The following is a 52,292-nucleotide window of genomic DNA, read 5'->3' as shown; positions in this document are numbered from 1 at the left end:
CCAGTAACCGAAAGGTTGCTGTTTTGAATCCCCAAGCCAACTGGGTTAAAACGCTGTCAATGTGCCCTTGAGCAATGCACTAAATTGTTCCTGTAAGTCACTCGGGATAAGAGCGTCTGCCGGATGATTTTTGTTTGAGCGGACTGGAACATAATTATAATATTTTTTTACACTGCAAATTGACCACAACTAAGCCCAAAAATAGATTGCATTTGAAAATAACAATAATTTCATACCTTGATTACATTGAGACATGATCACATATTATTTTTATTCGTGGGAATTCTAGGGAAAAGACTTCCTAAACTAAACACATTTTTAATAGATGTCCTGGTGATTAAAAAAATAATAATAATAACAACAACTTCCCCAAAATTCCTTGCAGTCCAGTTTTGGCCCATAGGCCGCCTCTGGCTGACCTATATTATAGTACACTCATTGTCTGCATGGGTCTGTCTATACATGATACCTCTGCATTGTTACAGACCATTGCTCTCTCATGTCAGTCTAACTTTATCTCGTGACAAAAATGTTGCTCCGACAACGAAAAATGTTTTATACTTACTTCTGAGTGTGGCTATCATACCTTATCTCAGTAATGTGCCCAGTTTTATTTTGCACAATGGACTCTCATGGTGAAAGGTATGGTGTCCTAATGTACAACTATACACGGTGTAGTGTAAGTGAGTTTCTCTAATCACTTATTTGAAGTTTGGTTCTATTGTTACATTGTCGTTATGTTACATTTGCCACATTTGTTCAATTGAGTGATCTTTAGCCTACGCAACGAGGCGCGGCAACGCTTGCTGCTGGGTTCAATTGCATAGCCCTAGTTCTCCCCTCCCCCTTTTGAAGTCATGATGGCGAAACTGTAGTGTTCAGGACGAGAAGTGTCCCACCCGCACAGCAGTTCATCTATTTATTTATTTATCATTTTTACCGCAATGACCCGCTGGATTCCAACTAAAAAAGAGAAATATGGCGTTGGTAAGTTAGACAACTATGTCGTCTTGTTTACAAGTGGGTTGTAATTCACACAGCAGTCTATTTACTAGTTGGCCAAGGCAATTAAACTTGGAAGTTATGTAGCTAGGAATCTTTAGGAAAAGGCGAAGTTAAGCTACTTTGACTGTCACACATGTAGTTTAGGAATCCCTGAAAGAAAGGGAATGTTGATTCGATGTGAATACTTTTGGTCAGGGTGTGCTCTCTACGTCCATACAGTAACAATCCGTAAATCGAGTGGTTTGATTCGAAAATGAGCCTTGCTTACACGTCGTGCTGAAACTTTATTGCTGTCCATATACTGAAGCATACATGTAAGCCTATTGTTGGAAATGTGTAAGACATTGTGATTTTAGCCTATCATATATCATGAAAACAACCTAGGCGCATAGCCCACATAAGTCACTTTAGTTTAGGCATGCTGTGTGGAACGTTATGTGAATACACGCCCTCAAGGTAAATCAAAACTAATGGGGAACCATTTCAGAGAGTATGATGACGTCAGTAGGCCTATAATATCGCAATTGGGTACCTGTTGTTTTTGTATTTAACCAGTAAAAGTCCATTCAGATGGTCTCTTTTGCAAGCGAGACCAGGGCTGCGTTTCAGTACGTTTTTACGTTCTGGATCGTTCAATTGAACATAAACGGTGCTGTAATGTACGACCAGTTGGAAAACGAGGAGGGGTTGGTTGGGGAACGGTATCAGCATGGCCACTGCCCTTTAAAAACGTCACTCATTGTTTCAAGCCACACGTACCTCAAAAAAGGCTGTGTTCACGAACGTACAAGAAAGTTTTGTGGAAATGAAGGCAGCAGCAATCAAATCAAATTGTATTGATCGCATACACATATTTATCAGATGTTATTGCGGGTGTAACGAATTGCTTGTGTTCCTAGCTCCAATAGTGCAGTAATATCTAACAATACACATATCAAAAAGTAAAATCATGGAATTAAGAAATATATACATCAAATCAAATCAAATTTTATTGTCACATACACATGGTTAGCAGATGTTAATGCGAGTGTAGCGAAATGCTTGTGCTTCTAGTTCCGACAATGCAGTAATAACCAACAAGTAATCTAACTAACAATTCCAAAACTACTGTCTTATACACAGTGTAAGGGGATAAAGAATATGTACATAAGGATATATGAATGAGTGATGGTACAGAGCAGCATAGGCAAGATACAGTAGATGGTATCGAGTACAGTATATACATATGAGATGAATATGTAAACAAAGTGGCATAGTTAGTGGCTAGTGATACATGTATTACATAAGGATGCAGTCGATGATATAGAGTACAGTATATACGTATGCATATGAGATGAATAATGTAGGGTAAGTAACATTATATAAGGTAGCATTGTTTAAAGTGGCTAGTGATATATTTACATTTCCCATCAATTCCCATTATTAAAGTGGCTGGAGTTGAGTCAGTGTCAGTGTGTTGGCAGCAGCCACTCAATGTTAGTGGTGGCCGTTTAACAGTCTGATGGCCTTGAGATAGAAGCTGTTTTTCAGTCTCTCGGTCCCTGCTTTGATGCACCTGTACTGACCTCGCCTTCTGGATGATAGCGGGGTGAACAGGCAGTGGCTCGGGTGGTTGATGTCCTTGATGATCTTTATGGCCTTCCTGTAACATCGGGTGGTGTAGGTGTCCTGGAGGGCAGGTAGTTTGCCCCCGGTGATGCGTTGTGCAGACCTCACTACCCTCTGGAGAGCCTTATGGTTGAGGGCGGAGCAGTTGCCGTACCAGGCGGTGATACAGCCCGCCAGGATGCTCTCGATTGTGCATCTGTAGAAGTTTGTGAGTGCTTTTGGTGACAAGCCAAATTTCTTCAGCCTCCTGAGGTTGAAGAGGCGCTTCTGCGCCTTCTTCACGATGCTGTCTGTGTGAGTGGACCAATTCAATTTGTCTGTGATGTGTCTGCCGAGGAACTTAAAACTTGCTACCCTCTCCACTACTGTTCCATTGATGTGGATAGGGGGGTGTTCCCTCTGCTGTTTCCTGAAGTCCACAATCATCTCATTAGTTTTGTTGACGTTGAGTGTGAGGTTATTTTCCTGACACCACACTCCGAGGGCCCTCACCTCCTCCCTGTAGGCCGTCTCATCGTTGTTGGTAATCAAGCCTACCACTGTTGTGTCGTCCGCAAACTTGATGATTGAGTTGGAGGCGTGCGTGGCCACGCAGTCGTGGGTGAAGAGGGAGTACAGGAGAGGGCCCAGGACGCACCCTTGTGGGGCCCCAGTGTTGAGGATCAGCGGGGAGGACATATTAGGATGAGCAATGTCGGAGTGGCATTGACTAAAATACAGTAGAATAGAATACAGTATATACATATGAAATGAGTAAAGCATTATGTAAACATTATTATGTCAATGTATACAGGGCAGCAGCCTCAGGTGCAGGGTTGAGTAACCGGGTGGTAGCCGGCTAGTGATGGCTATTTATTAGTCTGATGGCCTTGAGATCAAATCAAATTTATTTGTCACATACACATGGTTAGCAGATGTTAATGCGAGTGTAGCGAAATGCTTGTGCTTCTAGTTCCGACAATGCAGTAATAACCAACAAGTAATCTAACTAACAATTCCTAAACTACTGTCTTATACACAGTGTAAGGGGATAAAGAATATGTACGTAAGGATATATGAATGAGTGATGGTACAGAGCAGCATAGGCAAGATACAGTAGATGGTATCAAGTACAGTATATACATATAAGATGATTATGTAAACAAAGTGGCATAGTTAAAGTGGCTAGTGATACATGTATTACATAAGGATGCAGTCGATGATATAGAGTACAGTATATACGTATGCATATGAGATTAATAATGTAGGGTAAGTAACATTATATAAGGTAGCATTGTTTAAAGTGGCTAGTGATATATTTACATCATTCCCATCAATTCCCATTATTAAAGTGGCTGGAGTTGAGTCAGTGTGTTGGCAGCGGCCACTCAATGTTAGTGGTGGCTGTTTAACAGTCTGATGGCCTTGAGATAGAAGCTGCTTTCCAGTCTCTCTGTCCCAGATTTAATGCACCTGTACTGACCTCGCCTTCCGGATGATAACGGGGTGAACAGGCTGTGGCTCGGGTGGTTGTCCTTGATTATTTTTTTTGGCCTTCCTGTGACATCGGGGGCTGTAGGTGTCCTGGAGGGCAGGCAGTGTGCCCCCGGTGATGTGTTGTGCAGACCGCAGCACCCTCTGGAGAGTCCTGCGGTTGCTGGCGGTGCAGTTGCCTTACCAGGATGCTCTCAATTATGCATCTGTAAAAGTTTGTGAGGGTCTTAGGGGCCAAGCCACATTTCTTCAGCCTCCTGCGGTTGAAGAGGCGCTATTGCGCCTTCTTCACCACACTGTCTGTGTGGACCATTTCAGTTTGTCTGTGATGTGTACGCTGAGGAACTTGACGCTTTCCACTTTCTCCACTGCTGTCCCATCGATGTGGATAGGGGCGTGCTCACTCTGCCTTTTGCTGAAGTCCACAATCAGCTCCTTTGTTTTGTTGACGTTGAGGGAGAGGTTATTTTCCTGGCACGCAAGGGCCCTCACCTCCTCCCTGTAGGCTGTCTCGTCATTGTTGGTAATCAGGTCTACTATGGTTGTGTCGTCTGCAAACTTGATGATTGAGTGTGGCCACACAGTCATGGGTGAACAGGGAGTACAGGAGGGGTCTGAGTACCCACCCTTAAGGGGCCCCTGTGTTGAGGATCAGTGAAGTGGAGGTGTTGTGTCCTACCTTCACCACCTGGGGGCAGCCCATCAGGAAGTCCAGGACCCAGTTGCACAGGGTGGGGTTTAGACACAGGGCTCGAGCTTAATGATGAGCTTGGAGGGTACTATGGTGTTGAAGACTGAGCTATAGTCAATGAACATCATTCTTACATAGGTATTCCTCTTGTCCAGGTGGGATAAGGCAGTGTGCAGTGCAATGGCGATTGCATTGTCTGTGGATCTATTGGGGCAGTAAACAAGTTGAAGTGGGTCTAGGGTGTCAGGTAAAGTAGAGGTGATATGATCCTTAACTAGCCTCAAAGCACTTCACAGAAGTGAGTGCTACGGCGTGATAGTCATTTAGCTCAGTTACCTTAGTTTTCTTGGGTACAGGAACAATGGTGGCTCTCTTGAAGCATGTGGGGACAGCAGACTGGGATAGGGAGAGATTGAATATGTCTGTAAACACTCCAGCCAGCTGGTCTGCACGTGCTCTGAGGAAGCAGCTAGGGACGCCATCTGGGCCGGCAGCCCTGCGAGGGTTAACACGTTTAAATATCTTACTCACGTCGGCCACGGAGAAGGAGAACCGAACCCACAGTCCTTGGGAGCGGGCCGCATCGATGGCACTGCGTTATCCTCAAGCGGGCAAAGAAAGTGTTTAGTTTGTCTGGGAGCAAGACGTTGGTGTCAGCGATGTGGCTGGTTTTCCCTTTGTAATCTGTGATTATCTGTAGACCCTCTCACATACATCTTGTGTCTGAGCTGTTGAATTGCAACTCAACTTTGTCTCTGTACTGACGGTTTGCCTGTTTGATTGCCTTACAGAGGGAATAACTACACTGTTTGTATTCAACCATATTCCCAATCACCTTGCCATGGTTAAATGCGGTGGTTCGCGCTTTCAGTTTAGCGTGAATGCTGCCGTCTATCCACGGTTTCTGGTTTGGATAGGTTTTAATAGTCACGGTGGGAACAATATCCATCAATACACTTCCTGGTGAACTCAGTCACCGTGTCTGTGTATACATCAACGTTATTACCGAGGCTACCCCAGTTCGCATGATCAAAACAATCTTAAAGCATGAATTCCGATTGGTCAGACCAGCGTTGAATAGACCTTAGCACAGGTACTACCTGTTTGAGTTTCTTCCTGTAGGAAGGGAGGAGCAAAATGAAGTTGTGATCTGCCAAAGAGAGGGCGGGGGAGGGCCTTGTAGGCATCCCGGAAGAGAGAATAGCAGTGGTTGATAGAACTTCGGTAGCGTTTTCCTCTAATTTGTTTTGTCAAAATCCCCAGCTACAATAAATGTGGCCTCATATGTGGTTTCCAGGATATGTGGTTTCCAGTTTGCATAAAGTCCGGTGTAGCTCATTGAGGGCCATTCGGTATCTGCTTGAGGGGGAATATACACGGCTGTGACTATAACCAAAGATAATTCTCTTGGGAGGTAATATGGTCTGCATTTGATTGTGAGGTATTCTATGTCGGGTGAACAAAAGCACTTGAGTTTCTATACGTTATCACAATCACACCGCCCTTCTTCTTCCAGGAAAGTTCTTTATTCCTGTCTGTGTGATGTACTAAGAACACAGCTGGCTGTATGGACGGGGACAGTATATCCAGATGGAGCCATGATTCCGTGAAACAGAGTACGTTACAGTCCCTGATGTCTCTCTGGAAGGAGATCCCCGCCCTGAGCTAGTCTACTTTATTGTCCAGAGACTGAACATTAGCGAGTAATATACTCTGAAGCAGTGGATGGTGTGCACGCCTCCTGAGTCAGACTAGAAGTCCACTCCGAATACCTCTTCTCCGCCAGTGGCGTCTTGGAGCAGCCTCTGGGATAAGTTAAATTGCCCTAGGGGGTGAGAACAAAATATCAAATTTGGGAAAGTCATATTCCTGGTCATTGTGCTGGTGAGTTAACGCTGCTCCGATATCCGAAAGTTATTTTGGCTGTATGTAATAACACACAAAACGTTCTGGGCTAATAGTGTAAGAAATAACACACACAAAAACTAAATACTGCAAAGTTGCATAGGAGCTAGAAGCAAAGCTGCCATGTCTGTCGGCGCCATCTTTCAATCAGCATTACACAATTTAAAAATGATATAATACAATCACAACAGCAACAACTCGATCCAACCTACAGGAAATATTAACACTCATCCTGAACAGAGTCTTGCACCATTGTTTTAAACACATTGAGGCTATGTTATTTGGTTGATATCACTGTATTAAGCAATAACACCATTCATAGATAAAAAAAACGTTTAAAAAAGTTACGTGGAAATTAATCACAATTTCATGTGGTTGTTTTTCCTTCATTGTTTACAAAACATTGAGATGTGTAAATATAATAGGCCTACAGATTTCTGAATTTAGCAGGACAGAAAATAACCACAATCTCATAGAATGATTTAGGTCTCATGTACAGAATGTTAATTTTGTTCTGACACTAATTTGGGTTTCAACTTTGTTTGAACATGGATATTGGCATCATTCTAAAAAATAACAATATTCTAGTAAGGAATGCCCTTGACTTAGCTTGCCAACCCCCAAAGTAGATAGCATACCTCTGTGGAATGTTGTGTTCAAGTTCTTGTTCATCTTTTGCTATGTTTGGTAAAGACCACAGACATGTCATTGTCAAAGGGGGACTGAAGTCATACTTTGTATTGTTGCTGTTCCACTACATTTCCCCCCCATTTTGAATATGACAGATGACTCCATGCAACTGTGTATTGGTTTGCTCTTATTCGGGTAGATACCGTTTGAAACAGACACTACCTTTTAGTTATGTTTGTGTAATGCTGATACAATCAGAACATCCATGAAGCTTGTTGTGTGTCAATTGCTGCTAAACCCTAGTAATATTTGAAAATAAGACATACCCCTCACTGATGGACTAGCCTAATGTCTGTGATACAATGTATTTCAAATGTAGTCGACCAATGTGTAATCGTCAAGATGCCAGTGATAGTGTAGAGGATGTCATTGCTATAAAATGAAAAGATTGACAATTTATTGATGATATAAATGCACTATCATCACTCATCAGAGCACACATGAATTTCATACAAACAAAGAGGTATAATGGGTTTGCACTCAAAGATGTTACATAAAGCTTACGTTATTATTCAATGTTTTAAGTTATTTTCACTGCATCAGGGATAGTGTACACAGACGTTTTGGCTTTCCAGCCTTCTTCAGTGTGACGGTACAATAAAACATGTCTAAAGAGCATTTGTAAAGAACAGCAGATGGGCAGCAGTGCTTCTAATCAGGGTTGTCACTCATCTACCAATCAGGGATGTGGCATTTCTGGTCTACCTGTATATAAATGAGTCACAAAGAAATACAGAATTATAGGGTACGGGAGGGTGCACGAAGGGCAATCGCCCCAGGTTTCCGCTCACCAAAATACATTATATCAATTAATGAGATAGTCCACCACAAAGGACATCAGGCAAAGTCGTTCATAAATATGTGGGGCCAACTCATAAACAATACTTAAAATCTGATATGGACAGTGTTCTTCTATAACAGTCTGAATGTGGCTTCTAAGTCTTTGTTTAAACCGTGTGGAAAAATATATTTTAATTCATATATCCACATGGCTTCTCTTAGGGTAATTTGTTGTCATAGTCACCTCTTCTACGTGGTGGATGAACTTTTTAGATCCCGCAGAAACGCAATTCTTTAATGGAATGATTTTGCTCCATGAAGTGTCTTGCAACTGGCGAGTTGATATCTTGACGTCTAATAGTGGATTTATGTTCTCCAAGATGTACTTTCAAGGTGCAGGATGTTTTTACAATATAAATCTTATTACAAGAACACTGTAACATATAAATAACTAATTTTAGTAGTGCAAGTTCTACATGATTTTATCTCAAGTCTGAGGGCATACTAAATGAGAACATTTCCTTATGGTGCTACAAGAGGTACAAGCTCTGCAGGGGAAACATCCTTTTATGAAGGCCTCTTTTCTCTCTCTGACCACATCTCATCAAACCAATATGTTTGATAGATGTCTTGATCGTTTATAATTGAATAAAGGTGGGTTCTGGAAGGCAGAATTTAAATATGAGTCTGATAATATGTGCCAGTGTTTCTTAACAATAGACTTGATGCCATTATGGCTATCATTGAAAGTAAGTATATAGTTTACAGAAAACAGTTTATTCTGTTTTTTTGTTGGAATTTGTTAAGTAACTGGCTTCTGTTCAAGCTTGTAACTTGTTTTTTAGCTTAATCAAATCCAGGTTTCGGGATAACCTCTCAAACGAAAATACTCAAGGAGAGAATTTGATTGTCTATCATATTCTTCCTCTGTCACAAATGCGCCTCAGTCTATGACGTTGGCTTACTGGTAAACCTCTTTTTAGGGGAAGAGGGTGATAACTATCAGCTGTCAATATAATATTTTTATCTGTAGGTTTTCTGTGAACTGTAGTACTTAGAGATTGTCCCTTTAACAAGTACATCTAAGAAATGTATAGAGTTAATGTTATTTTCCATAATGAAGGAAATTGATTGTACTCTAGAGTAATTGTAGTCAAGATATTAATTTAATTTTGGAACCTGTCCAGATCATAAGGCAATCGTCTATATAGAGGATCCAATATTTAACATGATCTTTAAGGATTATTTACATAAATAAAATGCCATTTGAATTTCCTGACATGCATTTCAATTTGATTTGGTCAGATTATAGAGAGCCGGTAGGATTTTGACAAGAGGCTGTGTGTGTGTGTGTGTGTGTGTGTGTGTGTGTGTGTGTGTGTGTGTGTGTGTGTGTGTGTGTGTGTGTGTGTGTGTGTGTGTGTGTGTGTGTGTGTGTGTGTGTGTGTGTAACCTCAGCCAGGGATGTCACAGGTTGAGATGCAAAACAGTGTGAAGGAGCTGCACTGGTGAGCAGTGCTGAGGCACAGACAGTAGCGCTTAGCGGTAACAGTAGTGCTGCATCACAACATGCTTGGCGTGATTTTTAACCACGGGCAGATCTCTGCTGTTGCCAGGCATTTCTCTGGACACAGTCATAGCGATGTCAAGTTGGTGTCACTCTGCATGACCAGAGTGGAACTGACAGCATTTTAGCAACATGAAATGTTATTCAAGTCTGTTTATATACACCCCCAGGAAGAATGACACTTTTAAAAACATTTTCTGACAAGCGAGCACTTAGATATGGTAATTTTCACCTTTTCATAAATTCTTAGAATGTCTGGGAATTACGTATACTAAAGCATTTGTGAAAATTCTATAGAGGGAAAGCGTAAATAAAACCGAAAAAAGCCCATCTGTCTCATTCAGGACCGGAGTCTACTCAGACCCGTGCACCATAGCCAACCAGAGCTACAGTAGGCCTTTATGCAAACAAGCCATTTACCACACAGACCTGCCATCATTCACTTTGAACTGGACTGTGTGCTTACAGGCAGTTACAACAGCACGAATTTAGATCATTAAAACACATTCCCAAAAGCTACAACATACACCTGGATGGATTTCTGCAAATATGTCAATACCACGGAAGTCCTCTTACTTTTGGGACCATTACAGTCCTATTTATCAAACAGCCATAAAAAAATAAAATAAACTGCTAACTGGCTGTAGTTGGCTAGCTACTTCCAGACACAAGACTATTTTACTCGCCCTAGCAGAGCTGGTTAGGCAGTGGACATGTTATCTAGAGCGATCGTGACTAACTATTACTTTTTTTGCCTACATTTACTGACACCGGTCATATTCAGCAAGTGTTGTGCGTTCGTAAATTCATCAGTTATTCTACGCTCTGGCACACTGATGAGAGTGCTCTGAAATCAGAGTAGATAGTCAGTGAATTTGCGTACGCAGAGAGATGCTAGCTGGATACGTCTTTCAAGTTCTTGCTAGCTAACCAAATGACACCTGCATCTCTAGCTGTGTATAGTCACCGAAAAACGAGGTGATAAACTTAAGTCACTCACCCACTCCTCCTAGCAGTTGGCTCGCTAACGTAAGGCTCCGTGTTTTTAGCTTGCTACATAAATAGATACGCTAGCCTATTAGCCACGTTATGGCTGACTTGTGATCATTGCTCTTGTTAGTTTGATTCTATTGACATTCACAGGTTTAGTTACATTCGTCCGTTTTTGTCCAAAATATTGAGTCATTGAAACTGAATCAGTGCATCCTGAATGGAGGCAGCAAACAGTGTACAGTCAGTCTCTGTAGGCCAGCTGTGACTTACAACCTGATGGCAATATTTTTTGGGACTACCAAGAAATGTAGTGGTGAGTTATATGAATAATGCATTGAACTGCATCAATCCGTTCTACCAACATTGCCTTAGTGTACATGGAATGTTGAGTCAAATAGAACCCGTTTTTAAAACCTCTTATAAAGTTGGTTTCGTAGCATTTTACTGATATTATGATTGTCTGTTTGTTATCTACAAAGTAGTTAAAACGCTGTCAGTTCCACTTGAACTACGAACAAGGAAATGTTTTGATGAGGTTTGATGCTATGCTGAATTATATTATTTACATCCTCAATAGGCCTTAATGGCACCACTCTCTGCTACAACATGACTAAGGCCTATCCAATCTAATATGTATTGGCCTATGTAATGGTGATGAGCGATCTCAAATAATCTCAATGTTGACAAAGCCATACACAGCCAGGTGGATGTTTTTTCTTGTCTTGTTGATGATCTAGTCTGGATCCTTATTGTTAGTTGATATTAGGTTAGTTGTACCACTGCATTATCACTGTACAACTGCACTGTGAAAAAAAGCGGTATTTGTACAAGGTCTTTCAAAAGATCATAGAAGATAAAGATCATCATAGTGGATATATAACTGTTCCAGATCTACATATTACATTAGTTCTCAAAGAACAAAGAGCAGTGATGAAAACGTACCTATTCTATCTTAATCTATGCTGACTCTGACATTGCTCATCCAAATATTTTATACAATCTTAATTCCTTTACTTTAGATTTTTGTGTATTGTTGTGCAATTGTTAGATATTACTTGTTAGATATTACTGCACTGTTGGAGCTAGAAACACAAGCATTTTTCTACACCAGCAATAACATCTGCTAAACACATGTATGTGACCAATACAATTTGATTTGATTTGAAGGGGAAATGCAAACAATTAAATGGGAAGGATACTTATGGGAAGGGAAGGATGCTTAAGGAAAGAAAAGGATACTGATGTTCAGTTGTGAGGTATTCAGAGGTGTGATGAGCTGAGCCAGTTGAAGCGTGCAGTGAGATCTAGCCTCCGGCAACAAGGATTATCACCATGCAAGTCAGGACAGAGCTCCTCACATTGTTCCTGTTATAGAGGGTAGATAATGCCGAGTACTAGGCTTTGAAAGTGTGTCTGCAAGTCATGACAAGGAAGTGTGTGTGCTCGGAGAGAGAGTCAGCGGGAGAGCAAGAGAGCATACTGTGCTTTGTGATTTGTCTCCCACTCGTGTCCTTCGGAAAAGAGGAGGAAGAGGGAACCGTCTCCAGGAAGACACTTAAGTTAACAAACTGAGGAGAATAGAGGGCAGGGCACTCTGCTGACCCAGTTGGCTGCAATATGCCCTGTATAAAGTGACCTTTAGCCGTCAGTCTCCTTTGTGATTTAGAAATAAATAATACATGATGTTAAGCCCCTCCTCTCACGCCACCTCCCTCAGTGTGGATGTTGTAATAAACCTGCAGGGGAAAAATTCCACTTACTCCACCCAACACACAGCCTCAAGGAATGAAAAAGAACAGGAATAATGTTAATCATCTCTTTATTTAAAACGTGAGTTCAGGTTGAGTCCTAAAATCCTAATCATGAATACATGCACATACTGTACACTACCAGTCAAAAGGTTTTGAAAACTGACTCATTCAAGTTTTTTTCTTTATTCTTACTACTTTCTACATTGTAGATTAATAGTGAAGACATCAACACTATGAAATAATACATATGGAATCATGTAGAAACCAAAAAAGTGTTAAACAAATCAAAATATATTTTATATTTGAGATTCTTCAAAGTAGCCACCCTTTGCCTTGATGGCAGCTTTGCACACTCTTGGCATTCTCTCAACCATCTTCATGAGGTAGTCACCTGGAATGCATTTCAATTAACAGGTGTGCCTTCTTAAAAGTACATTTGTGGAATTTCTTTCCTTCTTAATGTGTTTGAGCCAATCAGTTGTGTTGTGACAAGGTGGTGGCGGATACAGAATATAGCCCTATATGGTAAAATACTGTATTATGGCGAGAACAGCTCAAATAAGCAAAGATAAACGACAGTCCATCATTACTTTAAGACATGAAGGTCAGTAAATTTGGAAAATTTCAAGAACTTTGAAAGTTTCTTCAAGTGCAGTCGGGAAAACCATCAAGCTCTATGATGAAACTGGCCCTCATGAGGACCGCCACAGGAAAGGAAGACCCAGAGTTACTTCTGCTGCAGAGGATAAGATCATTAGAGTTACCAGCCTCAGAAATTGCAGCCCAAATAAATGCTTCACAGAGTTCAAGTAACAGACACATCTCAACATCAACTGTTCAGAGGAGACTGTGAATCAGGCCATCATGGCCAAATTGCTGCAAAGAAACCACTGCTAAAGGACTCCAATACTAAGAAGATACTTGCTTGGGTCAAGAAACACGAGCAATGGACATTAGACCAATGGAAATTTGTCATTTGGAGTCCAAATTGAAGATTTTTGGTTCCAACCGTCATGTCTTTGTGAGATGCAGTGTGGATGAATGGATGATCTCCGCATGTTTATTTCCCCACTGTGAAGCATGGAGGAGGAGGTGTTATGGTGTAGGGGTTCTTTGCTGGTGACACTGTCTGTGATTTCATTAGAATTTGAGGCACACTTAACCAGCATGGCTACCACAGCATTCTGCATCGAAACGCTATCCCATCTGGTTTGCACTTAGTGGGACTACCATTTGTTTTTCAACAGGCCAATGACCCAACACACCTCCAGGCTGTGTAAGGGCTATTTGACCAAGAAGGAGAGTGATGGAGTGCTGCATCAGATGACCTGGCCTCCAAAATCCCCCGATCTCAACCAATTGAGATGGTTTGGGATGAGTCGGACCACAGAGTGAAGGAAAAGCAGCCAACAAGTGCTCAGCATATGTGGGAACTCCTTCAAGACTGTTGGAAAATCATTGCAGGTGAAGCTGGTTGAGAGAATGACAAGAGTGTGCAAAGCTGTCATCAAGGCAAAGGGTGGCTATTTGAAGAATCTCAAATATAAAATATATTTTGATTTGTTTAACACTTTTTTGGTTTCTACATGATTCCATATGTGTTATTTCATAGTTTTGATGTCTTCACTATTATTCTACAATGTAGAAAATAGTTTTAAAAAATAAAGAAAAACCCTTGAATGAAAAGGTGTTCTAAAACTTTTGGCCGGTAGTGTACATTTATTAGGATATAATTTAGAGTAAAATGAAGTTCAAAGCAATTGAGGGCCCTTTTATTAACTGCATTTCCAGTATACCGCCAATACCGAATTTCACGTGCACCATGAGAATGCACCTTTAAATTATTTCAATGCATAAAAAAAGTTTACTCTAATTCAAGCATGCTTTTTCACAGCGCAAGAAATATCTGACTACCCATGTACCTTTTATCAGATATGACTTGGGAAACGGCCAAGGTCTATAAGCTTTTCTTGGCTCTTCATATCATTTTTCTGTCTCCACTTCCTTTATCTTGAGCTTGCTGGGGATTGTCATTTTGTGTTTGTATGTTGGTTCACGTAGTAAGACTGTCTCTCTTTTCGCCCCCGCCTGTCAATTCTCTCAGCAATTTATAATTATGACTCCAGAGGCGAGCAGGAGCTGTCTCTCCAGGTGGGAGACACTGTACATATACTTGAGACATTTGAAGGTGAGCATGAACAGTCTAGCCTCACTCACATACAACAAGCTGTTACACGTTAAGGAACGGTTTGCAACACTCTGGAACTTTGTAAAACATTGAACCAAGGCTGTGCTCAATACCAGACATGCATGGAAAATGATCAGCGATGTTTAATGAAATGCTCTTGAAAGATGGAACAGTCAATATCTGCATCTGGATCGAGTTTGCCCTCTTCTCATCAATCTTATCTTATCTATTGTATTTATTCCTATATCTCTGTCATGTCTCTATATCCATCTATCAATCTCTAATCTCCCCAGGCTGGTACAGAGGGTACACATTACGGGACAAATCACGAAAGGTATGGCAACAACCGTACATCCGTTCATAGTGTTTCATTGAAATGAGAAAATAGTTTGAAGAAGAGGTTTATGTTTCATCTCACAGGGCATTTTCCCAGCCTCGTACATCCACCTGAAGGAGGCAAAAGTTGAAGGGACAGGGTAAGGTGTCACTCGTTTCATGTCATGTTATTAGAAATGCATTGTATTTGGGTTACCTGGTTATTTCTTTCCTTCCCCCTTCAGCCAACAGGAAATAGTTATCCCAGGAGACCTACCACTGGTACTGGAACTCGGTGCCACTCTGAGGGAATGGGCACAAATATGGTACAAGCTGTATGTGGTACGTGGTAAATATTAGTTTCTTATCAATCTCCCTACTTGCATTTTATTCACATTACCCTTATACATTCACTCTGTTTGGAAAAGTGTGATTATGTAAGTCCGGGTGGCTGTGATGATGAATATGACTGTTTGTTTGACAGAACAACAAGACCACTCTCTTCAGGGGCGTACAGCAGATGGCCTACAGCCTCATCGAGTATCGATCTCAGATAGTGTCAGGAACATTACCCAAGGATGACCTTGTGGAGCTCAGGAAGAAAGTCACAGCTAAGATTGATTATGGAAACCGGTATGAATTGTACTCTAATTCCACTGTGACATAAACGTGCTTGTAAAGTCATTGTGCTAAGAATATGCCCTTGTAAATCTGTCTAAAACTATATGGGATTCTTTCTGTACAGGATTCTGGGTTTGGACTTGGTGGTGCGAGATGACGCGGGGAACACTCTGGACCCGGACTGCACCAGCACAGTCAGTCTGTTCAGGGCCTTTGAGACTGCATCCCGCAGTATAGATGACAGAATACAGGAGGAGAAGGCATGGGCTAGCTGTTATTTTTCTCTCTCATTTGTCTCTCTGACTAATACTGGTTGCCCTGCCAGTGCATTGTGTGTTCGCTCATATAGTGTCTGTGCTCCTCTGTAGACCCGGCTGCAGAACCTGGAGATGAGGCGCCAGTCCCTGTTCAGCACGGTGCACACCTACAGTCTCTTCGTGAACCTCAAGAACTTTGTGTGTAACATCGGGGAGGATGCAGAGCTGCTTATGTCACTCTATGACCCTGACCAGTCTGAGTTCATCAGGTCAGATATCAATGTATTCAATTCATTGCATTATAGTAAACCAGATAACATCACGGCCAATACCATTTTCTGACACCATAAAGAAGCTTTTGTCCCGTAATCATGTGTAATTCCATGTCGCATATATGCAGATATTGCATAACATTATATCACCCTTTTGATATATTTGTGTATTTTGTCAAACCCCTGAAAAAGGGTTGTTACAGAGTGGCTATAGTGAGGTAAGTGAGTTGGGATTCCTGATTTGTTTATGTCTGCAGTGAGAACTTCCTGGTGCGCTGGGACAGCATGGGCATGCCCAAAGAGATTGAGAAACTCAACAACCTGCCTGCCCTTTTCACGGTAACAGATGAAACCCTCCCTTCTACTTTCTGTCTTTTTTCTCTGTTGTAAATGTAATAAACTAGTAGCCATGTGGCCTGACAGATGGGTAGTGACAGTCCTTGGATGGGGCATGCTATGCCATGCCATTTATTTCCTCAGACAGGCTCTGAACTGCTCACATTAAGCTTTATGTAAGCAGATTTGCATAAGATATTGAATATTTTCTGCCAAGAAACTTTAATTGTACTTGCATTATGTAGTTCTTATCTTTGCATTAAAATTCTCTCCTCCAATCTGGTCAGGATCTGAGCAGCAGTGACCTGATTAGGCCACGTCTCTTCCTCGTCTGTCAGATTATCAGAGTGGGCAGCATGGAGCTCAAGGAGGGCAAGAAACACACTGGAGGGTTAAGGAGACCATTTGGTGTGGCTGGTGAGATGTATTTTAATGCTTCACTATATTTGTTTGCTCACATTCACACATTCAATGGAATTCAATTCATCTGAGATCAGAACACTTCCCATACTCCGAGTTTGAGTGAATGGGTAAATTGACAGCCTAAATAAAAAGTTACAGTAGGAATCCCTGTCCTTGATAAAAGCCAGGCACACCCTAAGCACACCTGCACCTGCTTACATTCCTGACCCCTAAAACACTTGGAGGTTGTGTGCCTCGCCAAATAAGTAAGGGAAATGTTTTTAACAGCCCTCTTTGTTTTGAGTGAAGGATTACATTTCTGTGTTGGATGAGAAATGGTTTCCTCGGGTGTCACAGCAAATGGACTGAACCCAGAATCATTGGGAACAATAGAGAGCTCTCATTTCCCTCAGCTATTTCCTAAGAAATGACACATTTTGAGAGAAAGAGGAATGCCGACTGAACCATCTATTGCAACACAAAGCTCAATGTCACGCAGACCGGCCTGCTGGAATCCTACCTATGCTGTTTTTGTGGAATTCTCTTGTTCTCATTGCTTCTCTGGTACATTGCAACAGGTGTGTGAGGGCCCTATAACTAGTTTTCAAACACAAACGACATTGTGGCTCTACTCTGTAGTTTACTTAATCAGAGTGAAAGACCTCTGCTGTAAAATAGCTCGAGCTGGGAAATCAAATACCAAAGATATTAAGGTGAGGCCATGCTAGCAGCAGCAGTGGCAATAACTAGATCATTGAATTGATATCAGCTTATTATATTAGCCATGGCCCCCTATCACCACAGCATTCACAACGTCATCGTCTCTGTCCACAGTGATGGACATCACAGATATCGCCCATGGAAAAGCAGACGATGAGGAGAAGCAGCATTTCATCCCCTTTCAGCAGTGAGTGTTTGAAAATCTCCAACAACCTCTGCTCATTTTCACCCTGTGTTAGTGGTCCCCACTCCCCAGTCCATTTAAAATCAACCTGCTCTTATACCATTATAGTCAAATGACAAATGGCTTGAACTCTGTTAGGATACAGCTTTATATTGCTATACCATACTGTAGATCAAGTCTAAGTTTGTTGTGCAGTGTTAACAAAAATGCAACTGGAGACTGTTTACCATTCCTTCTTGGTCACATGCACTTTTATAGTTTGTGGATTTTCACCTCCCGTATCTTAATATGCTTTTCGTTGCTCTATGTTTGTCATCAATCCACGTGTCAGTCCCACTGTTACAATCTATTTCTCCCCCTCTCCTATTCCTTCCCATTTCTCTCAGGATAGCTATGGAGACCTACATCCGTCAGAGGCAGCTCATCATTTCTCCTCTCCTCCCATCCCGGGTCATTGGAGAGAACGAGCCTCTCACCGCCGTCTTCAACAAAGTCATTAACACCCGGGAGGTTAACCACAAGGGCCAGGGTAAAGAGAGACCTTCACTGACATGATGTGGCAACAACTCACCAAGTTTGCCCAGAATATAGCAGAGTAGAACAGAATATGAAATACAAAGGAATATAACTCGTAAGGGGCTTTTGAAATATGGGTCTCGGTTCTAAATAGGACCATTACAGGTTGTGTGTATCGATTCTGAACATTCTGTTACTGTGTCTGTCTTACTAACTTTGTCTTCATTGACGGGCCCTGTTGGGTTCTCAGGACTGTTTGTGACACTGAAGCTGCTTCCTGGTGACCTGTCCCAGGTCAGGAAAGACTACCCTCACTTTGTTGATCGCACCACCGCCATCGTCAGAAAGATGGGCTTCCCTGAGATCATCCTCCCAGGTGCCATAAGTTTACATTTTCATCTTTTGTAGCTGAATCGTCTGAAACAATGGGTTGCATACTTTGTAGCTGCCTTTACAGCAGTGACAGGCAATGGATCATTGTTTAGTATTAACCAACTAATTCTCCTCTAGGGTATGTGAGGAACGATATCTACGTCACCTTGCTGCAGGGGAGTTTGACCGTGGTAAAAAAACGTCACCCAAAAATGTTGAGGTGATGTTGAGTGTTCTAGATAACGATGGCAATCTCATGGAGGTAAGGGTGCCGTTAACATTTATACGTGCTTCCACCTTTCTTTCTTTAACAATTTTGACCTCAAGTATTGCATGTCGGTCATGTAGGTTGGTTGACTGTAAGACAACATTGCAGTGGTCCTTCTGTAGCTCAGTTGGTAGAGCATGGCGCTTGTAACGCCAGGGTAGTGGGTTCGATTCCCGGGACCACCCATACGTAGAATGTATGCACACATGACTGTAAGTCGCTTTGGATAAAAGCGTCTGCTAAATGGCATATATATATATATATATATATATAGTTCAGGGTTTATTATAAAATGACCCCAATTAATGTTTACATGGGATGTATAAAATGTTCTTATCTGCAAAACAAGTAGCCTATGTTTGACTGAAGCTCATTCCATCCCCTTGAATAGAAAGCAATATTTCCTGGAGCTGGATATGATGGGATCACAGAATACAAGTCTGTAATTTACTACCAGGTCAAGCAGCCGAGCTGGAATGAAACAGTCAAGGTACAGTTCACTTACCAGCATCCCAGGTGTTTCTGTCAGGACTCTCCTCATGGTGGCTCAAGTTCAGCAATTACTTTTACAAATGAATTTGGCTCTATAACAATAAAACCTTTAGAGGAGATATTGCCAAGGATTGTTTCACGCATACAAAATGCTAGACAGACACCAGATATGACTTTCTCTATCTATAATCTTGTCATGATACACTCCTCTCCTCATCCTTTTCTTCTCCCCCTACAAGGTGACTATTCCTATTGAAGATGTGGGTCGCTGTCATCTCAGGGTGATGTTTCGACACAGATCATCTCAGGACTGTGAGTGCCTCACATTTCTAAAACACTCGACAGCCGGGCAGCCTGCCCTAACCCTCTGGGAGCTGGTCAGCATGAGTATAAATGTGTTCCTCAGAGTTGGTTGATTGGGTCCCCACTGACACGACTGTGTTTCCTTTAGCTAGAGACAAATCAGAGAAGCCGTTTGGCATGGCGTTTGTCCGCCTGATGAAAGGAGACGGAACCACGCTGAGAGACGGCAGACATGACCTCATCGTCTACAAGGTGGGACCAGCACACCAGTCTATTACTGTCACTAGGGTTGTTAAGGGAGGGTATACCACTGGAAACGTTTGAAGTTTACAAGCAAGCTACCAGAGTTTTGGTATCTTTCAAGGATTTTATGTAATCTATCACAAGACATCTAGTGTCCCTTTTGGTTACTTCAAATTATCACAGGTGTCTGTAATTGTCTCTGGCCCTCTTGTGGCTTTATCACATATGAAATAATTAAATAAGATGATATAAAAAATGTATAATGGCAAAGCTGTAAAACATTCGCATAAATTAACTTAAAATGAAATTTGAATACCATTGGTGTTTAATATGAGGGTTTCAGCCTGATATATTAAGAGCGTTGGGCCAGTAACCGAAAGGTCGATGGTTCGAATCCTCGAGCTGGCAGGGTGGAAAAATCTGTCGTTCTGCCCTTGAGCAAGGCAGTTAACCCTAACAACAAGTGCTGCCCGGGCGACCATGATGTGGATGACGATTAAGGCAGCCGCCCGCACCTCTCTGATTCAGAGGGTTTGGGTTAAATGTAGAAGACACATTTCAGTTGAAGGCATTCAGTTGTGCAACTGACTAGGTATCCCCTTCCCTATAAAGATTTCAGTAACATTGGTAAATTACCAGTAGCGTTGCAACCCTAACTGTCACAGACCCTGTATGATGTAGACATCTTGGTGGAACCAGAAGGTTCTGATACATTTGACTACAGTTGGAGATCTTTCTTTATAATAATATAATATATGCCATTTAGCAGACGCTTTTATCCAAAGCGACTTACAGTCATGTGTGCATACATTTCTTTCCCTGTAGGGATTATTTTTCATTACTGATTAAATAGTGAAGTAATTATATTTTATATAAAATACAAAGCTCCCTGGTCAATGAATATCAAATTACATATCAATTAATATGTTTTAGTATTATATATATTTTTTCTCTTAGGTTGACGCAAAGAAGTCTGAGGATGCAAAAACATACCTGACTCTGCCAGGCTCCTGGGCTGAAGTGGAGGAGAAGGAGAGGCAGACAGGGAAAACCTTTAACCATTCAGGAGTCATCCCACTCACCAAGGACAGCTTCCAGATTGGCACTCTCACCTGCTCCACTAAACTCACCCAGAATGGTACTGTTGTAGGACACAATCATCTCTAATCTATGAGCACCATGGTGGAAATGGATATGAAACAATATATTAAGTATCAAACCGCCTCTAACAAATAGAACCAAACTCGGCTCGTAATACAAATCAGAGTGGTGTTGACATACTCATTCAAGTTTATATGAAATCCAAGGGTCAGTAAAAGTGATGTGCTGCTGTTCCTCTGCTGTTTTCCAGTGGATCTCCTGGGCCTGTTGAACTGGAGGTCCAACCCTGAACAGCTGGACCAGAACCTGCAGCGCCTGATGGAGGTTGAGGGGGGGGAAATTGTCAAGGTGAGTCTGACTGCTCCAGAGTTCGCATTCTTAACTGGCTTTACATACAAGGACACCCTAGCCTAATGCATTTGTCTTTTGTGGTCTTAGTTTCTACAGGACACACTTGATGCCCTCTTCAGTATCATGATGGAGACTTCAGAGGAGGAGACTTATGACACGCTGCTGTTTAATGCTCTGGTGAGTTCTGTACTCGTGGGTTACTTACTTGCATTAAGTTATCAGGATTAATGGCATCTGTCATTAATATACCAAAAGACAATTGTATATTAGAAATGATTAATGTTAGACTATTTTCAAGCGGGATTCTATATTACACTGGTTCCTGACTGTGCTCTGCATTTCTTCTAGGTGTTCATAATCACACTGATTGGAGACATCAAGTTCCAGCACTTTAACCCAGTACTGGAGACATACATCAACAAGCACTTCAGTGCCACTCTGGCTTACATGTGAGTTGAGCTCTCTCCTTTCTCACATTTTCATTTCTATGCCGTTCATTTTTCCTTCCTCCTGTTTTGACACCTCACCACCCATTCAGAATTCATTTATATGTAATTACTGGTGTGCCTGAGTTCCCTATTCCATTTATTTTTCAGGAAGCTGACCAAGGTTCTGAATTACTATGTGGGCCATGCAGATGAGCCTGTCCTAACCGAGAGACTGTACTCAGCCCTCAAAGCCCTCAAGTACCTGTTCAGGTTCATTGTGCAGTCCCGGGTCCTCTACCTTAGGTATCATAGCCGTAACCTTCCTTCCTCATACATACTAGTACATTTGCGAGACAATATTAGTTTGTTTGTGAAATGAGCAATGTCCTTATTTTGTTTACTCAGATTCTATGGGACCAGTGAGGATGCTTTCTTCAACTCCATACGGACACTCTTCCTGTCCTTCAACACACTCATGGACAGACCGCTGGATGAGGGAGTGAAGATAAAGGTGAGTTGGTTTAGGGGAGAGAAACTGGGATTGGCACTTACATGGTACTTCATCTTCTTTAATGCACACTTTGTTAGCATGGCATAGCCTGGTAATGCAACATTTACTGTGTTATTCTGATAATTGTCAGCTGTTCAAACCAGCTTACCCGTTCTATGTTTATGGAAGCCTTATGCTGGCTTCGTGAAAGATAGTTGAAGTCAAGTTTTACTTGATAAACTGCAGAAGAACGTGAATTAAAACACTTTCGAGCTGACTAGAGCTGTAAAACACAGAAGCCTTATCCAGTGATATTTCCCCCGTGTTCTTTTTTTAAAGACTTTTGAGACCTTCGTCTTTTTTTCAGGGGGCGATACTAAAATACCTTCCCACCATCATTAATGACATCAAGAATGTCTTTGATCCTGTGGAGCTCAGGTAAATCCTTCTAATGACTTTTCAACTGTTGAATCTGCAGAAATTATCCTTTTTCCTGTATATAAAATGTCCTTGTCTCTTTCTGAATTTCATCCCGTCTCTCTCACTAGTGTTCTTTTAACTAAGTTCATTGAGAGCATCCCTGACTCTCAGCTGGTGCGCCAGAAACTGGGTTGCATGTGTAAGATGGTGGAGAGTGACCTTTTCAAACAGTCAGGTACTGTAGCGCCTCTCTGGCTCAAACATACATTTAGAATGATCTCTATTTAAAAACAGAACCACAGGATGACACATTTGAATAGGCTCTATTCCTCTTTGACCCCACAGAGTGTCGAGATGTCCTCTTGCCGCTGGTGACAGACCAGCTGAGTGGGCAGCTGGATGACCACTCCAATAAACCAGACCACGAGGCTTGTGTTCAGCTACTCAGCACTGTGCTGGACAACCTGGACCGTAAGAATGTGGTGAGTGGCTACTGGCTATAGCACACCTCTCTCTCTGCCATTAGACACATTGAAATCTGTGACATCCATAACTCTTAACTGGATTGGTTTTGATACATTCATTTTTGATCTGACCTGTTTGTGTCCCAGGGTCCAACCCGGGGCCATGTCCAGCTGATAATGGAGCGGCTGCTTCGCAGGGTCAATCGCACTGTCATCAGCATGAGCAGAACCTCCACTCTCATTGTAAGACTCATACTCAGTACTCTGACAGTTCTTCATCTAACTCAAAAGAAAACGTCAAGTTATTTTCAATTGTTCATTTGGAAATGATTTATTTTAAGTTTCCATGTACAAGGCACAGTCCTGAAAAGCTGCTTCTATGCATCCTATAAATAACTTAGTCGGCACTTATAAGCATACAACAATGAATGATAGCTTATAATTAGCTTCAAAGAATAAAACATGTTATATGTGGGAACCTAAAGTAGTTTTACAACTAAGGTGACTGATGCTCTGTTATCTCAATGGCAGGGTCATTACCTAGCCTGCATGACCGCCATCTTGAAGCAGATGGATGACATGCACTACGCCCACTACATCAGCACCTTCAAGACCAGACAAGACATCATTGTAAGTGGGCCGGCACACCTCCCCTGCCATGGGCATAACTCTTCCTGAATCATCCAGTCGATAGCTGGCATTCAACCACTGGTGCTTGTAACTGCTTCTGAAGTGATTATTGTTTATAGACATTTAATGGGACTGACTTGGAACATTGTGAGGATCTCCCTGTCCTTGCATCTTTACTGAACTGTGTGGGTCTAATATGAGAAATGCAAGGGGACTGCTGTGCATAGTTCAGCATGTTACTAATCGGCCAGAAACAGAACCCCACATGTTTGTGCAGACATGAGATGCATACATCTCGGTACTTCCACTACAGGCAAGGTAACTGTTCTCTCCCTGGCCCACTACAGGACTTCCTGATGGAGACATTCATCATGTTTAAGGACCTGATGGGGAACGTTTTCCCCTCTGACTGGATGACCATGAACCTCCTGCAGATTGGTGTGTTTCTGCGGGCCATCAATCAGTACTCTGAGGTCCTCAACATGTACTTCATGGACCAGACCCACTTTGAGCTGCAGGTGGGTCTCCAGTCGCCACCTTCTGATGGGGTGGACAAAATACATCCGTGTCTCTCTGCTAATGTAAACTTATTTAGGTCAATCATTGTCCCAATGTCTGTGTAAAAACTATCATATTTTATTTTTAGCTCTGGAACAACTACTTCCACTTGACTGTTGCATTCCTTACTCATAAGTCATTGCAACTGGAATCCTTCTCTCAAGAAAAACGGAATAAAATACTTAACAAGTATGTTTTCTTTGGTTCAATTAGTTTAAATACAAATTCTCTTAAACTATTAATACAAAATCAACATTTCCACAGAGAACTGAATTTTATGTATAAGAAATAGTGCTGTAAGTTCGTGTGCATATGCTCTACAGTATATAGTATAATTCTATGTTGTGCTTACAGGTATGGAGACATGAGGAAGAGCATTGGCTTTAAGATCCGAGATATGTGGTATAATCTTGGTAAGTACTGTCCGGGGGTTGTTATCTCTGTAAGACAGAAATTCAACAAATAAAGACATCTATATAATGGCCTGTTCAGTGGCAAAAGGCTTTGAGGACAATGTTTCACGGTGGCCTGCTTTTTGTTTACCGCTTTATGAGTTTACTGTCCTTTTGTTTGCATGAAAATGGAGAGCCACTTACTGCCCTTTCAAATGATGTTGCTTCTGACTTTATGCATCCCTCAGGCCCCCACAAGATGAAGTTCATCCCGGCCATGGTGGGGCCCATCCTAAAGGCTACCCTGGTGCCTGAGCCAGAGCTGAGGAAAGCCACCATCCCCATCTTCTTTGACATGATGCAGTGTGAGCACAACTTCAATCCCAGCCGCACCTTTAACATGGTGAGATAGCTGCCCACGGTAGTGCTTCCTGCCTGGCTTTACAGTATTACTGTACACAGAGGTTCCCAGCTTTATTTGGCTGAGCAGATTTTTTTTGTCTTTCTGTACCTGTAGTTTGAGAATGAACTGATCACCAAGTTGGATCAGGAGGTAGAGGGAGGCCGTGGGGATGAACAGTACAAAATCCTGCTGGAGAAGACGTAAGCACCCTGACAATAAACCTGCGAATCATTCAGAGGCTAATTCCTTTTTCTTATTAGTCATACCTCATGATTTCATAGTTGAGACCTAAATATGGACTATATAACTCCCTTATTCATTGACATTTTGCATTGTTGGTATTGTGTAGACTACTGGAGCACTGCCGGAGGCACAGATACCTGTCTCAGTCAGGGGAGGAGCTGGCTCTGCTGCTCAGCAGTCTGCTGGAGAAGCTACTGGCCTACCGCACCATCACACATGACGAGAGCCCTGAGCTCCGCATGAGCTGCACCGTTAACGTCCTGGTATGCCCTTACAGTACATCACTAAGAGACAGGAGAGCCTACCAGGTGCTAACTAACACCTCAGACTGGTTTATGTGGAACTCAAACTCTAATCAGAAAGATTGAGCCACACTCGCCACCTCAGAAGAATATTATATCAAGATGTTATGTTTCTACATTGAACCAATTGATTTTAACCCCAAAAATATTATCAAACAATTGTACAGAAGCTGAGTTTTGCTGCTGTTTTTATTCTGGTTGTGACAGAACTTCTACAAGGAGAAGAAGCGGGAAGACATTTACATTCGGTGAGACCGATGATTCAATGTATACTCTTCTTTGGATCCCATTTTGTTAGCTATCACTCTGGAGAAACAGGAAACGGTCTCTGCACACTTCCAGTCAGATGCAAATTGATTTTAATTATAGCTGAGCTTTCGGGTCAGCCGACCTTCTTCAGAGCAAGGTCGACTGACCGAAAGCTCAGCTATAGTTCAAATAAATGTACATCTGACTGGAAGTGTGCGGAGACTATATTTTCTTTGTTTCTCCAGTTTTGCATTTTACCTCCAGCACCTTTACAAATCAGCTTTGGGTGTGCGGTAGATTCTACCTACTATCTGTTAGATATCACTCTAAAATACTGACCTCGTCCTCAGGTATCTGTACAAGCTAAGGGATTTGCACCTTGTCTGTGAGAACTACACGGAGGCAGCATACACCCTGTTACTTCACGCCGAACTCCTCGAGGTCTCAGTCAAATTAACATTCAATTCGACTTTCAATGAAAACAACAGTCTTTGGCTTATTTCCCTAAAATTCCAGTTAACATACTATAACATACATTACTAGAAAACTAAATGCACTTTGTGTATTGTATATATTGCCCTCCTCAGTGGTCTGACAAGCCCTGTGCCCCACATCTGATCCCCGGTCATGGCAAACATGTCTGGACCCAGCAGGAGCTCAAAGAGAGACTCTTCCAGGAGATCATCTGTAACCTGGACAAGGGCAAAGTGAGTTCCCACCCTCACCCAGTGACCCTATTAGGAAGCATGATGTACATATGTGGTAAAATATATTGTCACCCTTCCACTTTGCAATGGAGCAGAATGTTCTGTTTTCTCTTTTCAAAAATTGTTGAATGGCTATTTTTACCTTGTAAAGTAGATAATGTTGGGACTTTTTATGAAATGCTTTGGTTCTGTGCTGTTGTGAATCAAACAAATACATGTATGAACAGCAAAAGTTTTTTTTAATTTCAACTTATTCGAGAAGAAATTGGGAATCGTGCAAGGGTGCCAGTATATTTCACAGCATATGTAGTCAGAGATCATATGCTACTTACCCCTGAACATACCATATGAGCTACTGTCAGAAATATTTGTGTCTGTTTCATTTGCTGCAAAAGAAGCTGAGGGCCATATTCAATCAAACACGGTTACCAGATTTCTGGGTTAGGCTAAACATTTCTTCTGTTCACCACAGTACATCAATGATTAAACCTGCTGTTCGGGGTTTGATTGAAAAGAGGTGTTAGTGAAGGACAGATGGTGATGTCTAAACCATGTTCACATCTCGTGTCTTTTTACCAACTGCTGCATTTATCTGTTCAGATGTGGGAGAAAGCCATTGAGATGGGTAAACAGCTGGCAAAGATGCACGAGAACCAGATGTTCGACTTCATGGAGCTGAGCCAGCTGCTGGTAAGAGGACTTTATCATTTGCTATCGTGTTTTAGTCTTGCGATTTAATCAGAATATTGTCACCACTAAATATAAATTGTCCCTAAAACATGCAAACAGTAAAACCAAAAATGATTATCCTCTTAGTTTTTACATGTAAAAAAAAAAATGCTTGTGAAGGTTCCACTTACAATGCCAGAAAGGGATAGCCCACTGCAAATTTAGTGTGAGGCCTTTTCAATAGGACTAGTTCAACTGCTGTACTAACAGGCTTTTCAGTGCCCACAAAGACTAGGAGTTAATTATGCCAATAAATTGTTCACGATACATTGTCAATGGCTAGGACGACCATGTCTTGTCTAAGACAGAAAGTCATTTCAGCTAGCTCAATCCAAATGACAGTGATAGTTGAAGAAAAAAAACAACCCATTACTGCAGAAACAATTTGAGGAAATGGGGAAGATATCAGAGTTGCTGCCACACTTGCGTCAAACCTTTTTATCCAATAGTCCCACTCATGCATTGCCGGTTGACATACTGGCATCTGCCATTAGGAAGTAACATTCAGTTAATTATGCAGTGATACTCTATTTTAAGTCATGTTTTTGTAAATACTGTGTCATCGTGGTATTCAACAGTCCTTATCTGCAGTGGAGTTGTACAAAAACGTTGTTTTTCTACACTGCTATGAATCTATGTTCATTATGGATCCTCCATTTTTGACACTTAACTAAATTAAGTGCACAGGGAACTGGTTAGCTTCTACAGTATTTTAAGTGTTTCCTGTTGTATGTTATCTTTGTTCCTGATTGTGGCTCTGTTAATTTAGCTCATTGTCACTACAGCCTCTATACTCTCCCTACTGTTGTACACAGAAACAGCAAGCCCAGTTCTATGAGAATATAATGCATGCCATGCGGCCTCAGCCAGAATACTTTGCTGTGGGATACTATGGCCTTGGATTCCCCACTTTCCTCAGGGTAAGATTATTACGCATTTTCAGAAATCCAGCCTCCATAGCACATTTCAAGTTCTGTCTCATTTGCCTGAGATATTTATATTTATGTGCCTTTTATTCATTTTACTTATGGAACTCTCCATAAAATGAAATGCTAGTCAATATTAAAAATGTTTCGCGGTGATGATGTAGCATGCAGGCGATACTAGTTATCAGTTCCATAAAGCAGTGGGGGATTCTATGGATTGAACACCTTCCATGATCTTGTCAGGTTCCGGTTTGAATAGCCTTCATTTGGCAGACGCACGTCTATTTCTACAGTGCAGTGGCACGTTCCTGTCGACCACAGTCCATCTTTGACATCTTCTGTAGCATGTCATTCAATAACAACGTTCAAATGAAATCCTATCGTTCACATTTAATTTGCTACCGTATATGGAGGCTCACCATATCTGTGAACGGATTTGCTCATACAGAACAAAGTGTTCATCTACCGTGGTAAGGAGTACGAGTGGCTGGAGGACTTCAGTCTGAAGCTGCTGTCGCAGTTCCCCAACGCAGCCAGGATGACCAGCACAGCGCCCCCTGGGGACAACATCTGTAACTCCCAAGGACAGCGTATCCTTTAGGCCTGTTGCAGCATGTCCTCACGCTCCCAGCTATGAATGCTATTTAAATGTTAATTGGTGTTAATGCTTCTAGTCAGGACATTATTCAGTTGATGTATTTCCCATTTCTAGGTAAGTCTTATTATACCTTTCTCAAGGACAATTTTGAGCCAGTAATCCACTGGCCCCCGTCTCCGTTTCCCCCTACAGCACTAAAAAGGTTTTCGTTTTTTAATAATACACAGTCCTATCCTTACCTGCTCTTCACAGATATCCAGTGTTTTACAGTCAAGCCAGTCCTTACTGTGCCCGCCCAGTTCAAAGACAAGGGTGTTCCTGAGCAGATCCTGAAGTAAGGAACACAACAGCTTGTGGTTGAATACATTTTCTTAGTTCTTCCTCATGCAACTAATTTGTTTGTCCCTCTTCCTCTCCCAGCTACTACAGAACCAATGAAGTGGACCAGTTTCAGTATTCCAGACCCTTCAGGAAAGGCGCAAAGGACCCCGACAATGAATTTGCAGTGAGTACCTGGCACACAGCTCAGACTCACCATGCTGCAGAGCCCTAACAAAGACTAATTCCTCCATTCAACGCACACACTCTAAACTCAGGAATGTAGCCCTTTTCCAATCAAATGCATTTTTATTTGTCACATGAAATGCTTACCTTCGAGCCCTTAACCAACAATGTAATTTAAGAAATAGAGTTAAGAAAATATTTACAAAAATTAACTTTTTTTTATTTTTTAAGTTACACAATAAAATAACAGTAACGAGGCTATATAAAGGGGGTACCGAGTCAATATGCGTGTAGGTAGGGATGAAGTGACTATGCATAGATAATAAACAGTGCATAGCAGCAGTGTAAAAACAGGGGGGGGGGGGTCAATGTAAATAGTCCAGGTGGCCATTTGATTAATTGTTCAGCAATCTTATGGCCTGGGGATAGCAGCTGTCAAGGAGCCTTTTGGACCTAGACTCGCTCTGTTACCGCTTGCCGTGCTGTAGCAGAGAGAATAGTCTATGATTTGGGTGGCAGGTGACCATTTTTTGGGCCTTCCTCTGACACCGCCTAGTATATAGGTCCTGGATGGCAGGAAGCTTGGCCCCAGTGATGTACTGAGCCGTACGCACTACCTCTTGATGGTGCAGCTGTTGAACTTTTTGAGGATCTGGGGACCCATGCCAAATCTTTTCAGTCTCCTGAGGGCGAAAGATGTTGTGCCCTCTTCACGATGTCTTGGTGTGTTTGGACTGTGATAGTTTTTGGTGATGTGAACTTGAAGCTCTCAACCTGCTCCACTACAGCCCCGTCGATGTGAATGGGGGTGTGTTCGGCCCTCCTTCTCCGGTAGTCCACAATCATCTCCTTTGTCTTGCTCATGTTGAGGGAGAGGTTGTTGTCCTGGCTCGACACTGCCAGGTCTCTGACCTTCTCCCTATAGGCTGTCTTACGTTTCCAGTGATCAGGCCTACCACTGTTGTGTCATGAGCAAACTGTTGGAGTCGTGCTTGGCCACGCAGTCGTGGCTGAACAGAGAGTACAGGAGGGGACTAAGCACACACCCCTGGGGGGCCACAGTGTTGAGGATCAGCGTGGCAGATGTGTTGTTGCCTAACCTTACCACCTGGGGGCGGCCCGTCAGGAAGTCCAGGATCCAGTTGCAGAGGGAGGTGTTTAGTCCGAGGGTCCTTAGCTTAGTGATGAGCTTTGAGGGCACTGTGGTGTTGAACGCTGATCTGTAGTCAATCAACAGCATTCTGACATAGGTGTTCCTTTTTGATTAGCAGTTGAATACAAGAGGTTGTTGCTCAAAACATTTGTGTTGTTGACCATTCAGTCGTCATATTTTCCGCCTCATATTACAGACCATGTGGATCGAGAGGACAACTTACATCACAACCTATCACTTCCCAGGGATTCTCAAATGGTTCGAAGTGAAGTCCATCTCTGTTGTAAGTGTCATCATCATTACTGATAGAAATTACAGTAATACAAACTTACTGGTGTTAATGTGCTGTATGTTTAATCTAAACACTGTTGAGGACTACTACCTACCTCTACCACCCATAGCAAATAGTTCCTACTCACCCAATTTGGTCTTTTACACTTTGATGTCTCCTCACCTCTCCTGGTTTTCCTACTGGTCAGGAGGAGATCAGCCCTCTGCAGAATGCTGTGGAGACCATGGAGATGGCCAATGAGAAGCTCAGTAACCTGGTGCAGCAGCAGGCCTGTGACAGCTCCACGTCCGTCCACCCACTCTCCATGATGCTCAATGGCATTGTTGACCCTGCCGTCATGGGTGGCTACTCCAACTACGAGAAGGTTTCACTTGACTATTACTACCTAGGAGCTTGAATCCTATACAATTTTGTTTCACATTTCATTGAAGATTTGTAACCTGATATTCTTATTTTCTAGGTCACTGTTATTTTAGTTAATATTTAATGTGCATATGACAACATCTTCATGTCTCGAAATGCTAAACTTGTTTCCACCCCCTTTCTGTCTCTACAGGCATTCTTCACTGACACCTACATGCATGAACACCCAGATGACCTTGAGAGCATTGAGGTCCTCAAACATCTTATTGCCCTCCAGGTAAATTGTAATTCTCTCCTTGTTATTGAACCTGTAATTAGACATACAGTACCTGCTATAAGAACAGAGGCTCCCTCCTCCTCTCCCCTCAGATCCCTCTCCTGGCTGATGGCATCCGAATCCACGGAGAGAAATCCACGGAGCAGCTGAAGCCCTTACACAACCGCCTGCTCACCTGTTTCTCAGACCTGCGGGAGAGAGTGGAGAAGCATTACGGCGTCATAACCCTGGTCAGTTTCCAATGGCAAACTCTTATTTAATGTAAGATTGTGATAAATGTAGCTATTGGCTCCTCTGCCTCCCTATCAAACTTCCCTCATTCAAAGCAGAGTGTACATTATATTGCTGCAGGACCATAAATCTTGCTTAAGGCACTCTATTGTTGTTAGTGTTTTGCCTGTCATTCCGCTTAGCCCCTGCCAAGTTTCCTGATGATGTTTAATCCCATTTGTGTGTCCCAGCCCTGCTCTCTCACTGAAAGGAAGAAGAGTCGTGTGGGCTCTGTAGTGATGCCCTACATCCTGTCCTCCACCCTGCGCCGCATGTCCACTGTCTCCACCACCTCCTCAGGCCTCTCCAGCGGCTCCACCTCCTCTAACGGACCCTCCCGGCCCTCCTCCCAGGAGTCAGTCCCCCTCCTCCTTCCTCCCCCCTCCCCGGAGTCAGTCCCTCCACTCCCTCCATCCTCCCTCCCTCCCTCTTCCAAGGAGTCAGTCCCCCTCCACCCTCCCTCCTCCCTTCCTGTGTTTGTCTCCCTCTTGGGCTAGTGTAGTCTGGTGTAGTCTATTTGTGTTGCTATGTTTGTCAGGAATATTTGTCTGTGCTTTTCCACATCTCACAGTGTGACATTCTGAAGTGTTGCACATGCCAGTATAATCCTCTAACTGTACACCTCCCCCTTGTCTCTCTCCCTGTCCTGATATCCATCATCAGTTCACTGTTGTCCCGTGACACTGCCAACGATCGCCGGGCCTCGATGTTGTCCCGCTCTGAGGATGACAACCGGATCGGTCGAAAGAACCGAAAAGAATGGAGTGTGAGCAAGTCACAGGTTTTAGTGGAGAGACAGCCAGACATAGATGAGGTAACTACAACTGTTTTTGGCTCATGCACTAAGGCACAAATGGCTAATACATTCACAGTAATTACTTGACTGTGATTTCAAGGAGGGCTGTATCTTTGTACTCTACTCCTTAGCAGACCCTTCCAGAGAAGCCGCAGAGACCCAAAAGTCTGCAGTTTGGGGATCGTCGCCTGACCCTATCTCTATTCCAGGGTGTTTCCTCTCACCTCAGCCTTGACAACCCACTCAGCCCCCTGCCAGCCTCTCCTCAGACTCCTCACAGCTCCAGTATGTAGCTTAGTTACACACAAGGCATACCTACAAAGCTGCCTATCCTACACATCCTTAAAGAGATGCTTACAGCTTCACTCTGCACACAGACATATGTAGGATATCTGACCTCTTGTCCATGTAGTTCACACACAAATAGTTTTAGCTGTCATGCAGCCTAAAATGTGTGTGTTTTGTCACTCTCTCTCTCTGCAGCTTATTCATCTCTCCCCGGTGATAATGATGCCACCACTGACACTCCCGGAACACCCCCACCCATGCCACCAAAGAAACATCCCCATGAGATGTTTGACATCTCCCAAAACTCCCTTGAGGTATATCTTCGCTGAAAACATCTATATTTTTTGTAAAATGCACATTGTGAAACAGAATATTTTTAACATTATCATTTTTTTCCCCGGTCTCTCCATAGTTCCACCCTCCTCTGCCTCAGAAAATTGACAGCAAGCCCCCTCCACCTCCTCCTAAAACCAGGAAGTCTATGTTCCCTGGCTCCTACGAGAATAATCCTCAGTGAGGATCCTCCACCCGGACAGCCCCTCTCATCTGGTTCAGAGACCTGCTGCCTGGGAAAAGGGTTTGGTTCACCTTGTGGTACTGTAGCACTTTATTACAGTACTATTTCAGGACCAGTACTTTTAGCTGTTATGTACTTCAGAATTACATGTCAACAATTGATATTTCTGATACTTACTACGAGTTATTCCAACAAGCTGGGTACGTGTTGTGTGTGAATCTCTAAGAAACAGAAGCATAATTGTTTCCATACTAAAGTAATTGAATGGTATGTTGTAAAATGGAGTGTGACAGATGTCTTTGTAAGCCGTGGTGCATTGGGTCACACGCCTTTTCATATTTTGAGGAGAGTCCATTTATAGTCTAGTTTCCTGGGAATGGGGAATTGGATAAAGGTGGATTTAATTCATGATTTGGGAAGTGTATATATTTCTGAAAAAGCAATAATAACAATGACCTTAGCATATTTCCCAAGGGTCTTTGAGATGTTGTTGTATATAGTGTAGTATATATTTTGGGAATATCACTGCAAGGATAAGGAATGACCAAAGCTTCAATTTTGTCTTTTGTCATTATGTGTTGGAATCACACTGGACTCTTCATAATTTCCAGTGACTGTTTTGGGCATTCGTCAAGAAAAGCACAAGCGGTGACTGCATTTTCATGTTTTATTATGTGATATAGCTAGGTGAAAACCTTTTTATTTTAGAATCACTATTGCTGATCAAGAGCAGGGAATTTATGGTCTGTGACACAGAACTGATTTTCAACAGACTTTGATTCTATTGTTGTTGATTATTATATAGTCTAAATCTATGGTTGTGACCCTGGATGACTTTTTGGTTCCCTCGACCCAGTCATAGACCATAGGTTGTACATGCGTAGTAGTCCTTTTGGGGGGAATTGAGATTTGTAATCAAAATGGAACTTTCCCCCAAATACATTTGTGGACGATAGTCACATTGAATAACCTTGGCTAACTCATAAATACTGAGTAACTATGCATTACATATTTGTGTGATGAAAGCACACTAAGATAGTACCTCAATGATTTCAGAATCTTTAGAGACATGCACTGGAAGGAATTCTTGTAAATTAGATTTTTTTAAATAGTATATTTTTGACGTTTTATAAAAAACAAAATATTGTATGTCTTGAACTCATGCTTTCTATACAAATCCGCTTGATATATTTAGCAAGTTGTCATTTTAACACGGTATGGCACAAACTCAATAATCTGTTTTAAAGTTGGCAGGTATTTTTTTTTCTCCCAAGTCCTGGTGCATTTCATAGTTTCATTTTATTACGCTTTTATTGATTCATTGTTGTATTACTTTAACTTATTTGAAAGATTTCCAAGTTAATTGGTATGCGTTCATCAAGCAATTTGAGTTGGACAGATGGAGACATGGTCATTTACATCCGGTCTACTTTCAACAGTGAACATTTCAACTTGATCTATATATCAATGTATGCATTGTCTTTTATTATTCGGTTCCATATAGTTGTTATTTTCAAAACAATGCAATGCTCTCTTTGTCCTCTGAATTGCTCATCTATGCATGTAATCTTTCAGAATTTCAGAAATGACCTTTTCATGTATGTAGTGCAAGAATGAGTCAGTATTTTAGGTTAGACTATTTCCAGGGATCAAAGATATTTTAGAAGGGATCTAAACCCTTTTTAAATGAGTTTTTCTAACAATGATCAGAACAGATATTTGTAAAGAGATTTAAAGCTTTATAGTAGCATGAAGAGATGTAATATATATATTTTTTACCAATAACACTTGTAAATCCGACCAAACAAAAATAAAGAATTTAACAAACTGCTCTGTTGAAGGTATCGTTACAGAAGGCTAGACAACCAGTCTCTGTCCTCAGCAGAATCATTATCCTGTACTCATATCTATTGCCGTTGTCATCCCTTATCTCTTATCAAGGACATATCAGGCACTAGTTGGGACTTCATTATATATTTTTTGATGAATAATTATGCGATAATTGAGAGGATAATGAAGGACCTTGACGTCTGGTGAGATGGTATGACAGTGAGATTCTTTTCATTCTGTCACACAAAGCCTAATTTTAATTCTGGTAAATAGTGATGTGGAATGTGAGAATTTATGTCTGGCAGTAATTTCCTTGAGATACCAGAGGTTCTGCATGTAATTGTGCTTCAGTCATATTCATGCTTTATTTTTATGTTGTGTATTGAGAAAGAGAACATTCTTCATTAAATGTATCAAGATCACAACATTGTTTCTTTACGTGGACTGTAGTATAACACAAGACTGTTCCCTATATGTGAAAGCAGCCTGTTTCTGTACAGTAGTGTTGCCTGGGCTGGGGAGGGAGTTTTACTACAAGTGTAATTTATTGCAGTAGGCACTGTGTGATATGTAGATACTGGTCTTGGTAATCTGGCCTCCTAATGGCCTCTTCCTTCCTGTCAGATACTGGGGGGACAGGATATCACTCTCCCTGCAGTCCCTGGGTCACATGACTAAAGAAGTGATGCTTCCAGGCTGCCCTGTGATATTTGCTCATCCATGGACGAGTTTCACGAGACCTGGTTTTTATCGTCAATATTGACCAATAGATAGAAGCCATTGACCAATAGATAGAAGTAGACTTAAATGAAAAGTCCACCCAAAAACTAACTTGAGTTTGCATCATACAGGGATGATTTCTGTATTTTGAAAGTTACATATCTTGAAAACCTGATTGCAGACAAGCAAATCATTTTGGGACTAAATGAAACAAATAACAAAAAAAATGTTTTTTGGGGTGGAGTTTTCCTTTAAGTGCAGTTGAATGATCAGAAATACCCCTGTGTACCTCCAAATTAGACTTCACTAGATGGTGCTAGAGGGAATGTAGCAATGGGGTATTGTCAGTGTTGCCGAATTATGAAAGATCATATGGCTGTCACATATTAGTCTTAATATTTTAGATTTGTGAGCAGAGGTTCTACAGAACATGTATTCATCCACTATACATGGCACAGATTTTCAGCAAAATATTTGTTTACACTTCAAATGCAGTTTGATTGGTGGAGTGTATTGTTTGGTTGTTATGCTAATGACCTGGTTATAGATGTCAGAACAATTTACTGAACCATTTTAATCCCATTCGCTATGCTCTCAGAAACACACGGGATATTAGCTGTTGAGATCAGAGAAACAGGCTGTGGCAAAGGCCCCAAAATGACTAGCCATGATATTAATAAGGCCTGTAAATCTTAATCTATAATGGCAAAAGACACAGGAGGTTATTTAAGCAATAAGGCCCGAATGGATGTGGTATTTGGCCAATATACCACGGCTAAGGGCTGTTCTTACAGAGTGCCTGGATACAGCCCTTTGCCGTGATATATTGGCAAAAATAGCACAAACCGCCGAGGTGCCTTATTGCTATTATAAACAGGTTTCTTTCGCCTCCATATTCTCTCATATACCATGGCTTTCAGCCAATCAGCATCCAGGGCTTGAACTACTCTGTTTATTATCATGACTTAATAACTACACCCATGATAAAAACTGCTTAATTAAGCTGATAACAACATTAAACAGAGACAGGGCTATTATAAAATAACATGTGGATAAATAGTTTTTAAGCTATCATAGTTTTATGACTGGAAGAATAAGAAACTCATTTAACCTCATGATGAAGTAAAGTGGTCAGACAAGCAGATGGCTCTAAACCCATACTATCCAAACACGTTAAATGTACGACAGCTCACTGCCTACCCTGGTCTGACCTCGGTGTTCGACTGTGAGCAGAGCTGGTTTTGCATTTGGTCTCTGGTACCTTCAGCCAGGACCGACAGGGAAACTCATCCAGGCAGACATTGTAAGAGTGGAGGAGAACCTTCCAGAAGTTCTTCTTACCATAAGAACCAAGGCACTGAAAGTGATATAGAAGAGTAAAGAGAGCACAATGGCATTCTCTTTCTTCACCGTTACCTGATAGTACATATAGAGCAACCAACAGTACCAGGGTCATGTTATCACCCGCATTTCAGAGTCCATCTTAGGCGCGTGGAAACCATTAGTACTGGTCTTAATGTGCTGGAGATGGATGGCCAGGTGAACAAAGATGGATATGCAACACTTTAGCATCAGTACTCCCAGGATGATGTCAGAGAGGACTAGATAAATGGTGATCTGTATCATGCACGCGTTGTCATTAGACATGATGGCACAGCAGTTCTTGTTTTCATGTGTTATTCTCAGGGACGAGAACAGTCCACATGGGCAGACAGGTTCTGAGACCACACAGGGATGACCAGGACTACAGTGCTTCACGATGGCCTTTGGATCTTGGTGTAGCAGCGGATGGGCTCAATCACCAACTCGGTGCTCTATTAGAAGATCAGGGAGGCGGTGGTCCACATGATGGGGAAGTTGGCAGTCCTGTCCGTGGCCAGTCGGCAGTCCTGTCTGTGGCCAGTCGGCAGTCTTATGTTGCCGATGGTCATCCAGAGATTGCAGAGCAGCTGGTGGGCACAACTGGCCACAGACAGAGCTGTGCTGGTGGTCAAGTGTTTGTTCTGCCTGTAGCTCTTTAGGCTCATCAGGAAGATGTACAGGTTGAAGAACATAGTGAGGACGGCCATCAGGCCAGTTATGGCCCAGATATGCACCTTATTGGCTCCTTGCATTGTGCTGTTGGTTCTCTAAACTATGTCCACCAGCTTATTTAGGTGTTCTAAGATAAAACCAGAAATGTTGATATTACAATGTGATGAATACAGTAGAAGTCGGAAGTTTACGTACACTTAGGTTGGAGTCATTAAAACTCATTTGTCAACCACTCCACAAATTTATTGTTAACAAACTATAGTTTTGGCAAGTCGGTTAGGACATATACTTTGCATAACACAAGTAATTTCTCTAACAATTGTTTACAGACAGATTATTTCACTTATAATTCACTGTATCATAATTCCAGTGGGTCAGAAGTTTACATACACTAACTTGACTGTGCCTTTAAACAGCTTGGAACATTCCAGAAAATGATGTCATGGATTTAGAAGCTTCTGTTAGGCTAATTGACATCATTTGAGTCAATTGGAGGTGTACCTGTGGATGTATTTCAAGGCCTACCTTCAAAGTAAGTGCCTCTTTGCTTGACATCATGGGAAAATCAAAAGAAATCAGCCAAGACCCCACCTATCTCAGCTCGCTGGTCACCATAGCAGCACCCACCTGGAGCCCGCACTCCAGCAGGTATATCTCTCTGGTCACCCCCAAAGCCAATTATTCCTTTGGCCGCCTCTCCTTCCAGTTCTCTGCAGCCAATGACTGGAACGAACTACAAAAATCTCTGAAACTGGAAACACTTATCTCCCTCACTAGATTTAAGCACCAGCTGTCAGAGCAGCTCACAGATTACTGCACCTGTACATAGCCTATCTATAATTTAGCCCAAACCACTACCTCTCCCGCTACTGTATTTATTTATTTTGCTCCTTTGCACCCCATTATTTCTATCTCTACCTTGCACATTCTTCCACTGCAAATCTACCATTCCAGTGTTTTACTTGCAATATTGTATTTACTTCGTCACCATGGCCTTTTTTTGTTGTTGCCTTATCTCACCTCATTTGCTCACATTGTATATAGACTTATTTTTCTATTGTATTATTGACTGTATGTTTGTTTTACTCCATGTGTAACTGTGTTGTTGTATGTGTCGAACTGCTTTGCTTAATCTTGGCCAGGTCGCAATTGTAAATGAGAACTTGTTCTCAATATGCCTACCTGGTTAAATAAAGGTGAAATAAAAGACCTCAGGAAATAAATTGTGGAACTCCACAAGTCTGGTTAATCCTTGGGAGCAATTTCCAAATGCCTGAAGGTACCACGTTCATCTGTACAAACAATAGTACGCAAGTATAAACACCATGGGACCACGCAGCCATCATACCGCTCAGGAAGGAGACGTGTTCTGTCTCCTAGAGATGAACATACTTTGGTGCGAAAAGTGCAAATCAATCCCAGAACAACAGCAAAGGACCTTGAGAAGATGCTGGAAGAAACAGGTACAAAAGTATCTATATCCACAGTAAAACGAGTTCTATATCGACATAACCTGAAAGGACGCTCCGCAAGGAAGAAGCCACTGCTCCAAAACCACCATAAAAAAGCCAGACTACAGTTTGCAACTGCACATGAGGACAAAGAACGTACTTTTTGGAGAAATGTTCTCTGGTCTGATGAAACAAAAATAAATCTGTTTGGCCACAATGTCCATCCTTATGTTTGGAGGAAAAAGGGGGAGGCTTGCTAGCCGAAGAACACCATCCCAACTGTGAAGCACGGGGGTGGCAGCATCATGTTGTTGGGGTGCTTTGCTGCAGGCGGGACTGGTGTACTTCACAAAATACATGGCATCATGAGGAAGGAAAAGTATGTGGATATATTGAAGCAACATCTCAAGACATCAGACAGGAAGTTGAAGCTTGGTTGCAAATGGGTCTTCCAAATGGACAATGGCTTAAGGACAACAAAGTCAAGGTATTGGAGTGGCCATCACAAAGCCCTGACCTCAATCCTATAGAAACTTTGTGGGCAGAACTGAAAAAGCGTGTACGAGCAAGGACGCCTACAAACCTGACTCAGTTACACCAGCTCTGTCAGGAGGAATGGGCCAAAATTCACCCAACTTATTGTGGGTAGACTTCCACAAGCTTCCCAAAACATTTGGCCCAAGTTAAACAATTTAAAGGCAATGCTACCAAATACTAATTGAGTGTATGTAAACTTCTGACCCACTGGGAATGTGATGAAAGAAATAAAAACTTAAATAAATAATTCTCTCAACATTTCACATTCTTAAAATAAAGTGATCCTAACTGACCTAAGACAGTGGATTTTTACTAGGATTAAATGTAAGGAATTATGAATAACTGAGTTTAAATGTATTTGGCTAAGGTGTATGTAAACTTCCGACTTCAACTGTATATTAAAATTCTGTGATGTTGAAGTGTTCAAGGTTGAGGTGGAATTAGTGCTGAAATGTTTCAAATACCATATTTTGCAAGCCTTTTTATTACGGCATAAAATGTACTTTCAGAATCTTACATTTAACTCAGACATTTACCAGGGTTTTCATTTGAATCAAAGTAACACACAGCCAGGACTTTTTATTTGTGGAGGAAATTTACTAATCGAAAATCAACTGGAAAACATTTCAAAGTCCATAAGGCTGAGGTAAGCACCTACACCATTGAATGTGGTTATTTTGGATATAACTTTACTTCAGACAAGGATCCCTTTGCATCTGATGTTTTCTCTTCATTATTTTACTACAACTTGAAACAATTCAATATCTTCGCAATGAAGATGAAAAATATTTGTTTTCAAAGTTTGGCTTTAAGAAGTAGCCTGAAGATGTTGACTAAGAATGGCATGAAGTTGAGGCACAGAACCTTTTGATTTCAGAGTCGCCTGACTGGAATTTATAGAGGAGCATCGAACTCTATTCACAATACTATTTGAATTGGTGGCGATGGCAAAAGGCAGTGGTGGCAGTGCATTTCCATAGGCCTGGGGTGAAGATGTGTGCTCATTGGTGGGGGGCATTCCGACTTGAGTCAAGCGCTGGCAAATTAAACATAATTCCCTTTTTTCGGCACTTTTCTCTCTACGCGTATTCTGCCCTGCTATTCACCCGCTATTCATTTGGGGGGAGATCAAAGAAATGGTGCAGCGAAGGTGTCTATAGATACGCTATAGTCTGACCTTGATTCCCTAATAATTCCCCCACCTTTATATGCGAGGAAACCATGAATAAGGTCTAGCGAACCTACCAGTTCCAAGTGGGATAAGTATCTACTTTATTTCTTCCAATTGAATCTCCATGCACTGTAATGTATACATTGAGATCTGTTGATAAGGCGATTGTAAATACACATACTCAATTGTTTTAGATTATTTTTTCCCCTTGAGACGAATGTGAAACCAGTCATATGAAGCAAACTGAAAATCATATAAACATGACATGTATTGCAGTCCCTTTTCCCAAGTGAAGTAGGCTATAAATAGTTGTGCCTTTATTCAGCATTTTTCTTGTATGCCCTCATAATTTGCACGGATTAAATTTGGATACCCAGGCTTTTCTTAGTTTTACTTTACAATTTGTGTCATCTTAAATAGTAACCACTGTCAGTATTAGAACTGGTATTTTTTAGTGTTGGTTTCCTTCAATATGTATCTTACATTTTGCATCATTCCATTCTGTCGACCTTTCTTTCCTCTATCATATAGACTAACGTTGTGCAATAATTGACATGAAGCCTATTTGAATCATTATGGAACTGACCACACGTAGCAGGTTAAACCTGGAGCCTGGTGCACGACGACTGGACCATTGTCATACAGTTCTGTGATTAGTAAGAATTAGGGTAGATTTATAGGACTATTGTTTCACCCTTATTGTACACTTTGTTTTCACCTTCCAATATTTCATGCATTGATATGGCAACTTTCAGCATGAATTTAACCACTATTTTTGAGTCATCAGTATATTTTGTGCGTAAAGGCTCTCCAACCTTTTTTTTATGATTCAGAAATACTTTCCTAAATAATCTACAAGATCAGAGTATTTTTAAATGTACCAGTTGGTGCTGAAACAGAGACGACTTTCTTTCATTGATCCCTATATTCTGACACGTTCTCTAATTAATATAACCATAGACCACTTAAACTGGTAGGCTGCAAAACATCCACTCATAGATGGCCAAAAACAATTGAAAGCCACGACCCCACTAGGCCACACTTCCAATATACATTTGCCAGTGTTCCTTGCCTTTTCCAATTAATTGTAGTTACCACCCATGCCTGTATTTGTTAGTGACAGAGACATGGTTTTTGAATTTGTTCATGTTCAGTCCTCACCAAGTGAGTTCCTACTGGAGGTGAATGTTATCAAACATTAAAAATATAAGACCTTTGATGGCCAAGTTCCCCCTTATAACAGTGGTGTTAGGAACCTCCTGGTTTACAGGCCACATCAGGTCTACAAGTCATATTATGCTGGCTTGCAATGTGATGTGTAATTCCTATTGGAAGACAGCCTGAGTTAAGGAATCCAACATTTGGAATTTTTTTTATTCACCTGCAACATGCATTCAGAATTACTGTCAGGGTTAGGAACATTGGACTGGAATAGTTTAGAAAAATGTTATTTATATTTGATTGGTCTTATGCTACACATGCAAAAGCACAGATATACAAAACAATCTTAAAAAAAGTTTGCCATAGAGCATGCTGGGAAATCTGATAACGATGGGAATGTTTTACTACCCACAAAGTAAAACGGACACAATCACACAACACTGGGGTTATTTTACACCATGTTAATTTAACTCCTGAATCAACACTAGGGAACACTGGCAAATTCGCTCTGTGTATATCCGGTGGAATTACTGAACCAGATGTATTGCAGAATGACATGTTGACAAAACCACAGATACTAAACAAAACCTCTGGGTCCAGTTCCCATGCAAATATCCTTCCTGGAGCTATGGCCAGTGATCTACACATCCATTCCACAGGGTAGATTTACATGTGATAAAGGGGGCAACCTGGGTTTGGCTCACCTTCATGTTCTGTGTTTATTCAACACTGTACAGGGTTGGTGCTCTGGGTGTTGACTCCTAAAGCATTCTGCTTGGCAAGACCACAACAAAAACATGCCTAATTATTTGTGGCAGGTCTGAATCTGGAATGAGTAGTCTAGACAGATCAATATTATACGATGATGGAAACAAAAAAAAAGGCAAAAACCCAGTGATCCTTGCATCCAAAAAAATCCTTTGATCAGAGTTTCTTCAAGCTTTTATTCTTTGAACTGTCTGCCTTTGAGGCTAGTCAGTATGAAATCAGTCAAGTTTTATATCAACATCAATATCTTAAATCACATCTCTGACTGGCACACAATGTCATTCCGTATTAACAATCATTGGCCTGGTGTATTGAGGGTGGGGTCATTAGCTTTTTCGATTGGTGATACAAATGTACAGGATACAACTGATTCAGAATCAAGTGCTTGATTAAAAAATATAATATTTTCATTGAAAACTCAGAAAAGATGACAAACATTTTGGTTACTTGTCTGTTAGACAAAATAAGTTACATAGAATAAAAAACATACATCTGACCAGTGGTGGAAAAAGTACCCAAAGTAAAGATACCTTAATAGAAAATGACTCAAGTAAAAGTCACCCAGTAAAATGCTACCTGAGTAAGTCTAAAAAAATATTTGTTTAAGTATCAAAAGTAAAAGTATAAATTATTTTTAAAATTCTTATATTAAGCAAACTTTTTTTTACGGATAGCTAGGGATACGCTCCAACGCTACAATATAATTTACCAATGAAGCATGTGCTTAGTGAGTCCGCCAGATCAGAGGCAGTAGGGATGACCTGGGACGTTCTCTTGATAAGTGTGTGAATTAGACCATTTATGTCCTGCTAAGCATTCAAAATGTTACAAGTACTTTTTGGGTGTCAGAAAATGTATGGAGTAAGAAGTACATTATTTTCTTTTAGGAATGTAGTCAAATATAAGTAGTGAAGTACAGATATCCCAAAAAACAACTTAAGTAGTACTTTCAAGTATTTTTACACCACTGCATCTGACATACACTTTAAATATCATCTCTTTCTCACTCATTCTCATTGGCAAAATCCTCAATTGAGCTTCACATGACTAAAACATTATCCGTTGCACTATTGCACCAAGAGTTTTCAGGCTATTGCACAAAGTACAGGGTGGAAGTAGCATGGGAATGAGATTATACATATCCTGTAATGCCGGGTCTGCATGTGATTTTGCTGTTTATACTGAAGGTTGGCAAAATATCTTAAAACTGACAATTTTTTAAGTATGAGGTTTCATGCTTATCCTTCCCCCAACCCAAAACATTATTACACAGGGTAACCATTACTGCCGTCATATTTCAGCACAGGTGGCAAATGAGGGGCTTTCTGCTTGCTAGGGGCAGGCATGTCTATGCTACTGTTGGTGTAAAAGCTCCTATTGTCTGACTCTGTCCTCTTGGGCTGACCTCTTGTCACTGAGCTATAGACTGCCCCAGGGGGGGAGCGGAAGCCTAGGACCGAGCGGAAGCTGGAGTTCCTGCTGGCAGGTCGGCTCTCTGGGGCTGGGGCATCCTCCCTGTTGGGCAGGGCCAGGCCATGGAAGAGTGGCACAGAACGGTAGGAGTTAAACACATTTTACAGTTTGTCTGCTGCATGTAATTCTTGGAAGGTCATATTTCATACCTGATTTCATGGGCAACCTCCTTCTCATAACGCCGTTTGTGGCAGCAGCAGATCAGAAGCCATATGAGGAGCAGGAGGAGGAGCAACAGTAGCAGTGCACCAATCACAGCAGCTGCTATGATCCCTGCTTTGTTGGGAGCTAAAAAAGAAAGTCATGATATTCAGACACAGGTTAACACATATGCACTGTTCCTCACTTTCTCCCAATTAAACTTACGGTTGTATGCATGCAGGGTGTATTTACACTGCTCTTTGCCCACAGGATTCGACACCACACACAGATAATTTCCCATGTAGCTCTCTGAGTGATTTCTTATCATCAACTCTCCAGTCTGAGAGTCTAAATGGAACACAAAGACAATCACTGTCAGTTACAAACCACACCTCAGTATATCAACATGCACAGTAGACCTATGGTTATGTGTGCCATGTCTTATCTATAGACTTTAGTTCCTGTTTCCTACTTTGTGTTGCTGTAGGTGGGATGGCCCCTCCACTCTCTCTGATCCAGACATAGTTAAGGGGGGTGGATCCCACAGATAACTTGCATCGCAGGGAGACATCAGCTCCCTTCTCTTCAACCCCTTCAACCCAACACTTAGGCACTGATGGAGGGACTGGTGTAAGAGAAGAGGTTAAACTGTCTCAGGAAAACAACTTCATAAAGAGTGTGTAGAGTAAGTATACAGTACAAGTGAATACCATTTCCTTTGTTTTACTTAACATATGCATCTCTGCGACCAATGGCAAAATGGGCAATTGTGTAAATGTGTTGATTCCTTCTAAGTGCATTTCCACTACAAGAAAATGAGTATATTGATAAGAACAAAAGGAGCACCAGGGTGTTCAAATTCCTTTTCAGTGATAAAGCAGATTTAAAAACAGAGGACACAGGACAGTGGAATGATGAAACTGGTCAAACAGAAACTAGTCTGGAGGGGCGGCCTTCCTCACCCATCACCACCAGAGTGACTTTTCGCATGTCGACACCCGGCGCCTTCTTGACTTTGCACTGGTAGGTGGCTGTGTCTGAGGCTTTCACTGCAGAGATGGAGACTGAGGCGTCTCCCAACGCGGGGTCTCCTGTGAAGTCCATCCTCTTAGACAAGCTGGGGTCCCCGTAATGCAATTTCTGCCCTCCGGTATAAGATATGACCTGAGAGATAGAGATTTGCTTCAATGACAAAGCAACAAGTCTTGAGAACAAATGTTAACAGGTTTTTCTACTGCAACAATGAGGAGAAGATAGCTTGTAGCTAAACAACATCTCCAAGACTAGTATGCCAAAGATGAGTGGATGTTAAGACTAACATTCGTTTTACGACCCATGTTGCGTCGCCAAAACCTCCCCTTAAATGATCCATAACAAGACCCGCCTCTGTCTCCTGCTCTGTAGTCTCACCAGCTGGTCTTTCTGGGTCATGTCTGGATGGACACTCAACCACTCAATGTCCAGATCTCCTGTGTCAGAGGGGGCAGGGGTGTATGTGCACCCCAGCATGACTGTCTCCCCCTGGGCTCTTTGAATGGTCTGAGACCCTGTGGATGTTATCTGCATAGCCACTGTGATATCTTAGGGTTTAGAGAAACACACACATTCAGGATTGAAACTTAGACTAGTTTCAGACTAAAGTGACAAGTTCCTGCCTTAACAGCATTGTGTTCTAACAACATCCTATGACTAATTCAGCATACTGTACAGTGCCTTCAGTTACAGCCTGAATTTAAAATGGATTACAACATCTAAATGTTTGTCACTGGCCAACACACAATAAATACTCCATAATGTCAAAGTGTATTTTTTTTGTGATTTCTTTTACAAATTAATAAAAAACGTAAATGTCTTGAGTTAATAAGTATTCAACCCTGTTGTTATGGCAAGCCTAAATAAGTCCAGGAGTACAATAATATTCACATAAATTGCATGGACTCACTACGTGCAATAAGTGTTTAACATGATTTTTTAATGACTACCTCATCTCTATACCCCACACATACAATAATCTGTAAGGTTCCTCAGTCGAGCAGTGAATTTCAAACACAGATTCAACCACAAAGACCAGGGAGATTTTCCAATGCCTCGCAAAGGGCACCTATTGGTAGATGGGTATAAATGTAAAACAGCAGACATTGAATATCCCCTTGAGTATGGTGAAGTTATTAATTAGACTTTGGAATGTGTATCAATGCACGCAGTCACTACAAAGATACAGGTGTCCTTCCTTACTCAGTTGCCAGTGAGGAAGGAAACCAATCGGATTTCACCATTTTATTTTTATTTTACCTTTATTTAACCAGGTAGGCAATTTGAGAACAAGTCCTCATTTACAATTGCGACCTGGCCAAGATAAAGCAAAGCAGTTCGATGCATAACACAGAGTTACACATGGAGTAAAACAAACATGCAGTCAATAATACAGTAGAAAAATAAGTATATATACAATGTGAGCAAATGAGGTGAGATAAGGGAGGTAAAGGCAAAAAAAAGGCCATGGTGTCGAAGTAAATAGGAAATTGCAAGTAAAACACTGGAATGGTAGATTTGCAGTGGAAGAAAATGCAAAGTAGAGAGAAATAATGGGGTGCAAAGGAGCTAAATAAATAAATACAGTAGAGGGAGAGGTAGTTGTTTGGGCTAAATTATACAGTAGATGGGCTATGTACAGGTGCAGTAATCTGTGAGCTGCTTAAAGCTAGTGAGAGAGATGTGTTTCCAGTTTCAGAGATTTTTGTAGTTCATTCAAGTCATTGGCAGCAGAGAACTGGAAGGAGAGGCAGCCAAAGTAAGAATTGGCTTTGGGGGTGACCAGAGAGATATACCTGCTGGAGCGCGTGCTCCAGGTGGGTGCTGCTATGGTGACCAGCGAGGTGAGATAAGGGGGGACTTTACCTAGCAGGGTCTTGTAGATGACCTGGAGCCAGTGGGTTTGGCGACGAATATGAAGCAAGGGCCAGCCAACGAGAGCGTACAGGTCGCAGTGATGGGTAGTATATGGGGCTTTGGTGACAAAACTGATGGCACTGTGATAGACTGCATCCAATTAATTGAGTAGGGTATTGGAGGCTATTTTGTAAATGACGTCGCCGAAGTTGAGGATTGGTAGGATGGTCAGTTTTACAAGGGTATATTTGGCAGCATCAGTGAAGGATGCTTTGTTGCGAAATAGGAAGCCAATTCTAGATTTAACTTTGGATTGGAGATGTTTGATGTGGGTCTGGAAGGAGAGTTTACAGTCTAACCATACACCTAGGTATTTGTAGTTGTCCACATATTCTAAGTCAGAACCGTCCAGAGTAGTGATGTTGGACGGGCGGGCAGGTGCAGGCAGCGATTGGTTGAAGAGCATGCATTTAGTTTTACTTGTATTTAAGAACAGTTGGAGGCCACGGAAGGAGAGTTGTATGGCATTGAAGCTCATCTGGAGGGTTGTTAACATAGTCCAAAGGGCCAGAAGTATTCAGAATGGTGTCGTCTGCGTAGAGGTGGATCAGAGACTCACCAGCAGCAAGATTGACATCATTGATGTATACAGAGAAGAGAGTTGGTCCAAGAATTGAACCCTGTGGCACCCCCATAGAGACTGCCAGAGGCCTGGATAACAGACCCTCCGATTTGACACACTGAACTCTATCAGAGAAGTAGTTGGTGAACCAGGCGAGGCAATCATTTGAGAAACCAAGGCTATCGAGTCTGCCGATGGGGATGTGGTGATTGACAGAATCAAAAGCCTTGGCCAGGTCAATGAATACGGCTGCACAGTATTGTTTCTTAGAGATGGCGGTTAAGATATTGTTTAGGACCTTGAGCGTGGCTGAGGTGCACCCATGACCAGCTGAAATCAGATTGCATAGCGGAGAAGGTATGGTGGGATTCAAAATGGTCGGTAATCTGTTCGTTGACTTGGCTTTCAAAGACCTTAGAAAGGCAGGGTAGCATAGATATAAGTCTGTAGCAGTTTGGGTCAAGAGTGTCCCCCCTTTGAAGAGGGGGATGACCGCAGCTGCTTTCCAAACTTTGGGAATCTCAGACGACACTGAGAAGAGGTTGAACAGGCTAGTAATCAGGGTTACAACAATTTCGGCAGATAATTTTAGAAAGTAAGGGTCCAGATTGTCTAGTCCGGCTGATTTGTAGGGGTCCAGATTTTGCAGCTCTTTCAGAACATCAGCTGACTGGATTTGGGAGAAGGAGAAATGGGCATGAGGCCAATGGTGACTTCAAAACAGCTGTGATAGGAGAAAACTGAGGATGGATCAACAACATTGTAGTTACTACACAATACTAATATTAACCTAATTGACAGAGTGAGAAGAAGGAATCCTGTACTGAAATATTTGTATTCTGAACATGCATTCTCTTTGCAACAAGGCTCTAAAGTAATACTGCAAAAAATTTGGAAAAGCAAATAACACTTTGTATTCAGGACAAAACGTTGTTTGGGGCAAATCCAATAATACACAGAGTTGCTTACCAAGAAGACAGTGAATGCTCCTGAGTGGCAGAGTTTCAGTTTTGACTGAAAATGGTTATCTAGCAATGATCAACAACCAATTTGACAGAGCTTGAAAATTTTGAAAGAATAAAATGGGGAAATGTTGCACAATCCAGTTGTGGAAAACTCTTAAAGATGTACCCATTAAGACTCACAGCTGTAATCTCTGCCAAAGGTGCTTCTAGAAAGTATTGACTCAGGAGTGTGAATACCGACATTTCATAAAATGTGCAAACATTTCTAAAAACAGGTTTTCACTTCGCCTTTATGGGGTATTGTGTGTAGATAGGTGAGAAAACAAATATTTAATAAATTCAGGCTCTAACACAACAAAATGTGGAATAAGTCAAGGGGTATGAAAACTTGGAGGGTACTGTAGTTTCACTTCCACAACAGGGGTGTAATCATTATTCCAAACCGTAGAAAATGTGTTTCTATTACACAAATTCAGGTCCCTGCCAGTTTCATTTGCTTCCATTTGTTTCCGTTTGATTCCTAGTGAATATCCCCAATTGTTGGACATCTGTTACGCAGTTTGTATAAGTATAATGTTATATATCGAACATGTAGGACAGACACCAGCTAATGGGTGAACAGAAGCGGACATTGTAATTCCCTGACCTGGGACACTGTCTGGGCTCCACCCGGCTACATCAGGTGCCATAAACCTCGTGTAAGGATGTGCATATAGTCAATGGATGTCACACAGGCACATTTTATATCCCCTGACAAAGATAAATGGACCTAGAAATGATTCAGTTTAAAAGTGGACTTTGTCTGGTGCAGAGTGGACTTAGAAGGGCCCAAAATAGTGGATGTCATAGGGTGACTAGGTTAGGATACATTGCATTACTCACCTGTATTCAGATAAACTGTTACCACAAACATCACAGCTATCTGTAGTCTTGAGCATGTAAGGCACTTTCCCAGAGTGACCATGTTGGTAAACCTGTATGGCACATCAAGAGAAATATGATTACAATGACTACCTGAGTCATTTGAATGTGTACTTCCTCATTGTGATTTTAATCTGGTTTCTAGGAAGCATTACTCAAACAGGTAGTCTTTTTTTCTCCTCAACTTTATTTAACCAGGTAGGCAAGTTGAGAACAAGTTCTCATTTACAATTGCGACCTGGCCAAGATAAAGCAAAGCAGTTCGACACATACAACAACACAGAGTTACACATGGAGTAAAACAAACATACAGTCAATAATACAGTAGAAACAAGTCTATATACACGATGTGAGATAAGGGAGGTAAAGGCAACAAAAAAAGGCCATGGTGGCAAAGTAAATACAATATAGCAAGTAAAACACTGGAATGGTAGATTTGCAGTGGAAGAATGTGTAAAGTAGAAATAAAAATGGGGTGCAAAGGAGCAAAATAAATTAAATAAACAAATACATACAGTAGGGAAAGAGGTAGTTGTTTGGGCTAAATTAAAAAGGTGGGCTATGTACAGGTGCAGTAATCTGTGAGCTGCTCTGACAGTTGGTGCTTAAAGCTAGTGAGGGAGATAAGTGTTTATCATGCACTGAAATTACTGATAATGGGACACTTGTTTTCCCTTAACAATATACACTCACACTTTCCAAGGGATAGACAACCCTGCACAGAATTAAAATATATAAACCTGTTCTGATCCTCAACGATAACTGCCTACTGTATTTTCACCAAGTTCTCCTCTCCAACTTAACGGCTGTTGCTGAGTGAGTCAGGAATTTGTACTTTAACCTCTCAAGTACATCAGCACATATTCATAATATTCCAGAGCAGTATTTAATTCAACAATCACATAATGAATGAATCCAAATTACCTTTCTGCACAGAAATATTCCAAAGATAATGTAGTTTCCAAGAGGCCTGACAGAGTGAACCAGAACAAAACTTTTGCTTGCCTTCTCTTCAGTTGCTTTCACCTGAAACTCTGAAACAGGTGTAATAATTAGCCAAACAGCAAATACAATGAGAGTTTCTATTGGACCAATTCAGGTAGGTCCCTCCCCTGTTTTGTTCCATTTGCTTCTGTTTAAGAAACATTTTGCAACAGAATCGGAGTAATGAGTACCAGTCTCACAACCTTTTTAATTCCATGCAGTCCATCTATTGCCTTAGGATAATTTAAACATTGTACTTTCTATGATTAGAAAATATTGGCTATAATAAGCAAAACACTAACAACAACATGGCTTCAAATATTGTCTCTGCTTCTGATCTGATAGAATATGTCCTTAAATGTAGATGCATTTGTATTGTTAATAATTATTGCATGACTAGAATTTTTGTTTTAATTCTCTCAGTAATATATTGTGCTGGGAAATTGAGTATGAAAATAAAAATATATGTTTTGGCTCTTATACTGGAAGCTGCTGTGTGTGGCGTATGCCTTTAGTGAGATTAATGATTACCAAACTGATAGTTGTCTCACCTCCTTGGCACTCCTACGAAACCACAGGGGTCTATTCATTACATCGATTGTGTTGCAAAACATTTCTTAAACGGAAGCAAACGGAGTGAAATGGGGTGGAACTTACCTGAATTTGTCCAATAAAAACACTTCCGTTTGGTTAAAAACAATTAACGGTTTCTGTAATGAATACACCCCAGGCCTTTTCACAGAACCTCAACATACAATACCACAAAGCTACAACAATTACAGACTGATCAAGATTTGTGGAAATATTTAATATTTCAATATACTGTACCATAGTTAATTACATTTTAATTTCAATAGGTATGTAAATGAAGGTTGTCGGGCAAGCCACATGAAAAAATACTATAGTACACTATGGTATAAATACTATAGTATTCACTGTAGTGTTTTTGCGGACTACACTGTACTATTTACTGTAGTGTTTAGCATTTACTGTAGTATACTGTTGTATACTGTAATATATACTCTCGAAATTAATGTAGTGTTTTTTGTGGATTGTAGTATACTGTAGTTAAACTGTAGTGTTTTTGCGGACATTACTAGTGCTCTTCCATGTCGTCCCTAGGATGGGTGCGTCACTTGAGTGGGTTGAGTCACAGACGTGATCTTCCTGTCTGGTTTTGTGCCCCTTCGGGCTCGTGCGGTGGAGGTGATCTTTGTGGGCT

The 52,292-nt window shown here is 41.5% G+C and overlaps 2 protein-coding genes across 2 annotated transcripts; one reads left to right on the top strand and one right to left on the bottom strand.

Annotated features, from left to right (window-relative positions):
- Positions 1-832: 832 nt before the first annotated feature.
- Positions 833-35,233, top strand: LOC118358302 (dedicator of cytokinesis protein 5-like). The gene is given in 52 exon segments (XM_035735948.2): positions 833-987; positions 14,568-14,651; positions 14,945-14,985; positions 15,072-15,127; positions 15,212-15,308; positions 15,451-15,599; positions 15,712-15,847; positions 15,956-16,113; positions 16,374-16,455; positions 16,740-16,869; positions 17,689-17,761; positions 18,145-18,287; positions 18,525-18,650; positions 18,785-18,817; positions 18,820-18,908; positions 19,306-19,404; positions 19,646-19,718; positions 19,858-19,961; positions 20,910-21,090; positions 21,304-21,401; positions 21,492-21,581; positions 21,753-21,853; positions 22,001-22,135; positions 22,238-22,343; positions 22,690-22,760; positions 22,871-22,977; positions 23,088-23,224; positions 23,354-23,449; positions 23,738-23,836; positions 24,184-24,354; positions 24,483-24,583; positions 24,749-24,807; positions 25,035-25,189; positions 25,304-25,389; positions 25,539-25,695; positions 25,942-25,982; positions 26,334-26,424; positions 26,571-26,690; positions 27,291-27,380; positions 28,235-28,339; positions 28,794-28,935; positions 29,196-29,277; positions 29,364-29,448; positions 30,797-30,883; positions 31,080-31,256; positions 31,449-31,532; positions 31,625-31,762; positions 31,994-32,157; positions 32,466-32,616; positions 32,730-32,883; positions 33,082-33,200; positions 33,299-35,233. Coding segments are annotated over 52 exon segments (5,601 nt in total). The 5' UTR covers positions 833-944; the 3' UTR covers positions 33,404-35,233.
- Positions 35,234-42,753: 7,520 nt separating this feature from the next.
- On the bottom strand, positions 42,754-51,143 carry LOC118358301 (coxsackievirus and adenovirus receptor homolog). The gene is made up of 8 exons (XM_035735947.2): positions 51,011-51,143; positions 50,048-50,139; positions 46,100-46,269; positions 45,652-45,853; positions 45,162-45,314; positions 44,915-45,037; positions 44,698-44,836; positions 42,754-44,590 (listed from the first exon to the last, which is right to left on the bottom strand). The coding sequence occupies exons 2-8, from the start codon at positions 50,127-50,129 to the stop codon at positions 44,341-44,343; spliced, it is 1,119 nt and encodes a 372-aa protein (XP_035591840.1). The 5' UTR covers positions 50,130-50,139; positions 51,011-51,143; the 3' UTR covers positions 42,754-44,340.
- Between the last annotated feature and the right edge of the window lie 1,149 nt (positions 51,144-52,292).

The sequence above is a fragment of the Oncorhynchus keta genome, chromosome 25 (genome assembly GCF_023373465.1).
Source record: "Oncorhynchus keta strain PuntledgeMale-10-30-2019 chromosome 25, Oket_V2, whole genome shotgun sequence".
NCBI classification, from domain to species: domain Eukaryota; kingdom Metazoa; phylum Chordata; class Actinopteri; order Salmoniformes; family Salmonidae; genus Oncorhynchus; species Oncorhynchus keta.
The sequence above is the reverse complement of the archived record's forward strand: the minus strand, read 5'-3'. Positions and strand labels throughout refer to the sequence as shown.

What these genes read in the sequence shown, in the direction of transcription:
- LOC118358301 (XM_035735947.2), bottom strand. Translation starts at nt 50,129, where the DNA reads ATGGTCACTCTGGGAAAGTGCCTTACATGCTCAAGACTACAGATAGCT. An exon ending in CCCACCTACAGCAACACAAA is followed by an intron (nt 45,038 to 45,161) that starts GTAGGAAACAGG and finishes TGTTCCATTTAG; the next exon opens with ACTCTCAGACTGGAGAGTTG. An exon ending in CACCCTGCATGCATACAACC is followed by an intron (nt 44,837 to 44,914) that starts GTAAGTTTAATT and finishes TTTCTTTTTTAG; the next exon opens with CTCCCAACAAAGCAGGGATC.